The sequence below is a fragment of the Orbicella faveolata genome, unplaced genomic scaffold (assembly GCF_042242905.1).
Source record: "Orbicella faveolata isolate gen_17 unplaced genomic scaffold, um_ofav_v1 contig_46, whole genome shotgun sequence".
Classification (NCBI taxonomy): Eukaryota; Metazoa; Cnidaria; class Anthozoa; order Scleractinia; family Merulinidae; genus Orbicella; species Orbicella faveolata.
The window spans coordinates 8,498,500-8,557,500 of NW_028301576.1; the positions used below are offsets into that span (position 1 = coordinate 8,498,500).

General features: G+C 39.3%; 3 protein-coding genes, 2 long non-coding RNA genes and 1 pseudogene across 9 annotated transcripts; 4 read left to right on the forward strand and 2 right to left on the reverse strand.

The window, feature by feature from the left end:
- The first annotated feature begins 5,273 nt into the window (after positions 1–5,273).
- LOC110050852 (uncharacterized) lies at positions 5,274–14,157 on the forward strand. Of its 4 annotated transcripts, none has more exons than XM_089277730.1 (4): positions 5,274–5,927; positions 7,610–7,711; positions 10,688–10,756; positions 12,240–14,157. In XM_089277730.1, the coding sequence occupies exons 1-4, from the start codon at positions 5,297–5,299 to the stop codon at positions 12,635–12,637; spliced, it is 1,200 nt and encodes a 399-aa protein (XP_089133856.1). In that variant the 5' UTR covers positions 5,274–5,296; the 3' UTR covers positions 12,638–14,157. The 4 variants fall into 4 exon arrangements, with proteins under 4 accessions (XP_089133856.1, XP_089133858.1, XP_089133857.1 ...); XM_089277732.1 differs by having other exon boundaries at positions 10,721–10,756; XM_089277731.1 differs by having other exon boundaries at positions 7,610–7,705.
- A 5,352-nt stretch (positions 14,158–19,509) lies between these two features.
- On the reverse strand, positions 19,510–21,592 carry LOC149098237 (uncharacterized). The gene is made up of 3 exons (XM_089278192.1): positions 21,483–21,592; positions 20,166–20,458; positions 19,510–19,968 (listed from the first exon to the last, which is right to left on the reverse strand). The coding sequence occupies exons 1-3, from the start codon at positions 21,505–21,507 to the stop codon at positions 19,510–19,512; spliced, it is 777 nt and encodes a 258-aa protein (XP_089134318.1). The 5' UTR covers positions 21,508–21,592.
- A 4,120-nt stretch (positions 21,593–25,712) lies between these two features.
- LOC149098238 (TNF receptor-associated factor 5-like) lies at positions 25,713–30,401 on the reverse strand (annotated as a pseudogene). The gene is made up of 6 exons (XR_016203420.1): positions 30,397–30,401; positions 29,857–30,009; positions 27,718–28,044; positions 27,104–27,284; positions 26,775–27,004; positions 25,713–26,447 (listed from the first exon to the last, which is right to left on the reverse strand). The product of XR_016203420.1 is annotated as a TNF receptor-associated factor 5-like (transcript).
- A 2,230-nt stretch (positions 30,402–32,631) lies between these two features.
- LOC149098239 (uncharacterized) lies at positions 32,632–38,629 on the forward strand. Its single transcript, XR_016203685.1, has 2 exons — positions 32,632–32,762; positions 37,939–38,629. It is a non-coding gene; the product is annotated as an uncharacterized LOC149098239 (long non-coding RNA).
- A 6,970-nt stretch (positions 38,630–45,599) lies between these two features.
- Positions 45,600–48,731, forward strand: LOC149098240 (uncharacterized). Its single transcript, XR_016203879.1, has 2 exons — positions 45,600–45,705; positions 45,786–48,731. It is a non-coding gene; the product is annotated as an uncharacterized LOC149098240 (long non-coding RNA).
- A 2,408-nt stretch (positions 48,732–51,139) lies between these two features.
- On the forward strand, positions 51,140–51,945 carry LOC149098241 (uncharacterized). The gene is made up of 2 exons (XM_089276960.1): positions 51,140–51,401; positions 51,625–51,945. The coding sequence occupies exons 1-2, from the start codon at positions 51,145–51,147 to the stop codon at positions 51,797–51,799; spliced, it is 432 nt and encodes a 143-aa protein (XP_089133086.1). The 5' UTR covers positions 51,140–51,144; the 3' UTR covers positions 51,800–51,945.
- Positions 51,946–59,001: the final 7,056 nt, after the last annotated feature.

Genomic DNA, 59,001 nt, shown 5'->3' on the forward strand with positions numbered 1-59,001 from the left:
ACTTTTTGCATTGTATGTTCTTTTTGGCTGCCATGAAAAGTTGGATGTTAATTATGGGCGAAGCCTAGAAATGGACCTTGATCAATTATAGGCGTAGTGGACCATTTTACCACCGTTTTTGCACTAAAACTGATAACGTTGTTTTTCGATTTGCGACGTCGGAATGTCGTCGATATCTGGCCACTTGATAAGGGGTGGCCGCTTAATAGTTGACTGTGTTTACTATATTTTTCAAACAGTGTTAAAGATTCTAATAACTAAGGTTTTCGATAAACAATTGAGAATAAAAAGCAGCGATATTAGAGACCATTAAAGAATGACGTTTCGACGGCTCCATGCCATCACTCTCAAATTCAAATAAGATACGTTATGTGAGTTCATTATATAGTGAATGAACGTGTGAAGGTCTCAGTGCATATGATTAAGAGATAAAAATAATCGATGAATAAAAATAAAAGTACCAAGCGTGGTGCGCTTGAACTGTCAAATAAAAAGTTTTGCTTTAACGGAGTCAGATTGAGTGTTAAGTGTTGGTTTTTTGTTTTTGATGAAGAGCATTTCATAAATTAAACAATCCAGTTTCCGACGGCATTTCTTGAGGATTGTAAATTGGTCACGGAGATCTTTGTTCCTCAGATTGTGTACGTCCCGCAGGTGTTTACCAATGACAGAATGCTTGTACTCATTAATGCGCTGAAATAGGTGTCGGAATGCGGCGTCGACAAACCCTGGATCGGACCGGATCACAGATCGGATCAAGGAAAAAAATGCAAAAATCAAAATTTTGTTGAGCAAATTACACTAGAGTGACTAATGTGAGCAGAACGTTTTATTTAATTCAGGTGTGATATTCCTTTATTCTTTTATAATATCAAGCCAACTGGGAGCTGGTCGCAGATGAACTTTTTTTGAGGCTGTTGGGTTTTGATTGCGATGATCAATCATGTCTTCATATCTTTCTCCGCAGTTCAATATGTGATATTTCGTATATTCACTTGCACTCTTCACCATCTACGGGTATATTACGAACTCACAATGTGACCAACTCCCAGTTGGCTTGATAGCTCAGTTGGTAGAGCACTGCACCGGTATCGCAGAGGTCATGGGTTCGAGTCCCGTTCAGGCCTGAATTTTTTCAGGCTTTAATTTCACGACTGCTCAAGTTGTGTGTATAATTGCGATGATCAATCATGTCTTCATATCTTTCTCCGCAGTTCAGATAAATGATATTTCGTATATTCACTTGCATCAAAGGTAAACTGTCATAAAACGAGTCAGCATGTTAATAATAGGACGAACGTATGAATCGAAACACAAAAACTGAAAACACTAAAAAAAGTTAAACACCCGATGATTTCAAAAAATTTCCGTTTTTGAGACAAGTCTATACTTTTACACGGATGTGAGTTTGGAATATGATACTTCGCACTGGAATAAAACGAAACAAACCAGTTTTATTTCAAGGAAATATAGCTGTTTTACAAAAATTATAGGAATGACATCGATAGTGTGAACGATAACGCAACCCGAGAATAAACAACATTTTAGGAGTTACGTCACGATTTTTAGAGTTAGTTAGTAAGTAAGTAAGTAGGTAAGTAGGTAAGTAAGTAGGTAGGTAGGTAGGTAGGTAGGTAGGTAGGTAGGTAGGTAGGTAGGTAGGTAGGTAGGTAGGTAGGTAGGTAAGTAAGTAAGTAAGTAAGACTTAGATGCGGAAAGTCATTTTTAGGGTCGTAAAGAGTTGCCTTTAAATAGAATAAAACCTTAAAATGATCGTGTTCTAGGATAGAAAACACTGAAGAGGCAAGAACAAATCAAAACGGAATGAGGATTGTTAAGGATGGCAAAGATTAACGAGGGCTGCAAATGACGAACTTGAAAAACTAGGCTAGTTTATTCAAGACGCGCAAATCGTGACGTAGCCCCTTTAAAGCAGGCCATGTCCATAAGTTTTCGTACCTAAGTTTTCTCATTAATTGTAACGCCAACTGTAACGCTCACATCTGACACGAAAATGTAGCCGAGAATTAGCTACTGATACGAACAACAATTTCAAAAACGAGAATGGGAGGTTCACGCAAACGTCGAGCCAACTAACGTTCAAATATAACTACATCTGCCTGTTCATTACAATTTAAATTCGTTGTAAATTAAGCGGTTATTTGGCTTTTTAAATGACCTCTTGTCATTCTCTGTAATTAATATGTTATTGCGTCAAATTCGGGATTCTTATTTTCATTTAACATATTTAGTCTTCCACTTTTATTTTTTATTTATTATTATCTTACAAACGATTTGATTTTTGGGGGGATTTTTTTTTCTTTAAAACCTTTTTTTTTCTGTGATCCGATCCGTGATCCGATCCGTGATCCGATCCGTGATCCGGTCCGTGATCCGATCCGTGATCCGGTCTGGTCCGATCCAGGTTTTGTCGACGCCGGTCGGCATGTATAGCCCACATAATCTGCGTCGCACAGATCACATTTGTATTCATAAACAACGCATTGTTCGTTCACGAACAATGACAGTTATTTGACAGTTCAGGCGCACCACGCTTGGTATTTTTATTTTTATTCATCGATTATTTTTCTCTCTTAATCATATGCACTGAGACCTTCACGCGTACATTCACTATATAACGAACTCACATAACGTATCTTATTTGAATTTGAGAATGATGGCATGGAGCTGTCGAAACGTCATTCTTTAATATCGCTGCTTTTTATTCTTAAGTGTTAAAGATACTGTGTTTTTTTGTCTTTCATGTTTGTCCTGATTTATGCCAGTCTTATATTATATTTATTTTGACTCGACTTCCATCAAGCACTTTGGTGGGCTTTTTGACGCACCTGGACAACCCTAGGCATTTAAATGTTTCTAAGCTTTGTGTTGTCTGGCTGCTAAAATTGGCTTTAAATTGCCTGCCATCATCGTGAAACAAACGAAAATTTCTCTCTAAACGAGGCACTCAGAATCTCTTGTGAATGGTTTCTTGAAATGGAGTATAGCTCTCTTTTCAGAGATTATCTAATGCCGTGGTTTACTTTTAAAAAGGGAGCATACATGCTTTTGGAAAACTTTTATCTGGTGTTGTCGGGTCATTTGGATAAGCCAAAAAGAAACACAGGACAGTTTAAGAACAAGTGGGTGGAAACACTGGAAAAGGTTAAAGGTAAATTTGGAATCAATCCAATTCTCAGAAAGGATGAAATTCTCAGGAAACTAAATGATACAATCCAAGATAGAATTGCTGGAAAAGGTTGGACTGCAATTTAATGAATTTAATTTGTAGGGCTAGTACAATACGTTAACCAACATCGACATGGAAAAGTACCTAACACTGTTTGTCAGTCAGTGAGGTGTTCAGGGTGCAATTACAACACCAAAAAACAGCATGATTACAGTTGAACCTCCTGTAACGGCCCCCTCTCTAACAACATTCACTTTTTGTTGTCCCAGCGGACAGTCCATATATTCACAACAGCCACCTTAGGTTTTGCTCTGCTGAGACATTATGTCTATGAATTGCTAAAATTGCATCAGGTTTCTATTTAGAATAAACAGTTTGAAAGCTAAGCTTAAGTGGCTTTGTTCATATAACCTTGGTTTCTTTTCAAATTTTTTTAAAATTAATTCATTGCATCAAACTTAACAGTACAAAGTTACTCCAAATTTACTTTACCTAATTTCAGTATTCATGAGAAAATGCCTTGGTTAATGCCCAGCTTAGTACATAGGGACAGGGCATTTGATCACAAAAAGGAGACCGAACCAGAAAACAAATTAAATATTAAATATAATAGAGTGGTTTTCAATTGAGTGGCAAAAGTAATCAGGCAATAACTTTGGCTTTGGTTTTGCAATATTTTAGATTGGCTTATTAGTCTCACCGGTAAGTAACTGTTTGGTTTTGGTTTTACAACATTCAATCGAAAACTGCTGTAAACAAATTAAATAACAAATAAAATATACAGTCAAATCTGAACAAAATTAATAAGGTCACTCTGATGAAACAGACCCATCAGTGGAAGAAAGTATTCAACATCCTTACAATTAGAGCTAATTAGAGCAATATTTGGGGTAGGTTTCTCCTTATTGCTGAACAAATTCCCTCAACCACCCCCTCCCCCTTTGAACATGTCTGGACCTGCCTTTATAAATTATCTATGACAAGGAGGTGTCTTTATCATAGAGGTGTCCACAGCAATGAGTTTGCCTATATTTACCAAGGGTAGGTCCCCCCTTATGGCTGAAAAAATTCCCTCACCCATCCTCCCTGAACATCTCTGGACCTGCCTCTGTAAATTATCCATAAAAGGAAGGCATCTTTATTATGCAGGTGTCCAAAGAATGATTTCATGAACAGAAAGCTGTATCTGGTGTTACAACCCTGTGAAAAGTTAAGCTGATTTTCAATGATTTTGATATAACTCTCCAACAAGACAGCATCATAAATGACAAAAAATTACTGATCTGGTAAATTAAAAGCCGTACAAAAACTTGGCTAGCTACTTTATAAAAGATCCCCATCTTGATTTAATATTATTTGTTTGCATTTATTTTGTTATGATGTTCTTTGAAGTGATCAGTAATTCCTAAGGATTGAGCAAGGCTTTACACTTTGATGAAAAATTAATCATCAACTTTAATGAAGTTGGTGTTCTACCCTCTGCAGAGAAAATGCCATAAATTTTTAAACAAGCGGAGTTTAAACTAGAATTGTGTTGGAAATTCTGTTTACATTTTGTAGCGTTTAATCCTTGATGAAGTGTATTATGCTATAAAAACCTCCAAACACCACATGCGATCGAATATTATTCATTTAATTACTTGGGGTAAATAATAGCTCAAAATTCTACTATGTTTGTACTCACAATGTAAGCTTACTTAAACTAAAATAATACTTCTGGTAACATTTGCAAGAATCATCTGCAAATAAGTTTAATATTTAGTGTTGTTTGATAATTCGTGGAAAATAATCTGCTTCAATAATCCTTAACGCGTAATGCGTAGAGAAAATCTGCGCTTAAAACGCAAAAACGCCAAAATGGAAACGCGATGCAAACCTGTTATAATTCTTTGTTTATAGATTAACCGTTGCCAGGCTTTTAAAAACTGAAGAGGAAAACATACCGCTCCAAAACAACTCATTCTGTTCACTTTCGCGCTTCGCGATTATCGTCCGCCATTTTGAATTTTAAGTACCCTATTGTTTCCGATTGTTTGATCGAGCCAATCAGGAGAGACCTTGTAAGAGCTGCGTACTATCTGAATCGATTCGAGAATTAGAGGAATCATGGCGGCTTCCGACGAGGAAGTACATGTAAGGAAGGCGATTTTTTCGATTGATATTTCTAAAGTCACGAACTCCCTTCCAGTTAGAAAAGGAACAGCTTGCGCGGTGATAACAGAGGAGTCACCCGATCGGCCTCTTTTGGTAACTTCTCGGAAAGTTATCGAACATGGCGGGACGTTAACTCAAGCCACTGTGCGTCCGAAACGATTTTGTTCTAAAATCCACGATCACGGTGACAAGCATCTTATAAATTGTACCATTGACCCTCATTGCACGGAGCAATCCATATTCTGTTATATTCCGCTTCAACAGCCCTTGAAGTACGCCTTAAAGTTGGTGAGCGTAAGCAAGCTCCGTGAAGCTGGAGGGAGACTTAGAAAGTCGACATGTCTGTCCTATACGTTCTTTGGAACGTCCTTCACGACTTTAACGTGGCAATTCGATGAAACAGAGAAGGTTCATGTTTTAACGAAGATTGAGCCTCAGAGGGAGCTTGTTGAGAGTGCTCACAGAGGATCACCCGTGGTTTCCATGGAAGATGATCGTGTAGTTATAGGCGTTGTGGACTGCACTTGTGATGGGGATCTATGTGTGACGTTCTTTACAGAAACATTGTTGGAGGATATTAAGGGTGAGAATGGCCAGTAGCAGTGGAATGTTTTGACTGAACGCCTTGTTTTAATATCTTGCATTGACCAGCTAAATTGTGTGCAGTTTGTTTCAATCCTTAGTGCATTTTATTATTCTCACCCCTGCCCCCGCTCCCCGGTCCCCCCACCTCTAAAGCCACGCAAGTATCTTCAAAGTGAACTTGTGTTGGGTGGCCAAACGGACTTGTAAGTTTCCTTGCAAGTATACAAAAGCTGCGAAAACCCATTTCAAGGCCATTTAATGTAGACTTACACGTATCCTGTTTTCCATTGGCTTATAGGTTGCTATGACAACAAATGGACGCCACTTAACTTGCATTGACTTGGGTTGGGTGGCCAAAAGGTGAATAGCTTGCAAATTTGATCTTGACCAAAGTAAGCACAAGTCATCGTAGTTGACGTATTCGTGCACCCAAGGCCTGGCCCATACAAACAGAGTGGCAAGTAGTCCGAAGTTTTCTACTTGCGTCCTCTTGCAAGTCCGTTTGGGAGGGCTTAAGGAGGAATATGCTGAATGAAATACACTAAAAACGAGGAGGCACTTGTGAAATGTGTAATATCCATTTTTTGAGCCATATTTTTCCATTTGACTTACACTTCTAGATTACCGAAATGATTCAATTTAGCACCTGGGGCACTAATTTACTCTTTGTAGCTAAAGGGAGGGTGCTTATTGGAAAAGAGGTTCTTATAGGGATGGAGCATTTATTTGTTTGTGAACATATACAGCTAGTACAATAAAACATGTACTTTAAATAATGAAATACACCAGATACTTTAAATTAAACACTGTATTAATAGGGGCTCTGATTATCATGCTCAATTACTTTACATGCACATGCATGTTTAGATAAGAACGCAGACTTCATAATTTGTGTTGGAACTCAATGAGAAGCACTCATTGGAAATGAGACTCTTATTGGAATTGTGAATTTATTTCCTGATATTAGACAAGTGACCGGTTTCTGATCCAGTCTTTCTCTGCTTGGAATATATGTTTTCTTCAATGTGTGTGCTCAATATTATCCCCATGAGATGTTTTTCCTGCCTGAGAACTTTCTGGGAACACACCCAAAAAAAACTTCTATTGGTTCAATAAATACCTATTGGGTGACTGTGGTGTTCAGAAGCAAGTGTATCCTCTTTGGATTACCAAGAAATCTGGTCTGAAGATTGCTAAGACATCTTGGAAATACATGTGAGGGATTTCTGTTTTTTCAAAAGACTTCTGACAGTGGCCTTCAAAATAACATTTATCTGTAAATTTTTGACAGCCAAATTTGACAGAGAAATCGCAAAGTGACCAATACGAATATCGAGAGAGCCTGACATGGTTTTGTAGAGTAGCCCCTCTTGACGTATTAATGCAGTTAAGTTTTGTTTGCGTTGCCAAATTGGATCTAAAATTGGCCATTTTCAGTTTCTAGGCTGCATATATTGTTTTCACATGGCTAGATAATATCGCAGTGAAATCAGTTTATTTATAAGATAGTACATATCTTGACTATAAAACAGTGCACAACAGTGACAAGAACTTTGAGTATTTTTTGATAACCACAGATGCCTATGGTAACCTTCATGACTGCATTAAACTACTTTGCTAATAAAATTACAAAATTTGATCACCAATTGGTCAACATAATTTTATCGTTTTACCTGTTAGTGGCCACTGGAGCTACAGATGCAAGAGATATGACAGACTCACCTTTGATTTCAGCTGAATCTAGATCAGCAGTACAAAACCCAGGGGAGGAACAAGGTACAGGTACACTGTATGCACAGCACAAAATCAGCTCGTAGTTTACAGTCATTTAATGTACATTACATTTAATTGAGAAAATTTAAGCCAATTAAGGACTGTTAGTGCAGATTGAATGTAAGATACACATTTACCAGTAAGTATAGCTGTATTGGTTCATTCCTCTTTCAGCCTGTCAATCTTGTCACCTCCCAAGTCTATAGAAATTCAAGTGGAAAAATATGATACTGAGAATTCATTAATTAATTTATGGTGTGAACAAACACCTAAGTTGTTGAGAACTCCATATTCTGCCTAATGAATTAATGGATTAGGTTGTTGTAAAGTTTTAATGTCTTATAACCCTCAAATATCCCAACACTACCAAGAGTTTTCCAAGTGAACATACTGACAGTTCATTACCCTGGGGGTGGGGGTACTCCCTTATATGGGCTGTATCTACAATCATGGACGAAAGTCTTGGGACAAATTTTCACTTTTGGTGCTTTTGCGTACACGCCAGATGCGAATACTACTTCACCTGCCTAACCTTGCACCCCACCCCCCATACAGAGTTGAAAACTACTACCTGCAATTTCTTCTGATTTTCAACATTGTATTGGGTGGGGAGGGGGAACAGCAATACGATTTTAAAAGGAAAGCAACGCTTTTTTCAAACTTCAGTAGTAAAACACAGATAATTCGTTAAATTACATAAGTGTCCCAAGGACTTTTGTCCACGATTGTAGGTATGTGCAGCCCCAAAGGGTATGGTTTTCCAGCCGTTTTGCTCATAATATTAATAGTGTATTGATTTTGGCCATTTGGTCTTAAATACATGTACATGTAGGGTATGGTTTTTGCTCTCCAGTCTTGAATTAATTGGGTATGTTTTTTAGAAGAAGCTACTTTCTTATCATATTATTGTCAATAAGACTATCAACAAAAGCCCTTCACAAATGATGTTTACGGTAACTGCAAGTTCATAAATATAGGATATCAAATTTTTAGTCAGGTTATAGGGTAGGGAAAATCATAGATTTTGGTCATAAATAGCCTCCCCCCTTCCCAGGTCTGCTAAATCTGTGAGCCAGAGAGCCATGCGAGCCATGCAAGTCATGCAAGCCATTTTTGTGAGTATTTTTTTTCTTCGATTGGTCTGGGAGGTCATCAATCATTTCACCAAGAAACGTCTCGTGCCCAACTATCAATAAACTATCGCTTGAAACTCCCTTACCGCCATCTTGAAAGCGGAGATGACCTTGGGGACGAGTATAAATGGTACAACCTCGCTCCCAGGGTACTCTCTCTTTCCCTGGGAAATTAATTTTGAATTTAGCTACAAAAGTGCCTAAAACGCAAATGTTCCCAGAAAAAATCCTAATCTTGCTTCGGTTGCCAGAACTATTGCTGGTGCGTCAAATATGAAAAATGCTCTAAACATCTGTACATCGTGCCAAGTCTTGCATCATAGTAATGGCTCCCCTGAGTTGGACGAATTTTTATCTTTGTTTCATATTTTTGTTATTTGGAGAAAATTTTGTCCTTTCAAATTGCCCAGGATCCGCAAAAAATAAAACAGTGCGACCAAAATTTATTAAGGTTCAAGACTTAAGGTGGCCGAACACAGTTTTCAAGAGCCTATGCCTAATTTACCATTACTTTTAAGCTATTTATGCTTTGGCGCCCGTTTTTTGCAAGCGTCAAGGTTAACCACAGAAGGGTTTATTATCGCATTTTGGCTAAGGTGTGTGCTGTTGCCATGGCAACGGGGCTGGTTAAAAACAAGGCTTAAAAAATGGTTTTTGTGTATTTAAAAAAAATCTAGTCGTTAGATTTTTTTCATCATTTGCCCACTACGAATTGACATTAAATCCCTTCTGTCAACAGTGTTCTAATAAAATTTTGACATAGGCGATTTTCGTAATTTGCCTTTAACCGTCTTCACTGCATGTTCTGTATTATTAAAAATTCCCTATGTCAAAATTCAATTTTTTGGCGATAAATCATTCACGTGGTTTCTGAACTATTTTTTTGCCAAATTTCTTGAAATTCTAACGACTGGATCGCTAGAAATCGGCATGTTTCTGCAAAAGCAATCGGTCTCAATTTTTCGAGCAACTGCGCATGCGCTGCATTTAACTGGGTTCTTTCGGTAACAAAGAAAAAGTTGAGAATTGCTGGGTTCTTTGTGTCGTTACCTTTTCTAACATATCTTTGTAATAAAAGACTAAAGCCATCAATACACTGCGTTCAATAATAGAGAAAAATAGCGCAGATAGTGTGGGTGTTGAGTAAATAAAATGATCGCTCTATTGACGGTATGTTTGTTTTTGCAATCCTTGTGCGCGCGCTGAATTGCATCAGCAAAAGCGCGCACGAAAACTGTGTTCGGCCACCTTAAGTAAAAAAAAATTCTGAGAGAAACTTACGGCTCCACCGCCCCACCACTACTTGAATGGGTACTTGAATGGTATCCATTGACACCTGTCATTTATTGATATCCACGTGGAAAATCATTCAAGAAAAGAGAGAACAGTACTTCAGGGCAACTCCGTGTATTGGCATCAAGAATGGTGAGTAAATCACGTAATTTTAACAGGTTCGCTCTTTAATGAATCAGAGTTATCAAAACTCTGTCAGTTGGCTGACTGCTGCATGTGGCGGTCTCTTCCCTCAGACAAGTCTTTCTTCAAAACTCGCCACTAGAGTGGCAGAAGCCGGTTTCGAGATAGTGTTCGACCCACCAGCAAATGCTTCTACTACGCCGCTTCTTCTCAAATCCGATTTCTTGTTCTTTTTCTCATGCAAATATAAATGTAACAAATAAAATTCTTTACATTTGTACTGCGGCTCGCATGACTTGCATGACTCGCATGGCTCACTGGCTCACAAGTTTTTCAAATTCCCCCTCTCTCCCCCCCCCCCCCCCCCCGTTCATTATCTGAATACATGTAACTAGCTTTCTTAATTTCTGTCTTATTTTGTTTAAATTAACTATAGAAAATAGACCAGAAGTATTGTCATCTCCCACAGATCTATCAGGACGTCTGTCTCATATGGGAATACAAGGTAAGAACCTTGAAAGGACTGGCAATTTGAGAAAAATAGATACATGTACAACCATGAATTAACTCATTGTTTTATTGCCTCCTTAATGCCATCCCCTGTTTCATTTCTTCTGGCCTTCTCTCTCATGAAAGTGAGTCGGTCAATCAATTATCAAAATGAAAACAAAGCACGGGAAAATAAATTTTCCGAAATAAATGTTATTTTAAGAAATGATTGCAAGCTGAAGCCCTTGATTGATAAGTTGTTTTAATTAATGAATATATTGATTTTTCTGGTGACTGCCATTTTGATATTTGAGCCACCATTATGCTACAAGGTGTTCAAAGATTTGTTATGAGTGCTGATTTGGGTGTCACAGTTACGTTTTGAGTCATCTGTTACATTGATCTTCACACCCATAACAAACTTTGGGGAGCAGTGGTGGTGCAGTGATGAGGGTGCTCGCTTCCCACCAATGTGGCCCAGGTTCAATTCCAGCCCATGCCATATATATGTGCATTGCATTGAGTTTGTACATTGTTGGTTCTTGCCTTGTTCCGAGAGTTTGTCTGCAGGTTCCCTGGTTTTCCCCCCTCTGCGAAAACCAACATCTCCAAATTCCAATTTGACCAGGACAGAGGACCTGCATGAAAACTAGCTAAGGCTGATGTGGCTTCCTCTCTAAATATTGTAATTTTTAACTTTTTACTTTGTGGGTGAATTGTGTCAACAACACCAAGGCAATCTTAGCCATAACATCAAGCATGACACTAATCAGATTTACAGTGTAACATGGTGTTACAAGTCACGCAGCCCTTACAATGTAAATTATGACAGCCCTCAGGTCATGGGTAGTTTAATGTATATTATGTACATTGTATATCCAGAACTACTAAAAAACACCTGAAACTTTCAAAATCCAAAGAAAAGGGTCTCAGAGCACTGTGGCATTGTTTACTAAATACAAAAGACTTGGGCCAGTCAGGTGATTAGGAAATGGAACATTTTATGGGAATCACTAAATGGTTCCCTTCTTTAATGTCTGAACTAATGATGGTCAAATCAATCTGCTATCCAAATGAAGGCTATTTGTAACAGCTGCAATATTAAATGCACTGAACCAACGTATGATGCTACTACATGTATACTAAGAAATTAATCTGGTGTTACAGTATTACTCTATGTTGAAGTAATATGTCGACTTATTTGTATGGTGTATTGGAAGTAAAAATAAATTTTCAATTGATTTTGTAAAAGGTGAACATGTTTAAGCTGTTTGACATTAGTATTATAATCGCACAACATTTTGATGACTTCAGTCAATTCTATTGACTCATATACTTTGAACTTGATAATGATGACATGGAGACATCAAAACTTTATTTGACTTTAAGGTATTTGTTGTCTAATTTTATCTTTCAAATGAAATGACACTTTATCCTTTATTTAGTGGCATAATGAGTTTTTACAACCATTTGCTCTTATTTTTTGTTTTCTTTTGCAGAAACTATGGATCCTCCTGGAAAACAGATAAGTTCTTTAGAAAAGAAATCTGAAGAAGACAAGTGCCTCTGGGAACAAGAAGTGCAGAGCGTAGCTGGAGCTCAAAATAATTTGTTAACCACCATCCTCAAGGTTAATTTGGACCCCAAAAGAGAGTTTGGAGGGGACTATCGGTCCTTAGCAGGGCTATTTGGCAAAAATATGGAAGGTATTTGGTTTTTGGCAACGGCATCAAGTCCTATAGAAGCGTTGCTGCAAGAATACCGGCCAACTCTGAGTTTTCTTTACAAGTCGTTATTGCATAAGGAGGTAGGCCGAGAAGACGTGGCTAAAAAAATAGCAGCTTGGGTTAAGGAGAAGGGTTGTGGTTGTTCAAAGTGTGGCTTGTCTCTTCGGTGAGACAAAGTTATTTGAATGCTTGAAAACTCAGATCACTGGGACTTATTTTAATGAGGAAGATGACTTTACTGCAAATCAAAAAGTTAAACTTTTTGTTTGCTGACACTGAGGCTGGCAAAAATCTGAAAGACAAACTCTGGGCACTTAATATTTGCCAAACCTGGAATTTTATTCATTCCAGATAACACTGTACAAACTTGGTTCTATGTATCTCACAGGCTTTGTAATAATTCGATCTTTGCTGATGTCTAACTGTTCAATTCCAGTGTGAACAAACGCATTTCATAAGGATACTTATTATGGCTTAGAGATGACCTAGGGCGGATTGAGAGTAGTAAGGCCTGGTTCACACTAGCGACATTACCTAGCGACATAATGGCATAACAGCATTATTGCTTATGTTGGTGATGTGGACATGGACATGTACTCTTTTTATTTTAAACTTATTTTTGTTCATTTAATTTCTAACAGAGTGAGTACAAAAAAATATATATTTTTTTGTTTTTTGTTTGGCATTATAAGGAAAAGATCAATTATTTTTCATTTATGTCATTACGTTGTATGTTGATGCTGTTATGTTGCTTTTATGTCATCATGTCAGGATGTTCACACTGCAAACATAATGATATAACATCCTTCTTATGTCGTAATTTATGTTTATATGATTGTATCAGTAGTGTAAACTATGTAGGTTTTAGGGGTGGTTATTTTTGAGGTGGGAGCAGGCAAATCTTTGTGACGTTGTGATTGGCATTTCTTTGTGGCCCATGACTCACAATAAATCCCCCTACTGATTGTGATTACTACATGAAGTGTATATATTTTCCCGGAATCTTGACATCACATTAATTAATATTTAATGCAAAAATTTGGCTTTGTTAAAGACCACCCCACCCCCAATCATTCTCTCGTGTCTGTTTTAAATTCATGAATTGCATTAAAGACAGAGTTGCCATGGTCAGGGAAAAGTCAGAAAAATTAGATTTTATTCGAGGTCAGGGAAACGTCAGGAAGTTTTGTATCAGGTCAGGGAGTTTCTAAATCCCTGTTCAAAGTCAGTGAAAAGTCAGAGAATTTTATCTTAAGGTTGCCGCAAATTATTTTATTAGGTGTTTTGTATACACAAGGCAATTTTGTTTTAAACATTATCTGAGCCATCCCTATTTTTGTTGATTCACGGCGAGAATAGTCATCATGCAGGGACAGTGAAAATTACTTTACAGTCTGAGTGAAAAGTCAGGGAAAAGTCAGGGAAAAGTCAGGGATTCTTTTGCTCCGGTGGGTGGCAACCCTGAACAGTGTAGATCAAAATATAAATTGTGTGCATTAAAAATGCTGTCTATGTTTCTGCTTCGCACCTCTGGTGTCTAAACAAAGCTAAATAAATTAAACAAGTGTAGGATAAGATATTTTGACAACGATTTTTTGCATTTTTATTTTTATTTTTCTGTCAAAACATCTCTTTTTAAAAGGAATGAGTACAGAAATATTAATAAACTAATAACTTGTTCAGTTTTCAATTCCTTCACATTTTTCTTCCCCTCCCCACCCCGCTGAATTCCTCTGTCCAAGCCTTCTTGTGTCCCTCTCTCTCACTTTACGTCGCTCCCTTCCTCATCTTTCCTGGCCACATGTAAGTCTGTCTTCTGCTCGCGCCGAACTGCATGTTTTTTTTTCTTTGCCGTACTAAATCTTGCCAAAATTTGATCCACGACTTGACCAGCCCCATCAAAAGAAAACAGGTAACTTACTTCACGTGAAACGCTGGGAACAAAATTGGATAATCAGCCAACCACATTACAGACATCCAGACAGACGTCTGTGGTCAGACTGTAACTGCTTAGTTGTTTTTCGCTTATATAGATCTCGTTTTCCTGTTCAGCACTACGGAAAACTATCGCTGTAGCCATTTTATCAATTTTCTATGAGTTTTCAAAGTTCGTAAAATTGGATTTTTCCATGTCCAAGACTAAGGTATATTAAAGGGAGAATGGAATGAGTTGACTTGTCATGTCATCCTGGTTAATAACACTGTTTTGTTTCAGTAGTAGAATACTGTATGTCCCCGGGGGTACTCCCAGAAAAGTTGGGTGGGGGTAAGCGGCCCAAAACCCTTACCCTATTTATTTATAAAAATCTGCGATTTTTCCTACCCTATTTATGACCTGGCCAAAACTTCGATACCCTCTTTATGACCATTGCGGCTGGCGCATTTGCCCTAAGCTTAAGTTATGAAGGGCTTTTGTTGACGTTCAGATTGATAGTGATGAAAAAGTAGCTTCTTCTAAGGAACGTACCCAATTCAAGACTAGAGTGCTAAAACCATACCCTATTTAAAACCAAAATGGCCAAAATCGATACCCTATTTGTGAGCAAAACGACTGAAAAACCCTACCCTTTGGGGCCGCACGTTCCTATATAGCCCATGTAAGGGAGTACCCCCCCCCCCCCCCGCCTCCGGGCTGTATGTGCGAAGATGAGAGTGCAAATCGTTGCTGAACGCAAGGAAGGAGCGTTGCTGGAAGCTGTAACAATAACAGTTAGCTCAGGAGAGTATTCGTTTCCATTCAATGCCTCTATCTCGATGGTACTTGTCCAGAACCGAGAAACATCCCGGCTTAAGAAGTGGGTTGTTCTGCACGAAGTCGTATCGAAAGCAGGAGCCATCGAGGAGTTCTTCGATCTTGGGTTCGCTCTACTGTTGAAACAGATGTTTTGATCGCCTGTATATTCTTCTCTAGCTTCGAGTGGAAAGCTCGAAATTCTGAAGGTAGGTAGGACATGAATTTGGGAACAGACGGGCGTCACGCAGACGTTCATCTTCCAGCCATGCCCAGTAATATCGCGGACCAGGCCTAAACATAACTTAAGAGGGATTAATTTAGGTATAAGGCGTATATGGGGGATTTACTCTCTTACCTTGATCTTCTCGTGAAGCTGGTCAGTTCAGCTGCTCGCGGTGGTGCAGTCGCTCTACCTTAGAGCGTGACGGCTAAACGACTTTTAACGCAAAAAATAGAGGGACTGCTCACAACCTAGATCCAACACTTCCGATTTGTACAAGTCAACGAGGGAACTATAAAGACCCTGTGTTCGAGGCACTGGTGCAATGTTCCTTTACAGATACTTTAACCATTAACCTTTAGTTAGCGTAATTGTCCATAGCTCGCTAATCCGGCTATGGTGGTCAGCAGCGTGCTCAGGTGACAGATTTACTGCTGGCAGTCTGTTTTTCTCTCGAAATTCAGCAGGGCAATGAGGGAGGCGCTTAAGCCTAAAGAAACAACAGCAACAACAACAACAACAACAGTAAGCAGAATGGGACGAGGCATGGGCGCGGCACCCCTTCTTCCCTCCCTACTCGGCCACGGCGCGCGCCATACCGCCCTTTTGCATTCTCGATGACTTAACACTCGTCTTAAGTGAAAACCCAGCTACCAGCAGTCTATTCGTGTATCTGCTGACAAAACTTACGCCGATCGCAACTTACATACCTACGAGGGGCAGGATCTTAGGTTAGAAATGGTCCGTCATACGGTGTGATGTTATTCACTGGATGTGTTTTATTTCCTACGCAAGACTGCACATCAAAAGGGAATGACGATTTGCCTACGAAAGATTAGTTTTACTAGACGGCGAGCAGTCCCTCTCGTGCGTGACGCAAAAGAAAACCGCAAGAAAAAAATTGGCCGTGCGAACTCTTGGGGGCGAGAAGCACACGCACGTCTCGCACCCAGGATTTCACGCGGCCATTTTTTCCTCACGGTTTATTTACGGTCAAGCTCGACGGACTAAGCGAAAGAGGACTACTCGTAGTCTAAATTATAGATGAATCATCCACGAAGTCAAGTGCTCAAGATCTACATCAGACAGCTTAATTCAATCAACCAATCTTTATTTGAACTTTATTTGCCACAATGGTCTTTTAAGAGGGAGCGTAAAGGGGGTCCGAAAACCGCAAAACCGCGTAAGAAAACGTAAAAAGACGCAATACCGCATGGAAATTTACCAAAATACCGAAACCGTAGTTACAAATGTGCTACGGTGCCGTCATCATTACTTCTAGTTCGCCATTCCATTAGAAATAAGACCTTATTTAGTTTGATAAAGGTGTATGTTAATGTTAATCAACGTATGATCATCGCACTCATAAAATATACTGTAATAATTGACACAAGTCCGTGGGACTGACTTCGTTATGCTGGAACTAATATAAGTGCGTTCGCGCACGCACGAATATTGCTGAGTTACCCAATTGAAAAAATATCGATGTTTGTGACTTCAGCACTGGACACCACTCGAATGTTACACAACGCAAGCTTTCCGCGACTTTATTGTTTGGTGAAAATTCGTCGAGATGCTAGTTTTCAAGCTCAAATATCCCGAATACGAGCTCGGAACATCCATTTTATGTCGCAATTCGACTGAATCAACCTTACATTTCATTTAAAATTTTCCAAGAAGAATTTTGAATGACCCGAAGACAACGTTGGGATCTCTCACGGTTTCTGGTAAACCAGGCTAATAGGACTCGACAAAAAGCGTCTCGATATAGTGTGTGCTCGATATGCCACGAAGACGTAACTCGTTTAAAAAAGCAGGCTCGTTCTTGAAACGTTCGGAAAACGAGACTTGTTTTGACGGAAAACTCTCCAAAGAAGAAGGGATCACTCACGGTTTCTGGTAAACCAGGCTAATAGGACTCGACAAAAATCGTCTCGATATAATGTGTGCTCGATATGCAACGAAGACGTGACTCGTTTAAAAAACCAGGCTCGTTCTTGAAACTTTCGGAAAACGAGACTTGTTTTGACGGAAAACTATTCAAAGAAGAAGACTCGTCGGAAGACTCGTTCGGAGTGTTCGGAAAACGAGACTTGTTAAAACGAGACTCTTTTGAAATAACGAGACTCGTTTGGAAAACGAGACTCGTTCGGGAAACGAGACTTATTCAAAAATCGAGACTCGTTCGTGAAACCATTTTTGTTCGTGAAAGGAGGCTAGTTAATTATTAAGTTCTTTTAGGTAAATTGACAACCCGATCAATAGACTGAGTTTGATTTTAATTTCAATGTTAATTGTAAAATTTAAATATTATGCAAAAGTTTTTATTCGCAATCTTACAAACTATATAAATGCTAACCAGAAACTGTAACTTAAAATAATCTTAACCTTGAAGCCACACGCGCAGGCTCTCACACGCTTGCCCGGTTCCTTGTGCCTGTGAAATTAAATCTTGCTGTTCCTCTTGATAGGAAATTGTCATAGGTTTTTATAAACAGATGGGTAACGCCCCTGAGAACCACATCATTATAGGCTAAAAGCGATACAGGCGATTTAAAACGCTTTGTTCCACCAATTGCAAGATATTTTGTTTACTAAAACATTACAACAATAAAACATTTTTGAATTACTCCCTAGACACTACGTACAATCTGCGACAAAATTCAGTAAGCACCTTTTTAGGCCGAACTCAAAAATGAACTTTAAAACCAAACATACCTGGAAATACAATACTCCAACCCTTTCCTACATTCAATGTTGTACAAGCACAAATGAGGAAAAAACTAATTTATCAGGGGAGAGTCGGTCAAATTTAAGGGAGTCGAGTCTAAAATAATATAAAAATATTGTGATCTCAGCGGCAATGTGTGGGCTATTGTGTCGCAGATTGTAGGCCCATCTTTCTTTCAGACGATATGCTGTAAAAATTATCTTAAGGAAAATGCATGCATTATTGTATGTACAAACTGCAACACGATCTATCTATGTTATCCGGAGCAAAATACATCGCATTTACTGCGCTTAATTATTCTACTGCGCATTAAATTGTTCCACTGATTTTCATTTCAATAAACTTCAAAAGCTTTCGCAACACTTTATGTTTTTGTTATAGCTAAGGGGTAACTAATCCTGTAATGGACTGGAATACAAAGTTCATTGTTATACCTCCCAACTCAAATACGTGTCACGTGTAATTTTTCTCGCCCTATAAAAACAACAACTCGAACTTTCAATTCGAACGTGTTCAAGATCCGGCAAATTTGTCCGTCAGTCAAGCTAATAACTTGCTCGTTGTAGTGACGGCAAAGAAACACTTTCAAGTCATAACAGAGGAAGTTAAGCAAAAAAGCTCTTAATCCCCTAGTAAAGCAACCAAAAAAAAAGAGAAAAACTTGAAAACAACCTTTGGATTGTACAGAATTAAGAACGATGAAGTTCTTAGAACTAAACAAACCAAAACTAGTAAGCATGAGGTACATTTTAGATTTATTCTATTTTTGAATTGGAAGGTATAACAAATACTTCATGACCGACCTACGAGAAACAAAACTCTGTTTCAAGTGGGGCCAGCCATTAAGTGCATCTTGTTATATAGCTGGAGTTAATTTGAATATCACGCTTGTTCTTATTGGCTGATTTAGGGTCACGTAATTACAGTTACAGTTACAATTACCGTAAATTAAAAATTACAATTACAGAATTATTGCGCGCTCTCTCACTAACCAGAGGTTACTTTTTCTTCTACTTGATTTATTACTTTTCACTAAACGTAGCCTGCATCGCAGGCACTCTTCACGAAAGGAAAAAAACGTATAGGTTTCTCACTGATTTTTTCTTTCGGGGAGGGCGGCTGTGACGCAAGACGTACGTAGTAAATAGTAAACACACGCAGGCTACTGTGACACAGGCTCCAGCTATATAACAAAGCACTTAATTACTGGTCCTTTAGGAAAAAGTTTGTTTCGTTTCCCGCCCTACACCCCCGCCCCCCACCCCCACCCCCCTTCCCCTCTTCGTCTCGGGAAACATCGACATTCTGGGGAAAACAAAGCTAACTGCTTCCCTCGGGACCAGTAATTAAGTATCTATTACACAATATAGTCTCTATACTGTGAAGACAATACCGGGAGAAAATTTGTTATGATGCTATCCAGTCCTCGCCATTGCCTCCACATCCTGTCGTTCAGATAGGCCTGGAGATCATCGCGAGAGATACCACGCCGTCCTTTGAGGGGGCCTTTCAAATTTGCCCACGCAGATTCGGCTTCCTGAGTGTGAACCCCAGTTACTGGGTCCACGTAGTTATCTGCGTGGACAACAACGCGATGTCGAGCGACGTGGTTGGGCAGATGTTGGGCCAGGTTTCTGTAGGTCCCCCAGTCATCGGTGTACACTTCACTGCCTGGTTGGAGACATTTTGCAAGAATCGGCAACAGTGTCGCACGATCCCGACTCGCCACCACTTCATAATAACCCTTTGCAGGCCTCGTGGCTGTTGAAATGACTCCAAAGACCCACAGGTCGAGAGCTCTTCTTCCTCGGTTATACTAATAGAGTTAACCAACAACAGTTCTTTTCAGAACTACACTCACCCGGACGATCACACTATACGAACTACTGATACTCCTGGGTTCAAACCATTTACAGAGTTAACGATTGTTGATTAGTGAAACTATTTGTCAAAGAATTCAACCAAATTTGACAAAGAAGCAATATCACAACCAAGACATGTATACTAACTAACCTTTGCTTTGTGATTGAATATGCTTTCGTCGCACTTCACGACAGCTGTTCCCCCAAACTGAATAAAAGGGTGTGTTGCGATGTCCGCTGAACATACGTCCTCCAAACTTCGGAAAACAGTGCAGACTAGGTTGTTATTTATGGACATCATGTTAGCGGTGGATTTACGACTCTGGTCCGTGGACCAGAAGTAAATCATCATTAAAAGTTCCCCCAAAGGGATTTTTGGCCACTTTGCAAAAAAAAAAGCTGTTAGATCTGATGCTTCGTTTCTTCCTGCAAGTACTGCATCTCCTAAAGGAATAGAACCAGTGTCAAATTCAGAATTCCTTTGGACGCCCCTATTAGAGATTTAAAAGGGATATTACTACAGTAGTTCTCGGTCTCATATCTTCTACGCCCAAGCGGAATGGCTCACTCTACAGCTTCAAACGGAGTGCGTTTTGGATAAGAGATTTGCTATGGGGTTCCGGGAAGAATTATTTAGTCTGCGTTTTTAGCAATGACATATCCGAGATATGACATAGTCTCGTTTTCTGGACGTTTGCTATACAATAGCAACGCGGTTAGCCTGCAAGAACGAAACATGATCTTCGAGATAGAGGTGTGAAATCCGAACGAATGCGTTTCCCGCAATATTGTTCCAGTAGTCCCAGCACTATTACTCCATTTTTGTCAAGAGAACGCGCCAAAACTTTGTGCCCGTATTTCTCTGTGCGGTCGTGGTTTGTTTTCTTAATTTACACGCTCCTTATATCTGCGTTCCCTTAGATTTTTGTATTTCAAAAACTAGAAGCCGAAAATGACGTATGATAAATATCAATGGAATAATGAAGCTCGCATTTATGGTTCAACATATAATACGAGTATACCCAACTTGCGTGACTTGCCATCCAACATGGCAAGTGAGAAGGAGAGCTCGAGAGGAGCGAACATGAAGCGCGTGATAGTGCAAACTCGCAGCAGGCTATCAAGCGATGTTTTTTTACGTTTCGTCCAACAGATCACGTATAATCGCTAGGTCAAATCACTCAGGGAAAGAGGAAGTACGCTTCACGATTTTTTATTGGAATTTCGAATGCTCTGTCCGATCGACGCGGGTTTGCATATACTAAGATAAAGTACATATTCCGCATGTCTTTAGACTGCTTACGGACTTTTTCTTTCCTGAATAATCATTCTGTAGCTCGCGCTATAGCCATCGTTTATGCTCTCACTAGAAACGGACCCAGCATTCCAGCGTGCTTGCAGCCCTACTGCTCAGTAATGGTTAAAATTATACAACTCTTAAGTCAATATAGCCTCTGTTTATACTAACCATTGGTATCCGTCGACGTGGACATCCGATCTTTCAACCATTGTCATGGCTTGGTTGCATCCTCCACAGTGGAGCGGATTTGCCAGTAAAGATCGGTTTTTAAGCCAATTTATTAATCTTACCGATGAAGCTTGCCTTAAATCGGTAAAATATCGTAGGTCCATGCTTAACGTCTTCGATGAAAGATTTATAATGGTGAAGAGCAGTGAAACACTAAAATTACCCTTTGGACTAAAAGTGTGCTCCGAGAAACGTTTCGCTACAGGAGGTCTTTCAATGAGTAATTAATTGACAAAGCCCAGCACTCCCACCCCCAGAATTATTTTCAGAGACGAATGTTTTTTTGATTTGCCCTATATTTCGTACCTCTATGTTCCCGCCATGATGAATGATCTGTGAAAACCAGTTCATGATATCTTCACGATATACATATATATTTTCAGATCACTATTTTCAAAATGTAAGAGAATTTGTACACTCCGTCTTACACACTTTTAGCACTTTGCAGTACGGCTGCAAGTAGTAAAGATCATTTCCGGTGACGTCATGACGCGCATTCCACTTAGGTCTTGCTTTCTGCCAACCTCATTCCCAGGGTCTCTCATCTTACCACCCCCAGGGGAGTGGTAAGATCAGAGACCCTGGGAACGAGGTGGCCTTCATGCTACGACCCTTCACCGCGCGAGTATGAGCCTGCTGTTCGCTTCTCATTTTCGCGCTTTTTCAATGTTTGAACAGTCTAGTGAGAAGATAAAGTACTCAATCATAAAATCCGCCTTAAGATAATTGTTCCTTTTGCAACAAAAATTTGATGCTGAAAATGTTAAAATCATATACATATAGATATATATTTTTTATTTTCGAGCTTATCGCGTTTTACGAACAACCTGCCCGCGCTGAAATCGAGCTTTTTATACAGTGTTATTTTGTTTTGTGGTTGGATTAACCGGCAGCTCTAAAAGCAGCTGAGAAGCAAATACCAGTTCTGGGAGATAACAGAAGGAAAACATACTTTTTACTTTGTACGTATTCCGTTTATTTTAAAATCATGCTTTCGTATGTACAGAAATTGTTACTTATTATTTACTTAGTCACGTGTCATACTTTTCAGTAGTAGAAACTGGTTTTAACAGAACATAAAAACATATCTAATGCATGAAGAATGCTACTGCTGACTTGTAACCCACAACCAACGTCAAAAATAGAACTAATAATACTGTAGATCTGAGCACAATTAATCAGCTACTTTTTCAATGTTGTGCTCAGTCTTTTGAAGAAATATATGTAATCAAAAAATTTTAATTATTTCATTTTTCAAATGTAGACATGCTGCTAAATAGAAAGTGTTAATTGTGCTTATTAAACATTTCAACCTTCTTTTTAAATCCCTTATGAATTTTGCGGGAAAACTATTTCTTATATAAACGATGTAACTCGCATCCTGAGGCAACTCAAGGCGCGCCGATTGTCACGTAGTGCTTCATATGATTTTTATTCACTCCATAATTAATTAAATTTAAAATTTATATCAAGTAGGTACAAAGTGACTTGACAAACGCCCACCGTGATCGTTTTACTGATAGAAACTTGAAGACAGACGCGTCCATGTATTATTTTCTATTTACCAAATTGTACCTTGCGCAAAGTTGAATTAGGTTAAAGCATGAGGTGAGAGAACACATCCCCGTGCCTTATGACAATCTTTTTCGATCTCTTTTAAGCTTCGCATCACGCTGTCAAAGATCGCGCAGGTAATGGCCAAGTGTCATCGGGTCGCGACTACTATAGAAAATACGAAATTGAAAATCTGGGGGGTTAAGATAAACTACATGTATACCATACTGTTAGCATTGGAAATATTTTCAAAGCGCTCACAAGGCAGGAAAATTATACATGCTTCTCCAAAGTTAAACAATAAATAGAAGTCACGTCATTCCCTGTAGGGATGATTAACACAAAGCGCCAAGACTCAAATTTCTAACCCGCTTGAAATTCATTTCTCGGAAAGTACCGAACGGATTGATACGAAAACTATCTCTTTCGAAAGTTAGTTCAAAGCCCAAGAGAGCCAAAATATTTATTTCGCGTTTGTGAAAACTTTTGCTCCGAAAAAACTGGTGCAAACGTATGCATATTTAATTTAGGATCCGTGGTGTAATATTTACCAGGTTTGCATGTCCACGGCGAGAAAAGCTGCTTCTCCAAGCCTACCGCAACGTTTGGATCAAAAGAGTTGTCCTAGGAAAGCCTTTTCAAAGTGCCGGGCAGGAAAATTATCTTCAATGTGTTAATCCTAAGTCTACTTCAAACATAAGTCGTGTCTTTTCTCTGCATGACTGATTCACATGAGGCGCCATGCCGTGGCTGCTGACAAGAACTGCACTCTAAACACATTCGAAGGTAGTTTTTCGAAAAGTACTGAACGGATTAAATTGAAAAACATCTCTTTCGAAAGGTTTTTCAAAGCGCAGGACAGCTAAAATACTTGTTTTCAATTTGTTAGAACTTTCGCTCCGAAAACACCGATGCAAATTTTTGCATAATTAATTTCGAAAGTGCTGTGTAGTGTTTACCAGAGTTTGGATGTCCACAGCGAAAAAATCGTGCTGTTTCTCTGGAACTACCCCATCGTTTGGATCGTGAGAGGCCTGTACGGGTCCGCAAATGATCCCAGGACCGCAAATGATCCCCAAATTGAACCGCAAATGATCCCGGACCGGAAATGATCCCCATATTGGACCGCAAATGATCCCGATCAAAAAATAAGGAATGGCATGGATTTATATCAGAGGAAGGTGAGAACATGTACAAAAATGATGAACTAAAAAATATATTTTATGATTTTGCAAAGAAACATTCCACAGTTGCTGTTTTGTTCTTCGAAGGGTACAGATCGTTTTCACTGTCACGCAATAAAAGGAATAATAAATCGAAAACCAAACAATGGAAAAAGCTAAGAAATTGTGATGTATGCTATAGAAGATAACTAAATAAGACACTTCTCCAAGTTTTAGGCCTGTGCGTTTCACCAAACTTCAGATATTCGTCGTAAATGTTTCCCAGAAATTTACAGAGTCCAGTAAGAAAACACCATGTTGGTGTACATCCGTGGTACACCAATATGGCGGCCGGAATATGGTGTAAACATCTGGAACTTACTTTGGCTTTCTAGGCGACTGACTACCAGTACTAAACAAACAAGCATTTACATAAGCACTTTTCCTAATGCTCTAACTTCTAAAAAGGCTCAAAATCATGAGATAAGTATATATTTTTGAACAAACTCGATCATAGCCTTCTGTCACGCAAACTCCATAACCCTGAAATTCAAAATGCTTTGGTTTCCAAACGAAGCACGCTAATTGTAAACAGATGTAAATATACCGCCTCTTATGCCTGATGAGGATAAAAACACGTCACGTGAAGACGATCTATTGAATTAGAAGTCTTAGAAAAACACATACTTGTAAACATTCTCGAAATCCCGGTGTCGATAGTATCAAACATCTATCAAACAGCTAATTGTCAAAACGAAGAGCAAGCCTTGGCCTTGCGTGGTCATGAAGCTGAACTTCATAACTATAGCTTGGGATTTTGGCTTCTTAGAATACTCAAGTAGTCATTTCCGAGGAATTAAAGCCAAAATACGATCAAGGAAAAATTACAAAATCAATTTGTTCAAATTTCCAGTGCTACACACTAGGTGTTTTGCAGAGTGATGAAGCGTTGTGGGCTTGTGGGTCTACTCAGGTGACAGCGTCTTCAGTAATAGTTGCTCAGAAGCGTATCTCTAGGTGATATGCTTCTGGTTGCTTCATGGTTAGATTTTAGTTTAAAACTTTAGACGAGTGGTGTTAATGGCTGATAAAATGTGATTTAACTATAACACCGAAATATCAATGTTTAACAAAGGAGGATATGTAACGTATGTTGTACTGATCATAATTTTACTGAGAATTGCAAAAAAAATGTAAGCCAAGCCGTGTTTTGATGATTGAGTGGTGATATTCATAACATCGTAGTTAGCAACAAAGTTTAGTCGAAAGTATGAAAAAAAAAAAAGTTGTAAGCCATTATAATTATAAGATGGCTTAAATAAAAACACCGGTATTCACGTACGCCAATTCCCTATCCACACCATCCTACCATCCATACCATCCATACCATTCCTTATTTTTTGATCGGGATCATTTGCGGTCCAAAATGGGGATTATTTGCGGTCCAGGATCATTTGCGGTCCAATTTGGGGATCATTTGCGGTCCGGGATCATTTGCGGACCCGTACAGGCCTCTTTGAAAAACATTTTCAAAGTGTTGGGCAGGAAAATTATCTTCTATGTATTTATCCACAGTATACATCAAAAATGAGTAATCTTGTAATTTCTCTGCATGACTGATTCACATTAGGCGCTGTATATCGCTGCTGTCAAGAATTCCGATTCTAACCCGCTCTAAAATGATCGTTTCTCAAAAAGTACTGAACGGCCTAAAGCGAATAAGATATCTTTGGAAAGCTCTTTTAAAGTGCCAGGCAGTTAGAATTTTTCTCCCTCTGTCTTTATGAACTGCTCTCCAAAGATACAGGTGCAAGTTTTTGCATATTTGATTAACTGTGAAAATTAAACCTTCAGTGATATTACTTCAGTTAAATTGGCCAGTCGGGTGTCTTTCCTAAAATAGCTTGGCAGTTTGACCAAGCGCTAAAATTAGATTGAAAAAGATTATCATTGGAAGAGGCCCATGTATTGGGGGATGTGTTCTCTTAGATCATGGTCTCTTGGTTAAAGGTGACTGTAAAATCAAAAGTACATATAAAAAATAATAAACTTTACTGAAATGTTCCCGTCGCCATCCACCCATTTGTTCAAGTTGGACAGGTGGCGACCCCACATCTCGCCCTCCTTCAGCGTTGTTGGTTGCAGAATGAAAACTGTTTCGTTTTCATTTCCAGGCGATAGCACCATTCTGTGTTAAAAAAAAAAGGGTTTAAATTGCCATTAGCTTTTATGTTAAGGTAACTTCTACATACGGGCTAAGTGGCCCATCAGGCCCGTGCTTATCCCGGTTTCTATAGCATGAAGCGACTAGGAGTATTTCTACTCCCCCCCTGGATGGGATGCTAGTCCATATTGTTCGACAATTTTCTTTAACGTAGAAAGATTTTAAATATTCCTTTTACAGAATGTGCAAACTTTTTGTGATATCACACCGCTGTAATTTTTATTCAATGGTATTATTGTGCACAATAATAAATGAAAGATACAACGCTACTGTTTCGGAAGATCTGCTCACCTTATCTCGACTGTAGCTGGAAAGGTAGCACTCTCCAGCTGAAGAAACAAATTGAGGTCCTTCGTCAAAATCGCTCTCCACGTGTATCCATTTTCTCTGAACTGTCCGCTTGTTAGTGGATCTGATCTCTCTTCCATCAAAGCAGCGAAATGTGCATGGAAGTTTTCGATGTGCCACGAGAAGGACATAACCATCTCTTCCTTCTCATTCACCTCTTCCTTATGAGTTTCCTGCACAAGTATTTGTATGTTGTTATTACGTTTTTTTTCCAGTAATTTTACTGTTACTGTTACTCATGTTTTTTAATTAATGCCAATTTGACTCCTTACCTGTGCTTTTATCATTGCCAACAATCTTTGCCTTTCGCCATGCTGTAAATCAAAGTGCGACTTGGCAGCATCATATAGATGTGTCCTCATGTCCTACCTTAAAGTCATTGCTTTGCACCCTGGAACAAGGCATTTCGATGCCTTCATCGGGCACGAGTGCTGATGTAAACTGACATGAGCTCTGAAAAACACATGTAAAGGTCACTCATCCTAAATGGGTTAGGTAAGTCTTAGGCCTCTAGGCAAAAGTTACCTTCATCGATTAAAGGAATCCTAGAATCTCGAGTAACATAAGAAAACGTATTGTACTTCACCACTAAATTTTCTCCGATTCGTTCTTGTTTAAATTGGTCACGTAACACCATATTGTTCATCTGTGGAGAGTCTGGAGAGACAAGTCCCCGAATGGATCGCATACATACCGAAAGGATTAGCTTCGCTTCTCGCGCAATATTTGTTTTAAGAACATCAAATTTCCGAGTTGCAAACTGTCAGCCGATAGTTCTTCGACAGAAACACTCTATTCTTTATAGTGTTAGGAACTGACGAGATGCGTATGGTGCGTATTCCTTTTCAGACCTTGTTATGGTCAGAAGACAAAATTAAGTTCTTACCTTGGTACGTTGGTGCCACAACCAAGCGGGCAGTCGACTTGTGAATAATAGCACTCCGTTGCTTGGTGCTGGGCCAGACCATCCTTTTTGATTTCTTTTTTGCAGCCATGACACGTGACCTTTTTGTGCTCGCAATTATTGCAGTCCGCTTTGATTTCCGCGCGCACTGCAAAATGATTGCAGCCATTGTGTGGGCATTTAACTCGAGCTTTTGGGCAATTCTTTTCATGCCCTCTGGCATGCTCCAGAGTTCCTCTCCACTCGCAACCCGGGCTGGAACACTTCATCTGCACACTTTTGGACAGCTTGTCTACGTTTATATTAATTAACCGCGCGGCCATGGGCCGAGCGCGGTTCATAATCTACCCGTGGTTTATTATTTTTTTTTTTGTCGGTGACCAGACGCAGACCTCCGCTCGGCCAAATTTCGAGTTACGCAACGTGGGGTGTTTGTTCGCCAAAAGCTCTTGAAACATTAATACGCGGACAATTTTACGGATATTATTTTCTTTGTTGTGGGTAAAATATATTTTCTTTTGGTTTTATCGAAGCGTTGGATTCAAATGGAATAATAACCACGCTAAAAAAAAAGTATTACGTCAGCCATGGAATGCGCTAACATTGCAGCTTTCACTTTCCCTAGGTGACAAATAAGATGGTGTTTATTTTGCAAGGTTATTTCGGCAGAAGCGACGGTCATCAAATTATTTGAAGTTTTGCCAGTATTTCTTGTGGTTTTAGGCAAATGACGTAAATTCTTTGGCTGTTTCATCGCAGCGAGTTCATAGATCGGAAGGAAAATTAAATATTTGCAAGCCAAGCAAAGAACTTGTCAAAACATGCAAGGGTTACGTCATTGGTAGGGAAATTGCCACCGTACTACAAATAGCCTTGAATAACGGAAGTCTTAAATTATGTGACTCGTGTGACTACTTTTCTAGCCCTTTACTTGTGGAAAACATCAAAGAAATTTAATCATGACTTTTAAGAAAGAAAGCAATTGTTTATAGTGTTGTTATCGAATCGTTCATATCGTTCATATAGTGCATGCCCACACATATCCCGAAGAAAGTTCCAGATTAAGACCATTACGTCATCGGAGATTTCACAACGGCTACGACTGATGGTGCAATAATACAGTTCGTGTTGATCAAGTGATGTGATGTCTACAGTAACAAAAGAATCATCAAGGACTGCTTTGAAATGTGCACTGCGTTGCGACTGTAGTGGTAAGCAAACAGTTAATTTTTCAAAGCGCGGTTATAAGATCTAACAGATCTTCTTGTTTTTTTGTCGGTGACCAGACGCAGACCTCCGCTCGGCCAAATTCCGAGTCACGCAACGTGTGATGTTTTTTCCGCCAGAAGCTGTTAAAACATTAATACACGGATAATTTTACGGATATTGTTTCCTTTGTTGTGGGTAAAATATATTTTCTTTTGGTTTTATCGAAGCGTTGGATTCAAAGGGAAAAATAAATACGCTGAAAAAAGGTATTACTATTATTATTTCGCTACGTGACAAATAAGATCGTGTTTACTTTGCAAGTTTATTTCGGCAGAAGCGACGGTCATTAATTTATTTGTAATTTTGTGAGTATTTCTTGTGGTTTTACGCAAATGAAGTAAATCCTTTGACTGTTTCATCGCAGCCAGTTCATAGATCGGAAGGAAAATTAAATATTTGCAAGGCAAGCAAAGAACGTGTCAGAACGTGCAAAGATTACGTCATTGGTAGGGAAATAACCACCGTACTAAAGATAGCCGTAGATAACGCAATTCTTGAATTATGTGACTCGTGTGACTTCTTTGCTAAACCTTAACTCAAGGGAAAAAAAACAATTAAATTTAATCGTGACTTTAAAGAAAGAAAGCGGTTTGTAATAGTGTTCGTATCTTCATGCCAATACATATCCCGAAGAAAGTTCCAGATTAAGACTATTACGTCATCGGAGATGTCACAACGGCTACGACTGATGGTGCAATAATAGAGTTTGTGTTGATCAAGTGCTGTGATGTCTACAGTAATCAATGAATCATCAAAGATTGCTTTGGAATATGCACTGCGTTGTGACTGTAGTACTAAGAAAACAGTTAAATTTTAAAAGCGCGGTTATAAGATCTAACAGATCTTCTTGTTTGCAACTGATCGAAACGAAACGTTTCGCGGCAAATCGGACAAAGAGCTGCTGAAGGAGTCGCGTTATCTCCCAGAGATACGATTGACCTCAGACACTTCATACAACCTGAATGTCCGCACGCTAGACTTGTAGGTTTCATCATCAATTTCAAGCTACAAATTTAAAAGCAAACGGTTATTTTGATCTGGATATATTGCTTGGCAGCGTTAAATGTTTTGTCAGTTCATTGTCAAAACATGATTAATTTCGTTTTACTTCAAATGGAGAGCTTTCCTATCTATGATTCTCTTCCTCTGGAATTTAATGAATGCAATACAAGTATTTCACTGTCTATTTAAGCGTCGACATTAATACCATTCATTTTTATTGTACCGTGCAGTAACAGTCTTTATTATTCAACTTGCATACACTGTACGAATTCCGATTTTCTGATTGGCTGATTTGTACCACGTGATACTGGGTTGTGACAGACAACCACCTTGAATTCATAATGGTGGTGTAATAGCCGTGGTGTAACTTCAACACACCACTGTCATTACGCCATGGGATCAGCTGACTTAAATATAGTGATTTCAATGCTGTTTTCCTTAGTGTAGTGCATTCAATTTGAATAATATATAAAAATGTTAACAAAGGCAAAGCCTCGTGCGGTATCGAAATTTCTCGTTCATTGTTAGTGAACTCGTGCAGGTAAATCCCGATAATTCACTCGCTGAGTGCGTTAACCTGTAAATAGTCTACAACCAGGAACCACAATCGGGGACGGAGACCGTAAGTCTTATGATCCGCGCGCATCTATGATATGGGACAATATTTCTATTTTTAAAAAAACAAATTGCGCCACCATGCTGACATATGTCCGCGCGGATCCACGCACATGTCGGAGGTTCTCGCGTGGATGTTGTCACGTTCCATGATCAAATGGTGAGAGTTGCGAGATTCTCTTGCAGATTTTTCACAGCGATGGCAGAGAATAAGGCAATGAATAAGATCCAGGGCTCTTACATATAGGTTTATGCTCTGAGCTGATGGAAAAGGTGAGTTTTTCAGGGTCGAAAACAAGACTCCAATTTCGCTTTGTGAATGAATAATATCTGCTCGCGCTAGTTGAACGCGTAAGCTTTTGCGTTTGTTCTGTAAAGAAAAATTATGAAAGAAAACTCTTTAGTCTGGTATCGAGCTAATTTGAGAGTTTCTCAAACAATGCTTAATCTTAACCAGGACCTGTTTTTGATAGTTTCTTATTGTTTCTGTTTGTTTGGCGAGTTTGCAAAAGCTTTTGAGTAGCTCATTTGCATAGTGCAGCGCGTGCACTTTCAAGTCCGAGTCGGTGTTTTCAATTGTCAACGAATCTTGTCAAAGATTTCTTTCGTTGTATTTTGTGCTGAGATGCTGCAACAATTTTTACCAACGCCAAAAGGCTGCTAACATCAGGTGTGTTTCTTTAACACAGTGAAACTTTACACTGCGAAAATATGATAGACAAGGAGTTTTGATAACTAAACCAACAAAATCGAAATCGTTGTTCAAGTTGATTCAAGAAATCGTCATCGTAACTTTGCAGATTATTTCTGCTGTATTTTAATATGTTCTCAGACATTTATCAACCTTAAACATATTTAAAAACTAGAAATATTATCTGAGTTCGATGTAAGTTTTTACACGAAAGTGCGGGAGTCCAATTTGTCATGCTTTACTGACTGTACAAAACACATCGGCGGGCGCTCTTATTCATCGACAACAGACAATTTGTTGGATTTTTACACAAACAAAACTGAGCAGCATCTACAGACATAAACTTATTGTAACTTACTGGGCCTGGATAAAACATTAAGCGTTGCTTACAATGCAGGCGAAACTCAAACTAGCAATTATTTTTTTTACTTTCGGTCTCGATCGACTGGCGAAATCCTCGCAAGCGTGTGGCAAGAGGAGGGAAACTTTGAAGTCCTGCAACGCTACTATATCCAACTATATCCAACTAGTTTTTTGTTGTGTTATGGAAAAGCTGTTAATGTTCAACATGTGTGAAACTTCAGTAGAGTGGAGTAGTGTGAAGCTCTTGTAAAAGAAGCAGCAGAATATAACTTGGTCAGCGATATAGAGCGGGACAATACTAAATTCGACACTGTCTTACTTCACTCAAACTGGCGCAGCTTACGACGAAAATACTGAAGTGAAAATTCCAACAGACATAAACGTATTGAGTTGTGGGCCAAACGTATCAAAACATTCCGGGAATTTTGGACGCCATTTCACCGCGCTACATCCGCAAAACTCCTCGCAGCGTGTACCGCACATGATGGCGCAATTTGTTCTAAAAATAGAAAAATTGTCCCATATCATAGGGACAGCCCAGGGGCGGGGCAGAAGACTCCTGAAATTTTTGTACTGGATCATCCAACAAAAAGTGACGTCACATCCGGTTTAAACGGTGCCGCGCAGCTCGTTTCACAAAGCGAAAAAATGGCGTTTCGATTGGGGAAGATTTTCCTGTATTTGCAAACCATCAGGTTCGTGTCCTTCCATACTGAGGATAGAAATATCTTGAAGGCACATTTCTTCGACTTTTGAAGCAAACCTGTTGGCAAAAGAGAACAGTTTAGTATTGTTTTGAAGGAAAATAACGGAGAGCCTTCTGTCATCGAATGGCGGATTTTACACATATTCAAAACTGGTGTTGTTCCGACTTTTGGTTCTTATTGTTCGTGATTCGGTGATAACACTAAGTGCAATAGCCTATAATGTTAACAACAACCTGGATGAAGTATTGCTGGCCATTGTTTGCACTGTGTACAACGGGAACATATTTAACAGAAGCCGTTTTTTTCTGAAAAAGAACACAGTTGAAGTTCTATATCCACGTGCGTGTGGTGGAAAAGACATGCTGAAGCGTATACTCAAGGTTAGTATCCTATTTCCGTATCTCTTGTTGAATACGGTTTTTCTCTGTAAGATATAAGCAATGTAGAGAGTTAGAGGCGAGCTTTGGGGATATCAGATTTCCCCGAAGAGATCAACAAAGGGGTGAAGCACTCCCCAACCAAATTTTCTGGGAGTACCCCCCCGGGTACTGTGAAGTTGTTCATAAATATACATGTATGCTGGACAGAATTCCAATTTTATCCAGTGGTCAATTGTACATTCCTCTGTATTGTCTGAACTGCAACGCTGGCCTGGGGATCAACTTCTTTTGGGCAGTTCCAAAAGAGGGGGGTTGGCCTGTTTACGGTCAGCTCCTTGGCCCTTAACTTTACCTCCGCTTTTGACAGGTACCCACTTCTACTGTGACCCGGGGCGGGGGGTACTCCCTTATATGCACTATTGGGGTATGTGTGGCCCCAAAAGGTATGGTTTTTCAGTCGTTTTGGTCACAAATAGGGTATCAGTTTTGGCCATTTTGGCCTTAAATAGGATATGGGTTTTGTACTCTAGTCTTGAATTAGGTAATGTTGTTTAGAAGAAGCTACTTTTTCATCATTATTGATAAGACCATAAACAAAAGGCCGTCAAAAATTATGTTTAGGGCAACTGTGTCAGCTACCATGGTGGTAAATAGGTTATCAAATTTTTATTCTGGTAATAAATAGGGTAGGGAGAATCGCAGATTTTGGTAGTCATAATTAGTTAATTCAACTATTTTGAGATTTTAAAGATATGTTCTATATATCAAATTGACTCAACAAAAGATGCTGTAGAAACACAGGCCGCTGGAGATTGTTTTCACAGCTTTTTTAGTTCTTCCAAAGGATCTGTTTACAACATCTCATCTTCTGTTAATCTGGTGGGGATACAATGTAGCTCTGTAGCAACGGGACCTTTGTTCATCATTTGATCAATGTTTAAATGGCATCTACCTTCCATCTTGTAAAGAAAGAATGAAAAATGGCTGTCTCATACGCATGCATCAAATAATTCACAAAGGTCAGTTGTGATTGCTCCATTGTGGGTGGGCTGAGAATTCTAGCTTGGTTTGATCTTAAAGTGATTGTTTGCCATTTATTTCCCCACGCATTTGACTGAATTTGACCCTGCACGACTATTCAAAACCCTTATTGAATAATCAAATGGGCAATATCCCTATTTGTTTGAGTTTCCCTCAGTCATTCAATCACAGTGGGTTTTGCCGAGTTAATTTTCTCTTCTTTGTAAATTGATATTGCTGCTTTAAATTCTAAATCTAGGCATGTGACACTCGCCATGCGAAGAGTTGTCCCGGTTAGCCAAGCCAAAGTGTTTATATAAGGAAAAGTTGTCCTGCCTGTCAGGGTGCCAAGGCATGACATGAGCCAAGGCTAGACAACTCACCCACCCCTGTTGTCTCGCAGGTGAGACAGGTTCATGATCCTAAAGGTAAACAGTTGGTTGAATTTTCAAAGAAATAAATGAAAAGTTAGCTTGGCCAGGGTAACTCAGGAGAAGGGTTGTCTTGGGTACCCAAGACCATATAAATGGTCCCTGGTAGGGCCATTCTATTTTATTTCCACACTCCCTCTTCCTCTGTTGACATGAACTTTAGACGGGGCTATGAAAGAGTTATTTCTGCACTTTTATCTTTTCTGTTAGGTGGTAAATATTGACTTATTTAGTGAGGGTGGCTGGGGGAAGGGGGTGTGGATATAAAATGGAATATCTCTAGTCAGCTCTGGGCCCAAGTTGTGTGTTGTCTAACTGATTATACAAACTATACTTTCCAAAATCTTCATGGGTAGGTGTTTGAGAGGATCATCTTATATGTTCATCACTACGGTGGAACCCTGCCTTATGGCCACCCCATTCACATAGCCACCTTGTTATTACGGCCTCTTGATTCTGGCTTGAACAAATGCTCAGTCAGTCGGTCATTTTCTTATTTAAAGAACCCCTTTAACCACACTGTTAATGTGGTCAGATTTTTGTGGCCCAGCAACTGGATTAACAGAGTTCCACTGTAATTTAAAATTGTCAGTGTTGGTTGTTTGAAGAATATTTGTACCTCACAGAGGTGAAAATGAATTTGAGCTATTACCCACAAAACAAAATTCTGGATTGTACATTTTAGGAGTATTAATATACACAATTTATAATAAACATCAGGCATCACTTTGATATTGAAGTCCAATAACTCTGTTATTTGGAGATTGGTTATCCACTATCCCTGAAATTACCAAGGCTGATATCTCTATTATCATGTCATCAAAGCCATAATATTTTGACACCTACTGTAACCAACACAGTTTCCTTAAGCAGTAACAAGAGTCTTTCTTTAGTAAACCAAAATAGTACTTGCTGCCAGATGCTTTATAAAAGTATAACCCTTCCAGAAGCCTTCACAAAGTAATATCAGTAGCTAACAGTCTTTTTGTGGCTGATTTAAACCTTGTATTAAATCACATTGAACTGGCCCAAGTTTAATATACATTTTGTTGCATTTAGCTCACATGTTTTCAGTTTAAAGGAGAAGGTCACTCCAAAAAGCTTACTTTTTTTGTCTTCACTTATAGCAAGTGAATATTCAGCATTTCCACTCACCAAAGGTTCAGCCTCTGAAGTGCCTGCTATCCTTAAGAAGTTCATCTCGAAATTAAGAAGCGACTTCGGAGGCCACCATTTTGCAACTGTCTTGGCAGCCTGAGGCTGTGTTTATGTGACTTCATTCTGTCCAACTCGAAATTGGTGGGAAGGAGAAGAACCTGCAACTGACTTGGCATCTGTCAAAAGGTCAGCAAAATCTTTTTTTTTTTTCCAAGCGATTATCCTCTTCACTATCTTCAATGCTATTATTTTGGAGTTTAGAGCATGTTTAGCTCAAAATAATATGTCTCGATCAAGAGCAGCCACAACCCAGAGTGGTAGTCAAAAGGCTTGTCACAAGCCATCAGGACAAAATCTGTCAGACAGAATGACGTCATGAAAACTTGGCCTGGGTGCTTCTTTGGAGGTGAACTTCATAAGGAAAACCTGCACTTTAGACACTGAAACTTCTGTGAGTGGCTAACCTTAGTGCAAGGTTTTCATTAGCGCTGACATAAAATTTATGTTTTTTGGAGTGACCTTCTCCTGTAAAATACACACGTTAAGACTTAACTCAGTAGCAAGGTACCTCTTGTATGACCAGTAACAGTATACATGTATCCAAAAAACAAAATATATATTGTCCAAACTCAGTCATGTTAGTAGTGTTAGTGTCTAATGAGTTCCTGCAAAGAGATAATTATACAATCATTCTAGTAACTCTCCTCAATATTCTGGGAGTCTCCCACCTACCGTTTAGATCATCCATCCCAGGCAAGTTTTGAACTATTGTCCAGATACAAGGGACCATGGGCTCCTAGGGACAGTGTTTTAAAGTGCTATTACGATGAAATTTGCAGATGTCCTCCATAATATGAGCATAACAGTTTTGTTACCATGGCAACATACTGGGTTTCAACCTTCCCTGATGATTATAGGCTTTTCTGGCCACCTTTAGCTTTCCATTTTGATATTTGCCAATGGTGCCTCATCAGCACGATCTAGGAAACATATTAACATGCAAGGTCAAAGTCATAGCCTCGTTTAACATTTTTCAAGCTGAAAATCACTGAATTAGTGAAAATACAGGCTGTATATAATTTTTATAGCCATAGGTGTGTTTCCTGTAGTTCTAACTGTAAGCCTACCAACCTGATGTAATATTGGGCCCAATAGTGTCACGTGGCACAAAATGTTATAATAAGCTTAGTATTTGGCCAATTCACTTCAAATTTGGAGGCCAAAAGGATCTTTGAGAGATCTTCACATTGAAAGCATAAAATCATACCCCCCTCCTGAATCAGACTTGATTAACCACCCCTCAAGTTTTTGAAACTTTTATGCTTTACAATTTTACGGTCAAGTGAATATGTGATAAAAATCTGCACACCCAGAGCTGCAAATTAAGCTATTGTTTAGGGGTATACCCAGTATATACAAGGAATAAGGTATTTTTGAACGTTTTCATTTTTTTACTTTGTGGACTCCTCAATTCAATTTGTGACATCTTGTATGTCTGTTGTGGTGATTTAGAACATACCCCAAACAATACCTTTCAACTGGTATATTGCTTGTGGTCTTTCGATCTACTGTAATAATTTTAGAAAAATAAGGTTTTTCTCCAGGGCTTAAAGGGTTAAGTGTATGACAACATCAGTCACCTCATTTGCATATTTCTATTTTTTATACCTTCATATCTTTGGAACTGATGCAGATATTTGCAAAAGGTAAACAGCATTTTTAATCTTTTGTGGAATTCTATGTGATAGACCTGAAAATTCTTACTCAAGGGGTAAAAATTTAAGGATAGAAGCATGTTAAAGCATTGAGTTGAATTTATGCTGTTGGCAAGATTTTACTGTAAGGTGTCGAAAGGAATTTGGAGGGGAATTTGGTGTGGTTATTGAATTGACAGACATTGGTTCTGTTGTTATTGTCATTATCTTCTATATTTTTGAGGCAGAATGGTTGTTGGCAAAAGCAAAACTGGCAATATCCTCACTGACCTGTGTTTAGATGTTTTTAGGTTTTTGTCTCTGACAATGAAGGTCAATTTGAGTAGTTACACTGTCTTTACAATAGAACATATGGATATTAATAGTATAGTTATATTTCAATGTCCTCATACTAAAATTATAGTAATTTTATGGCTCAATTTCTACCTCTGCTTTAATTTGTTTAAACCAGTTTATTTTTTTAAACTAATTTAATTGCATCAAAGGGGAAGGGGGAATCTGAGAGCAACAATAAATTAGACCAACAAATATAAGGACATTTGCAATGGTTGCTTTCATGGCCTAATGGAGATGAAGTGGACCAAAAAGTCGGAGATCTGATGTTTGAATTTAGGTCTGTCTGTACAAAGATTGTATTGTAGTATAGGGGTATTATGGTAAGTGATCACTTATGTTGGGGGGTTGATATGGGATCCTGGCTGTACTGTTGTAGGGTAGGAATAGGGACTGAGGGGTGGGTGGTGTGCTTGTGATCCTTTTTAAAAACCACTCTAAAAGTGAAAACAAACTGATTTCAATTGAAAAATTTACAGCACACGTAAAAATGATACATTATATGTTGTTTTTTTGTAGGTGGTAAATGAGCAAATACCCTCATGATCAAGAGACCTGTCCAAGTGTGATTTTTTTTTTTACTGATAATGGAAATCATAATAAAGATGCAAAGCCACCTTGGTGTGATTTCTTCCTTGATAGTGAAGTGCAACCTAACCAAAAGTTGCATTCTGTAAGAGGTTTACAAAAATTAAATGGAAAATTAAACTACACCAGTTTGTATTAATTTTATAAGTACTCCTCTCTCCAAAATATATTTGGTATGTTGTCATACATGTACTGGCAAGAATATAATGTAGAAATTTTATGGGAAATGTTTCCATTTAAAAAATATGCAGCTCAGACAAATAGCAGTAATTCTCATTTCTGTGGTGTTTTCTTTGGTGTGAAAGTGTAAAAACAGATTCTATTACCCTACATGTAAGTTGAAGAACATAGGAGCTCCTCTGAAAAAGTTTTTTTTTTTTTCTGTTCATTTTTTTTGTTGAACATTTATATTTTCCTATAAGCAGTTTCTTCACAACACATTGTAAGATAATAACTAGCCATAAAAAGGACGTTTTTGTCTCAGAGATCATTTTCAAGATAAAAAAAAAGTGATTTTCATTTATATTTTTTATTTTCTTTGGGCAGAGACGTTTTGAGAATTTCCCTAAAAATATCACAAGGTGCAAAGGAAGGGGCAAAAATAAAAGTTATGTTTTCATTATCAGTGTGAGTCTCTCTCTGAAGCTGCAAAGTATGGTTATTTTATACTGTTGTGGATAATGTTAGGCCCATTTTAATTCAAAATACAAATGGGAACTTACATTGATAATCACACAATCCCTTAAATTGGCACTGTTTTGTTTTTTGCTTTTTTCCAGAAAACAATTTGAACATCCTTGTTACACAAGGAGGGGGGGGGGGGGGGGGGGTATTCTACATAGTTTTAAATGGGGAAGCTCCACCTCAAGGTCCAACCCCTTAATACTGTATCCCTTTTCTAAACCCCTAGAAAGTAGTTTTAAATTTAAATATCTTTTTGAACAATATATCAGAATCCACTCATTCTGGCTCATGAGAGTAAATGAGAGATTATCAACAACATTTTAGAACTAGAAGAAGAGAAATCCCTAAAAGAAAGATTTCTGTACCCTTTCATTATACACCTGAATTCAACTTGTCAGAAATCCCTTACCCTTTAATAGTTATATCTGAAGCCTGAAAACTTTTGAGCAGAGCTTCCCGATATATGTCATTACATGGAGTCCTCCCACATACACAATCCAGGAACTCTTGACAAGTTGCAATGAAGCTGGCTTTAAGACTGTCTGATCAAGCAGCTTCTTCAGTTTTTGAGTACAAACTTGTTACTCTCAGTCAACTTCTAGTATGGAACCTTTTCTTTTCTGGTCTGGTCCAAGTTCACAGACACTACTAGCTAGCCATCACTTTCACAACACTAACACTAGCAATGTCAGTCACAGTCTGGTTGTTCAGTTTCACCACACCATGTTTCATGGTCACTCATCATTGTCAGACATGAGTTCATAATAGCTTGTAACATTCACCAGCCTGGCAGTGTCATTGTTGCTATTACCTGTTCCCAGACTTCCTTTTATGGCTGGGTGTTGGGGCATGATATTTCATTACTGTTTGCAAACAGTTTGTTAAGATTGCACATTGAAAGCGTGATGAATTAAAATAATTGAACTCTATGAAAGAGAATTGTCAGAATTGCTAGGGTTCTCTCATTCCCTGGAACTGAAATGTCTTGATGTAAGCTTATATAGAGAAAGCAGACTGAAAATAGAGCAAAATGTCTGAGTAACCTTTCAAGATAAGTTGCAAATACATTTGATAGTTAGGGATTAAAAGATAGGGAACTTGTTCTGTAAACAAGGCAGTTGAAAGGAATCGAAGCAATTAAAGGTGCATGCTTGACCTCCCAAGATCGGGGCGGGGGGGGGGGGGTGTATTGAAACTTTATAGTGTCACTGACATTTAACACCGTTGAAACAGAAAAATAAATTACATTATAACTGAAAAAAAAAAAAAAAAAAACACGACATACCCCGATTACTGAATCGCTCATAAAAATATCCTCTTGTTTATATTTTAAGGGGTTCATGGCCTGCTTATGTACATGTTAAAGGAAGCGTTTACCATTATTACGGGATTACCAAGGGAAAAGTTAAGATATCTCGTTTAAGATTCTTAACAAATCGTAACAGAATTTATAATGCCAGTTTGAGTCACAAGCCAGAACACGAATCTGAGTTAGTGTCGATTAGCAAGAAAGTTCCGCCACGTTATGTGTGTGGGTCTTCACAGTGTGATACGATTAACAGCTCTCCATTACTCTCAAGTGTTTGTCAATGGTAAATTTCAAAAATTGGGCTTCTGTTCAATAGGTTCTCCCACGGGTAGAAAACTGACATTGCGCTTTTCTCTCAGTGTAATGCCTACCTAAGAGAATAGGATATTTGAATTGAGTGCAACTTACCTAGAATTCATTATTTCCACGTAAACGATGACTCCTGTGGAATTCAGCTACGAAGAAACGACGACATTTCGTAAAAACACACGCCTTCAAAACAGCGTCTTTTTGAAGAAATAATTGTTCTGTTCCTCAAACAAACGATATGGCGAGGAAGAAGACAAAATTTTGTTTATCATGGCCAAATAAAACGTTAGAAATACCCCGCCGATTGCGAAATATTGCTGTTTTACTTACAGGGAGAACGATTATGTCGCAGTCAAACGTTTTTTTGTCGCTCAGCCCGCTTGTTTACCGGATGTGACGTCACTTTTTGTTGGATGATCCAGACACAAAAAAAGTGCCAGGCGTCGCAGAGTGTTCTCCCCCGCCCCTGGGAGAGCCCCAATACTAGAAATAGCGCGCGCTTACGGTCTCCGTCCCCGATTATGGCTCCTGCTACAACTCTATAACACTATACGAAACAAGTAAAATAAGACTAGATCGAGTTTCCACGAGTCAAAAATCAAACAATTGGTATGTAGTTGCGTCAAATGTCTCTTCCCCCATTTTGAAATTTCAATGAAAGTACCGCTGTCCAGTTACTCCCAATTCCTCGTTCCTCGTTCTCCGTTTCCCGCTCCTTGTTTCCGTTTTCCTTCGATTAACATCCACATTTCAAATGCTGTCTTGTACAAAATTAGGGAATGGCACTTGAATTGATCGTTCAAATCCTCGTTCATAGTGATATTGTAAAGCAAACTTGTCGAAAGGGGTAAGTAATGTACTAACGCAAGAATGATTAATCGCCGAGGTCTGCACTGAGTTTGCCCAAAACTTCCCAAAACTTCCCAACACCACTCATAGTTACTATGCACCACTATTATTCCTGTAGCGAAACTCTATTTCTTTGCGAAATAGCCCCTTGTTGCCAGTGTTCCGCAACAGTCATATAAATGCTACTTGAAAACAACCGGCCAAAACCGCTCGCTACTTAGGCAGTCTGTACTTCTTGACTAGAATTTCTAGATGTTTCTTGCCCTACGTTAACAGCAAACCGTACTTACCAAACAACACATTGTAAGCCCTCGTTGATCGCTTCTTCAAACGTGCAATTGTATAACTTGTCTTGCGCCGGATCTTGCATTTCACCTTCAATTTTTTTCTGATGTTGAATACTTCGACAAAAGATCGAAAGAGCAATACTTCTTCTATAACTAAAAGTAAATACGAAGAGCGTGGACTTATCACTTAGCAGAGGTGACAAATGTTCAAGCGTAAGTAACTTCTTTGTTCTTCTTGACGGTGAACGCGCAAAGGTTTCTGGTAGTATTTCATACGGGCGGGTCGGCCAATTAAATACGACGCGATCAAATCAATTATTGCTCTAGTGACTGCTATTTATTTTCCATAAACACCGTAAGAACTAAATTAAAAGGTACCAATAAATTAGAAATAAGATTGCAACTGAAAACAACAGGATGACAGTAAGGAAAAACTAAAGATTAACAAGTAATGTTTTAACGACTTTCAATTTATCTAAAATCTTAATTCTTACGTTTCCAAATCATAAGCGATGAAATCAAAATTAAACGAATAAAGATACAAAGATTACATAGCGTAAAGCGTATCACGAAATTGTCTATTACGGCTGGCCCATTTCGGCGATTACTAATACAATAGCCCTTTTGTTTTAAGAAGCGCCAACGAACTTCTTCTGAAGTTTATCGGCAAAGGCTTGTTAGCTACCTTATTTACATACACTTATTACCTAGAAGACTCTTTAGAAAGAGTTTAATTTTAAAAGTCATATTGATCATAAATGATATACGGATCAATGCATATTTTCCCTCGTTTTCCCAGAACTTCAACGCATGTATTTGTATTCAACATAGCGCGGGGTTGCTTAAAGAAGGTGTCATTTTTTTCCCTCTTTCAAATTTCCGGTCAACAAATCTATCGCCTACAAACTGTCATCGTTGCAATTCGAATTCTAACATTTGTCGTCTAAGATAAGCTGTTCAAAACATTTAGTTTTTTTCTTCCATGTCAGAGCGCATGTCTTTCATGTTCAGTGGCTTTGCTATTTAGTTTTAATTGAACGTGCGGGACTAAGTAGTCTTAAAGAAGGTGTGAATTTTCTTCCCCTAATCGGATAACAGACCTTGCTCGAGAATAACGTTTGAAACCGAATTCCCACAGTTCTTTTGAACATATTTCGTCAAAACATTTTTTTTTTTACTCGAATAGTTCGTCTAAAATGAATTTTATGAGTCTTTTCAATCGAATGCGTAGCCCTTGTGGAGAAGGTGCGATTCTCTTCGAAACGAGTGACAGGTTTTGCTAGTGTCTAAATTCTCCCTTCTGCAAAACGCTGCAGTTTTAAATCGAATTTAAAAAATTTTCTTGAAGATTTAGCCCTTACTAACCGAGCAGGAGGTCTGTATGGGAGAATCTTGACCGAGGTCTGTACACACGACCGAGGTCAAGATTCTCACAAACAGATCGACTAAGCTCGGTTAATAAGATGTTTATTATATGGCAAACAAGATAAAATTAATTCGTTTAATGTAACTGGTTTGTACTAGCTGGCATTTTGTTTGCGAACGGCGATGAGCTGAACTTAATTCTGCCAAACTCGTCCTCTTTACTTTTTTTTCCTCATCGGGCTTCGCACTTCCATAATATGGATATTTTCTGGAACTAATATTTTGGAAGAAAATAGTCAATAATTTTGTATTTAGTTTGCAAATTTTTCACGGCGAAATATAATCGATCGAGATGCCGGTCTAGATGGGAAAATCTAGACCGCGTTCAATATCGATCTCAGCCAATCAAATTCGTGAATTCGGTATTTTCTAGTCCCTTGTGAGACACAGCCATGTAACAAATAGGGGATATTAATTACAGCGGTTTTCAATTGAGTGTCGTAAAACCAAAACCAAACCAATTACGTACCAATTAGACTACTTTGCCAATCTCAAACCGTAGTAAAACCAAAACCAAAACCAAAGCAATTGTCTAATTACTTTCGACACTCAATTAAAAACCGCTCTTATACATACCGGCGCAAAGATATGGGTTTTTAGTTCGAGTGGTAAAAGCAATATTTTATATAAGAGCGAAGCGAGTGAATAAAATATTGTTTTTAATACGAGAAAATCAAATTCATATCTTCAAGTCACCGTAAATTTTATGTTATTGTATGGATAAACTTACTATACCACAAAATGGCTGAAAAAGAGTGAAATGACGTGAACGAAATCCTCACTAGTGAAGATATGGAAAACACGCCACTCTTTTCCCGGAAGTAGTTGTATGTGAATTTTACGAGTTGTGTATTTTCCAGTAAAACACTCGTATATCTTTAATAAACACTGTTAAGGGCGGGGTCCTGATTTTTTTTCTTTTAGAGAGAACACTCCTATAATGACAGAACGCTTTGTTAGATTTCTGAAGTTTGATTGAGCGCGCGATCATCATTACTGTGGAAACTATTTAGAAAACAGTCCTAAGAAAATACGATTGGTTAAAAATCGTGTTTCCATGACTCGATAGAGACAAAGAACTAGTGCGAGCTGTTCACGCAATGATGGTGCGAGCAAAGAGAATTTACAATTTGATAATCAAGCTAACAAGTTGTTTTCCTTTTTTAAATTATTGTATGGATAAACTTACTATACCACAAAATGGCTGGAAAAGAGTGAAATGACGTGAACGAAATCCTCACTAGTGAAGATATGGAAAACACGCCACTCTTTTCCCGGAAGTAGTTGTATGTGAAGTTTAAGAGTTGTGTATTTTCCATACCGCATCCTTCATTTTGTTCGTAGAGGCGACCGTTAAAACTGAACACTGCGTTTTTAGTGACATTGCAAAGAAAGCGTTTGAAAATACTCAGTTAAGAACTTATTGTGCGTATAGATTTCTTCAATGATGCGGTCAATGGTGTCATCCAGAGTAACTTTTGCAACTTTTTTGGAGGCATCGTATTGGACCAGGACTTCGTCATCCTCGAGGGTGAACTTTGGCTTAGGTTTTAAAGCTATATACGTGCTCGGTAATAGGGATTATTTAGGGGGCCGGTACTTGGCTGTTTCGTAGTAAAAGGTGCCCCAAGTGCTTACTACAGGATTGTATTTTGTGATATAACCAAGTTGTCAAACTTGTCGGTTTTAAAATAAGTAATAGTTCATCTTTGTCCATCTTTAAAAATAGACTCAAAATGTTTCTTTTTAAAAGAGCCTTTTATTATTCATTTTAGACTACTCTTTTTAATGTTAGATAAATTTTTTAGATTTTCTCTGATATTGTAAAGCGCCTTTGAACAATAGGGTATTGGCGCCATATAAAAATTTTATTTATGTTATTTACTTAATTTCGCGGGTACGTAAGCTCGCGAATTTGGCGAGACTGTATTCGCGGCAGGGTCTTCTTTTAGCCATTTCAGTAGCCAAATATGAAAAAAGGGCATTAAATTTCGCGATTCAAGCGTTCTCAACTTCACCTTCAAAACACGTTATTAAAATACTTTCAAGTTAAACTGGAACAAGCAAAAGGCATAATTCAAAATAACGTTTAAGTGTATTACAACTTGGATAGGCATTGTCTCAACTGTGGGTCATTTACTAATATATTTTGTAACGTTTCGCTAATTACACTGGAGTATGTTCACTATGTATGGTTCGTGTTAACTGTAGAAGTATTTTAGGCGTGAATCCCTAAGGGGCTAGTAGGCTATTTAAGAATTTGTAAGTTATGCAAGAACCACTCGAAGGCATCTCTTTCAACTTTGCTTTTGCTGTTATGTCGTCGGATACTGAACGAGCGAGCGTTCCCGCTTCGATCGCGCAATCCTTCACTGAGATAGATCCTGTTCATAAGACTGGTTCACGAACATTGTTTCCTCGTCTTTTGGACGTTACGTTTGATCAGAGGTTCGCTACATTCAAACGCGATCTTGACGAGAAACAAGCCGCCACTCAGTCTCAACTGTAGAAGCTAAAAACGGTATCCAAGGCTTCGAGTTCTTTTAACTCTAAAGTACAATACGAGCCTAGCAACTCTCTGCTTGATGCAACAGACGGGACCGTTAAGACCATCTCAAAAGGAAACCTTTCAGCAGCCAAGTTATTTCGTTCCGTGGACAAGAACCCCGCTGTTTGGGCAGTAGTGCAAGTACGAGTCGGACGAACTCGCCGAAGATTCATTGGAAGAGGAAAAAGCTCTGATCAGCCGAAAGACGAGCGCTAGCTAAGATCCGGGAGAAAAAGCGGAAAAATGCGTCTAGCTGGCCAACTCTACAGCTACCCGCTCTACATCCAGTGAAGCTCCATCTACTTATGGTCTGTCCACTGGCAATTATTTTTCTTCTAATCAGCCTTTTTGTTTTTTCCGCACGCAGTCCTTTCGTGGACGTCAGCCTCAACTAGCAGACAAGTGTTTCAGCTGCGGCCAAAGAAGCCTCTGAGCAAATCCATCTTCCTGCCCAAGCCGTTTTAGAGGAGCCGCTGCAGCCCCTCCAAACAGTAAAAATGCATACTTATGGCAAATACCAAGCTGCATTGAAGAGAATGGGATAAGATGAGTATATAATTTATTCAATATAATCAAATGATTGGGAGACTTTGAACCAGTTGAACTTATTGATAATTTTGTTGAACCATGTGATTCAAGGTTTTTTGGAAGTCTTGGAAAGACAATTTACTCTAAGGGGCTGAAAAATTTCTGTAGCTGTTCATTTATCGTTCGCGTAAATTTTGGATATGTCAACTGCGTCCATTACTTTTGACTTTGTCATGACAACCACAAACTTCGTATAGGTTTGGACAAAAATCAACTTTTTCGACATACTTGTGTATTTTTTTTTCAGCTTTGTTCATCATTTTGCTGAATTTTACCAAATTGTACATTTCATAACCATTCTGGCTTCATAAGCATTCTAGATTATTTTTTGACTTTTTAAAGAAAATAGTAAAATCCAAGATGACGGATCCAAGATGGCGGGTCAAATGACGTCATGCTATTTCACAGCCAAAAATTATGTCATTATTTTATAGAGCAAGCTCAGGGCTTTCTATTTAATGAATGTAAATTTATTTTCTGTGCCTTAATAGAACGAAAACCCAAGGAGGGGGTTTCATCCCCCTTGTACCACGATGGGGGCATTAGTTCGAGGGTTAACGATTGTATTAGCCCTGATGACTGAATGAATGAATAAAAGACTGATTATCAGGACGGAACACATTATATTTAAGTTAAAGGCAACCTTAAGGTTAATGTAGAGTTTTGAAATCATATAAGTGCTTCTTGCTTTATTCGCGTTACTATTTTTGTTGGGTATCAGATTCTCTTAATTTACATTCTACCCTCAGCTCAGTTTTCTAATAATCGCTCAGCCATCCAGTCCAGTATAGTGATTTGTCGAGCAGGCTATTTCTGATCTTCTGGCCACAGGTTCAGTGGTCGAGTGCGCGCGTGCTCCTGCTGTGGTTAACCCGTTGTCAGTTTCCATACAGTTAGAGTTCTGGAAGAATAATGTTTCTTATCTCAATTCCAGTGTTTTGCAGACGTTGCTCGCAGACTATCTCGTATTGTATACTCGGATGTTAGCGCTATTGGATTGGCTGCTTTCATTGCAATTGGTAACATGCCTGTTTTCGCGCAAAAACTGAGATTCTATGTAGACGAATACCAGATCGAGTACCACGTGGAGAGAACTCCACTGTGTTTGTTTTGCTTTGAAAAGTTTGCACTTCTTCTTTCAGGGTGCTCTGTTAAGTGGTTTACTGACAACCAAACTGTACCTTTGATCGTCGATTCTGGTAGTATGAAACTGTGTTCGCTTCAACTCGCCGGTGATATATTTGATACCGCCAAAGAAAGTAATATCAAAATTGAGGCTGAGTTGATACCTCGTTCAGCTGATTACTTATGCAAGATCGTCGATTGATGACTGGTCAGTTAAAGATAGCTATTTTCATGAAGTAACCTCTTATTGGGGTCCCTGTTCAATTGATTACTTTCCCAGTTAAAAAAAAAAAAAAATTCAAGTTTTCCCAGTTTTTTTTCGAATATTTCCTAGCATTTAGTTGGGTAGGAGAAACCTGTTGGCTGGTGCCACCTGTTTCGTTGGTTAAAAATGTCATCCGCCACATATGTTTTTGTCAATAGAACTGGTTACTCTTTATTGGCCTTTCAGCTCCCTTTTGGCCTTTTTGGTGGATCGTAGGTGGGGTTTCAGATCTTTTGTTATTGATTTTCTCTTCGTTGAGAACGGTAAAGATGTTTATCTCCATGGGGCAAATAACAGTTCCCTTTTGGCTCGGAGAATTTTAGTTGCATGTCGGGGCTGTACAGTACAGTATCCAGTAGAACCTGTCTATGGAGAAGTCATGCCGCGCGGTCAAGATTACGCTGTTTTAGGCCGTTGGGCCATGTCATCTTTGTGTGGGACTGCCCGTTTATCATGTGTTGATCTTAGGTGATTGCACTGTTTTAGGCCATTGGGCCATGTCATTTTTGTACGGGACTGCCCGTTTATTATGTGTTGATCTTAGGTGATTGCACTGTTTTAGGCCGTTGGGCCATGTCATTTTTGTACGGGACTGCCCGTTTATCATGTGTTGATCTTAGGTGATTGCACTGTTTTAGGCCGTTCGACCATGTCATCTTTCTGCGGCACTGCCCGTTTATCACGTGTTGATCTTAGGTGATCACAGTGTTTAAGGCCGTTGAACCATGCCGTTTTTGTGCAGGACTGCCAGTATATAGTGTGTGCTGAATGCAAGATTTAGGCCTCTGGGCCTTCCTTATGTTCTGATCTGCGTGTTGTTGCTTTTTTGTTTTTTCTAATTGTTCTCACATTTCTTTTGTTATCTTTCAAGTCTACAAAGTGGATGTGTGTTTACTTCAAAGGTTGCCCACTCAAGAGATCCAGACGGCTTCGCAAGTCAACGAAAGGTCTTCCCTTGCGTTCCTCTAAAGCAAAGGCCCCTTCAACAACAGAGCGTTATTCAAGTGACTTTCAAACGTTTAGAGAATGGTCTTCGCTCTTTGAGGAAGTCGCTTGTTTGCCGTCTGATGAGACGTCATTTGCTCCTTATTTGGAGTATTTTGCTGCAGCAGAGTTCCCTCTACTCCACACTTGAGTCTGTCTGTTATGGCATAAATTGGGCACACCATCGGTATGGCTTTCCGATTTGTGATTTTACTTGTGATAGAAGTGTTCTCGAGGCGGCTAAAATTGAGCTTGCAAAACCTGGTTCCATAAAAAGGGGGGCGCTGTTACTCCCGAGATGATTTTGAGGATATATAATAGGTTTGCGCGCCCCAAGGCTAATCCCTCTAATCATCGCTTAGCTGCAATTTGCGTGACTGCCTAATCGGGTTTTCTCCGCGTCAACGAGTTAGCTAGCCTTCGTTGTTGTGACGTTAGTTTTTGCGATGCATTTGTCAGAATTTATACATGTGAGAGCAAAACAGATGTTTATTATATGTAATTTTTAGTTTTAATTTTATGAATTTATCTTCTTCAAAGATAGAGCATATTTTGCTCTCAAAAAATTCGGGCGGGCATCAATAAACGAGATCCCCGCCCCTGATGCTGTGTTTCTGTTTATTAAGATTAGTCACAAAATATTTTATAATCGTTTCAGGGTGATTAGAGTATAACGAGAGATTTCATGGTGCACGCGTTCATTGCACGATGCGGGAATGTTAAAGTTACGGTAATTGTTTCCAAGCATCTATGATCCTCAATCGTTTAGGGTGGCCGACCCTGTCACTTTTTGCATCAAACTATAGTCCACCTTCGGCAGAGTGGTAATTAATTAGTTAGATAAAATAACTTATTTTGTTTCTTGTCCTTTATATTTCACAGCCAGTACGTACAAGACCCAGGAGTGATCCTTCAGTGTTCCTTGATCAGTTCCTAGCCGGAGGCGGGGAACGGGAATAATTTTTAGCTGTCTTTGACTAGGTTTACACTACAGTAGATTTTTCCAGATTCGTAAAAGTTTCTGGATTCATCAATTTTAGTTCGGATTATAGTAGTGGTTGACAATGAAAGAATATTCGGATTCCTAACCGTTTACACGCCACACGACGACAACTCGGGATGAAATGGTTAACAAGCTGTTTGTTACCTCGAAAACGAGAAACAAAATGCTCCGAAAGAAGGCTAGGGGTAGGTTGAGACAACGAGAGAACGGATGGATGTTGTACCTGATGGCCTTTGGCCAAGAATAGAGGCTTAGATTCGGAAGAATCATTCTTCCCTTATGTTTCTTCTTGGCATTCCGTGGAATTGGCAGTCCCACTGGTATGTCTGAAGCTTACTAGAGTGAAGTAGTGGAAAGACGTGGCAAAGAGAGAGGCGGTTTCCGTCGGACAGGGTCGAACGCCTCGTGCGTCTTCCATGGCCGACAGGATTCCCAGTTCAGATTGTCGGTGGAATGCCAGCATCCTTTAAAAGGAAGCAGACGCAAAAGGGTTCCCGTCTGGTTCCCTGAGGGATAGTTAACTGGTTGATCCTGCCAGTAGTCATATGCTTGTCTCAAAGATTAAGCCATGCATGTCTAAGTATAAGCACTTGTACTGTGAAACTTCGAATGGCTCATTAAATCAGTTATCGTTTATTTGAATGTACCATTACTACTTGGATAACCGTAGTAATTCTAGAGCTAATACATGCGAAAAGTCTCGACTTCTGGAAGGGATTTATTAGATTAAAAACCAATGCGGGTTCTGCCTAGCCTAAATTTCAGCCGCTTCCTCCACTCGCTAAATCACTCGGGCAGAGAGGCGTCGCCTCTCTCCCCGAGTGACTTAGCTGGCGGAGGAGGCGGCTGAAATTCAGGCTAGGTACTACCCAGTTATTTGAAGATTCATAGTAACTGATCGAATCGCACGGCCTTGCGTTGGCGATGTTTGATTCAAATTTCTGCCCTATCAACTGTCGATAGTAAGGTAGTGGCTTACCATGGTTGCAACGGTTGACGGAGAATTAGGGTTCGATTCCGGAAAGGGAGCCTGAGAAACGGCTACCACTTCCAAGGAAGGCAGCAGGCGCGCAAATTACCCAATCCTGACTCAGGGAGGTAATGACAAGAAATAACAATGCAGGGCTTTTCCAAGCCTTGTAATTGTTAAATCCTTTAACGAGGATCCATTGGAGGGTAAAATCGAATTCGATTTGGTTCGATTTTGTTCGATTGGTTCTATAATCGAACTAACGGCAAAAATGATATTCGATTTTGTTCGATTACCGAACTCAAACGAACGATTGGTGTTCGATTGAATTTTGGATTAGATTCCCCTGAAAATAAAGATATATAGAAATCAACAACAACTCAACAAAATTATTTAATTATCAATTTTGATACACTTGTACTAGATTAAGGGATCGAGTTTTGCAACAAGGAAGGAAATAACCGCATATTTTGGGACCTTTTGGGGGCTGAGATATCGATTTTTCACAAAGTTTGTTTCTTGATATGAACGCTTTTACAGTATTATTTTCAAAGTAGTTACAGCTGATCCACGATCTATCTTTTTTCCACATCCGCGAATGGCTCAATTTCTCGAGAAAGTTTGCAATCAGTGCGTGTTTTAAGACTGTTTTAATCCGACGGTTTTACAGGTTTGACAGAAGGCGGTAAACTTCAAAGAAAACTGAAACATATACGGACGCATTGTTCTTCACAGCGTGTAACGAGCCGGTATAAAATTTCAGCGTCCCAACCTCATTTTACTTTCTTACAATGGCGGAATCTAGCTCGGCAAGTGAGAGATCTAGGTCTCCTTCCTCGGCGAGGGCAGTTACTGGACCGAAATCATCGCGTACTTTTGTATGGTTGAGGGAACTTCCCAAGGCAATCCCACGAGGAAAACCTTGGGATCAACTGAACCGTGATGGCAGAGTGAAAGAAATCGAGTTCGGCAAGAAATTTACCGAAAGGCAAATGTGCGATTTAGTGCGTCAGAATTTTACTGAGTTAGGGGAAGCTGACTTTAGAAGGTAGGCTCTAACTATAGCTAAATAAACATAATGGAATGCATCTTTCGATACTACAATCGAGTGAAGTATGGAAAATCAGATTCGTCGGCGGCCGACGGAATTACAGTAATATCCCGGCCTTTAGGTAGCTAGCGCGCCAGTGCGGTTCCGCGAAAGGGACAGCGAAGTGAGCGAAGGAAAAACCAATGTTAGATTTCAGCTTTCTTCTTTCATTGTTTGGCAGAATTCGCCTGTACAAGTCTGGCAGCAGAGGCAGTGTCTTGACGAGGGTTGTCAAAAATATACCTGATGCATCGACTTTATTGCACAAATTCAGTGGAGGATCATCCAAAAGGGTGTACATTCTTCTTAAGAGTGATGATGAAAATGGAGGTACTAAAAAGACATATGGCATTTGACATTTACGTAGGCAGCGTGACCGAGTGGTGAGCGCGTCGGGTTCGTAATCCAGCGGTCTTGGGCTCGATTCCTGCTCTGACCACTGTCTGGATTAAAATCTTCCACGGCATACAGATATCCGAAATTTCCGGGAATACCCTCTCCCCCCCTCTCCGACTGTAGCTACAACTAAGAGCCATTCAAAAATAAGAAATAATTGTTCCTCGATAGGACAGCTTTAATAAGCGCATTTCAATCTACTGTCACTAGGGACCGTTCATTTTTTATAAGGTAGGGGGGGCTGGTGGGATTTGGGGGGGGGGGCCATGCGAAAAAAAATGGCTTTCGAGGGGGGGCCATCCCAAAAAAATAAGGGGAAAAGGGGGGGTCACGTGAAATATTTTAGTAAAACTTTAAAATGGCATAATGTTTGAATATCAAAAAAATTGCTATAGAATAAACATAGAAGGTAGGATACAAATTTATTACAAACTTTCCTTCTGCTTTAAAAAAACGTTTAGCGACAAAAAGCATGTGTAGCTACTGAAAAGAAGTATTTAACAGTGTTATTTTCGAATGCAACTTTCACTGGCACTCATCTTCATCTCCGCTGTCGTCGAGTTCTTCGTCGCCGCTTGTGCTGCTATGGGAGTCTCTTTCACCAATGCTGCAAGAAGCAGCAATGTTTTCCGTCAGAGTGAACTCTTCAGGGTACATGAAGGTGTAAACATAATCTCTGACTTCCTGCTCAAGGTTGGTGGTGATTCTGCTTCTTGCAGCATTGGTGAAATAATTCCCTTCCAAGAGCTGTGCGATGTATGGCCCATCTCTTCTAAATATCGACGTGGCAGCGTCCTCAACTTTAAGACACTCTTCCGGGACGGCCGTTCTAGGAGGGTACACAAGGCATTGTGGAAGATCATTTCCTAGCGGGTTTCCAACACAGATTCCATAAACTCGTTGGACGTTGTTTTCAGTCCGCTTCCTCTTTCTTTCATTTGACTTTCTGCGGTTTTCTTTTTTCCTTCTCCTTTTGTTGATGTGCTGTTTGAGTATGCCTTTGAATATGCTGTTATAATTGCTCTTCTTATTTTCTAGTGCTTCCATGTCCTGCGTGACCTTCGTCAACTTAGCTTCTGTACATTTGATCTGTTTTACATTAAAACTGTGGGCAAATTCTTCGCCCTGCTTTAAAGCAAACCCATTGGACTGAAAGAGTGTGGAATCGTGTTCCTTTACATCTTTCAGTATGACATTCAACGTTTCCACCATTGCTCTGTGCTCTTTGATGGAGAAGTTCAGTTTTCTTCCATCACTGGGCTTCAACTGGCACCCTTGCATGGAAAACTCACTCGCCCTTTCTGAACAGCCATCCGCACTTAGAAAGATTGCTTCTTTTACTTGTAAGATGTCAAACTGCCTGGATCGTTCAGCTGTAAACCGTTTCTTAAACGAGTCGTCGCTTTCGCCATTGTTGCGCATTTTGGAATGAGCCTCTTTCATGATGCTCATGTAGTAATGCACTCTTTCCCCGATTGGATTAACAATATAAAGAAGAAAGAACATGGAAGTGGCAGGCTGATTTTATCTGACCCTGAGAGCGTTGCTCTATTTGCAGATAAGTTTATTGTCAAATCGAAGTTTGTGGTGGATTATCTTCAGCATCTTGAAGTGCTGGAATTTAAAAGGAAAAAGAGAGCAGAAGAAAAGGCAAAGTTAAGTAGGGAGGAGGATTATCCTTGGACTGAGTTCTGCAAAGATCTAACCAAGCTTAAAAAGCTACGTGTTCCAGAACTAAACTAGTACTCAAACCACCACGGGCTGAAGCAGCATTTGAAAAGCAGCAAGAGTGAGAAAGTAAAGGCAATTGTAAGACATTCATGCTTGCAGCAGAAGAGTCCTCTCAGAGCTGGCCAACCAACACTGAGAAATGCCAGGACATTGACACAAAATGACAACAGGGCAAGTGCTGACAGCAGTGAAACGGATGAAAGTGACAATGATGAGTATGACAGTGACGCCATTGACTCTGGGGGAAAAGATGACTCAAGTGACGTCATTCTTGCATTCATCAATTCAGATGAGGAAGATGCCAATGAGAGGCCAAATGCCACACGCTCAGGGCAAGCCATAACTAGGAGATCCGAAATTGACTTCTCTTTCTTTTGATTTGTTTTTTAAACAACAGCTCTCTGTCGTATAGAGATTGTAAATATTGTCTTCATAGTGAGCACAATAACGTGGAGTAGGGGGATAATAGAGAAATATTAAAAAAGTTCAAATCTAAATATTGTTTGTTCAATTTTTTTTTGGGGGGGGGTCATCCCAAAAAATGACCGCTATAAGGGGGGGCCATGTGAAAAAATTGGTAAGCTGAGGGGGGGGTCATGCGATTTTTAAATGGTGCTTCCCAAATCCCACCAGCCCCCCCTCCCTCATAAAAAATGAACGGTCCCCTACTTTCAACTTGTAGTCGGTTTATGTAAATGAATGAGTTGCCAGTAATCGGATACCCGTGTTTGCGAAAAGAACTCTGGGATCGTCAGGGGGCAAACATTGCAAGTCGCTAGAAGGAAATGTATGGCGAAAAGTTGTTTCGACGCCCAAAAACATGGTTTTGGAGAGAGATCAACGCTTTTTCGCCGTTCTTTTATCGCAAATTGATTCTGGCAATTTTGATACATGGAAAATGTAAGTTTTTGTTTGAATAACCGTGAAATAAGTGAAAAAATTTACCGATAAACTCCCTTTTGCTTGCGTGAGGTTTATTGTGAAATACATTGAAGAGAATATTGAAAATTTCAATACACGCCTGATCTCGAGAGGCTACCCGGAGCAAATGGTAGAAAAGACCCTCCGAGAAGTTAAATATTAAGACAGAAAAGAAGCTCTAAAACAGAAATCGAAAATTGCAGGATGAACTACTACCCTTTGTGTTGGGCTATTTCACTCAACCGTCAATACCAAGCTTTGGAAAGCATAATCACGCACAAATGGCACTTTCAAATACAAATACCTAGAGATATATTCAAGGAGCTACCCTTGATCTGTTATAGAATGGAAAATCACTGAAATACCTGCTTGTAAAAGCAAAACAAAGGCTTTGAGCAACACAGTAGCCACACAGCATGAGTCGCGCGGACTCATTTGTCATTAAATCAACCCCTGACAGTACAATGATCGCCACCGGGCTTATTTCCAGTATTATTTGTACGACTGAGCTTTCTAATAAGCCAAAAGTAGCCTGTACACAACTTAAAAGGCTTTACTGGGTTATTCCTCCGTCTCGATTTATACCTAATTAATTTTGTAATATTTTCAGACCATTACGCGATGTAAATTTCACAATAAACCTCACGCAAACAACGGAGTTTATCGGTAGATTTGGTCACATATTTCACGGTTATTTAAAGAAAAACTTACATATTCCACATATTAACATTGCCCAAATCCATTTGCGATAAAAACGACGGCGAAAAAGCGTTGATCCCTCTCAAAAATCGTTTTCTTGTACCTCGAAACAACTTTTCGCCATACACTTCGTTTCAGCGACTAGCAATGTTTGCCCCCTGACGATCCCAGAGTTCTTCGCGCAAACACGGGTATCCGATTACTGGCAACTTATTCATTGCGAAATGTTGGAAATTTGCGCAAGAGCAGTGAAAGCGTGACTGGGCTTCTCGTACGGTTGTGTGACAACTTTTACTGAGTCTCGAATATCAACCACGCAGCATGGTTGCCGATATAATAAATACAGATTCATGAGGCCCCTGATTCTTACAGCAGAAAGCTTGGGCTCTTTAAGGCAATGCGGAGTGGTATTGAGGAGAATCGACGGCTTTTAGGTATGTTTTCTGCAACATTATCGGGTTAAATTAGTCGTATTAATATTTTGTTTATTTGTTTCGGGTCAGACCGTTTCACTTCTTGTTTCCAATTTATATAGGCGAAATTTATTTGGAACTTGCCACTACACTTTTAAACTTACACTTTTGATGATCTCGGTTTGATTTTGTTTTTGTAGCGGTAATACATTGTAGCGGATTAACCTCTCGACTTCTTGAACTTGAACGGAGATCGGCTGTTTACCAAATTAGAATAAGGGCGCGATTTTGATTTGCTTCAAGATATTTCAACTCGATTAATTTACAGTCCTTTAACGTCCTTGATGCTAAACAGCATTCCAAGTTGACCCATTATTGTGTCTTAACGAACTTAAAGCGTTGTGGTGAATCGAAAACATTAAGGTTCCCAGAAATCTCTTGCGTTTGTTATGACAACCATTCACGTGTTGTTTACATTAAGGAAATACACGCGATGACAAACTAGACATGACGGCGGACAGGAAATTAAACAAAGTTAACGCGCAATGGTTCGAAAACCTCTAAAAACAGTTTTTATGCAGTGGACGGCTATCTTTAAAACGGGGAACGGGGAATGGGAGAATTGGGGAATGGGAATGGGAGAATTGGGGAATGGGAATGGGAATGGGAATGGGAATGGGAATGGGAATGGGAATGGGGAATGGGAATGGGAAATGGAAAATGAGAATGGGAAATGGGCACGAGGAACGGGGAACGGGGAACGGGGAACGGGGAACGGGGAACGGGGAACGGGGAACGGGGAATCTTTAAAAGTGGGAATCTTTAAAATGGGGAATCTTTAAAAGCGGGAATCTTTAAAACGGGGAATCTTTAAAAGCGCGAATCTTTAAAACGGGGAATCTTTAAAAGCGGGAATGTTTAAAACGGGGAATCTTTAAGAGCGGGAGTCTTTAAAATAAGGAATCTTTAAAATGGGGAATCTTTAAAATGGGGAATCTTTAAAATGGGGAATCTTTAAAAGCGGGAATCTTTAAAGTGCACCTAACCCCAAAAATTTTTTTCCGCTAAAACGAATCTACTTGTTATTTGAAATAGTCCTGCGACAAAATTTTTGGATTCCGTTAAATCCTCGATTTTCTGTGCCCCGACGAAATCTCGAAAATAGCTCCAAAACACCGCCATTTTGTTTCACGACCGAGTTTGAGGAGAATGGGTCCAGCGGCTCTTGTGACGTCTACCCAGGAAGGTTCGATATCTCACGTCCTCTCATTTCCTGCAGGATTGTGCAATACACATTCGAAAAGTGCGCAGAAACGCCTTCCAGAGGTGCTATCGGCTGTTGCAGTAATATTCCAGATTTAAAGAAAGATATACTGTACAATTTGCTGACGATGATCGGCTAATGGTACAATAAAGACGTAAACGATGGTTGATTTTGTCGAACCGAAAAGAGCGAACTGAATCTGTGAGAACCATTAAAGAATTCTCACTGGAATTTGTTCCGCAGACTTTCGAACGCTATTTTCATAAATTTTCTGCTTAAAGCTAACCAGAAAGTTTTAGAAATACTACCGACAACCTATATCTTACAATCCCGCAGTATTTATAACATAACCGGCAAAGTTGTGTGATCCGATCATGATCAAGAAGCGTAAAACTGATATGTAAATAGGTCGCAACTGTACGCCACTAACCAGCACTTATTTCTCTTTCGATTTAGATAAAAGTAGAAAATTAATCCTTTAGAATTACATCATAACAAAATTTTTAGACTCAGAGAGTTTTTCGAAGGTTTGGAAATCAGCAGTGCGACAGAGATTCTGTGCAATAGCGCCGAAAATATGACCGCGTAACATTATCTGCGGACCGCTTAGGGAACACATCCTTTTCGCTTATCCGACGAATTTCACTGCAAACTTTGAGAACAATTTACATTGGTTATTTGGAGTTACGACTTAAAACGTGTGACAATGTGAAATCGGTAATTGTATGAAATGTTTCCTTCCACCTTGTTCTCGCAGCTTCAAAAATACAGGTCCACACAGTACGATTTTCAATCGATCGAAGCCAATGTTTTGGAGGTCATCAAGTCTCGAAAACTGCAACACATACGTCGCTCTTATAAACATGAAGCATTCAACAGAAAGTAAAACAGTAACAGGATTTAACAGAACAATCATACCTTGACAAAATACATTCTCGCTAAGGACAAAAGTAAACGGGATATAAACACGCGTGGGAATCTTATGTTTAGTTGACGAAATTACCATCCAAAGCAGTTCTTGAGTTTTCTTTCCTGCTTTTCGTTTGCCTGCTCCTCCACTTCGTATCTAGCTTTCCATTCCTAATATACAAGCAGCTCGTCCGCAAAGAAGTCTTCCCCTTCGTCGCTTGAAATATTGTAAATGGCTCTCAAAGCTCTAAGCAGTGAGTTCACAGTTGTCGAACGTGCTCGATCGAAGTTTATTTTGGTGTCTTCCAAATCGAAACTTAACTCTGACTCCAGTGACGAAACAAAATGATTCTGAGACAAAGCTTGGACGTTTTAGTCCCAAAATACATCGGAGCGATTAGTTTTGTTTTCCATTTTCTCCAGCAAATACAGAGAGCTGACTGAGGCGCCATTGTGTTTGGTTCCTGGGCAGACGTCATCAGGAACCGCCGCCCCAGACTCCCTAAAACGCGGTCGTGAAACACTTCAAGCGCGACTTTGAAAGGGCATAGAAAATCGAGGATTCAACCAAATTCAAAAATTTCTTCTCCCAAATGCTTCAAATAAAGCCTAGATTCGTTTTAACGAAAAAAAGTTTGGTGTTAGGTGCACTTTAAAATGGGGAATCTTTTAAATGCGGAATCCTTAAAATGGGGAATCTTTAAAAGCGGGAATCTTTAAAACGGGGAATCTTTAAAGAGGGAAATCTTTAAAGAGGGGAATATTTAATAGCGTTAATCTTTACTGAAAAGTGAACGAGAATCTCTCAGTTTCCCACCGCAAGCTATTTATTCTGTCACATGTATCAACTCAATAGGTACAGAGACAGTTGTGGAATTTATTCATTGTAATTTTATTGCACGCTATTAAAGCACATCGGTTTAGCGGGATAGTGGAGCGGTTCAAATCTCGATTCTCACTCTTTGAGATCCGCTAGACCGACCAAAGAATCGAACTGCCTGGATTTATCTTAACTCCGGACTGTGACCTTTTGTTTCGCAGCCATGGATATTTGTCGTAGCCTTATCATGTGCTAATGGAAGGACTTACGACTTATGCATCAGTCAATTCCAGCAGTGCCCATCCCCCCCCCCCCGGGCTAACCCCCGGGCATTGGCATTTTTTTAAAAAAAATGGGCAAATTTCCCGGGGTGGGGACACATAATTTAAAAAATGAATTTAAAAA

Excerpts from the sequence above, each read along its gene's own strand:
- LOC110050852 (XM_089277730.1), top strand. The coding sequence starts at position 5,297 with ATGGCGGCTTCCGACGAGGAAGTACATGTAAGGAAGGCGATTTTTTCG. Across the intron at positions 5,928-7,609 it reads ATTGTTGGAGGATATTAAGG|TGGCCACTGGAGCTACAGAT; the intron begins GTGAGAATGGCC and ends TTTACCTGTTAG. Across the intron at positions 10,757-12,239 it reads GTCTCATATGGGAATACAAG|AAACTATGGATCCTCCTGGA; the intron begins GTAAGAACCTTG and ends TTTCTTTTGCAG.
- LOC149098237 (XM_089278192.1), bottom strand. The coding sequence starts at position 21,507 with ATGTCCACGTCGACGGATACCAATG. Across the intron at positions 20,459-21,482 it reads CACGTCGACGGATACCAATG|GAGATGCAGTACTTGCAGGA; the intron begins GTTAGTATAAAC and ends CTATTCCTTTAG. Across the intron at positions 19,969-20,165 it reads TATTCAATCACAAAGCAAAG|TATAACCGAGGAAGAAGAGC; the intron begins GTTAGTTAGTAT and ends TAACTCTATTAG.
- LOC149098241 (XM_089276960.1), top strand. The coding sequence starts at position 51,145 with ATGGCGGAATCTAGCTCGGCAAGTGAGAGATCTAGGTCTCCTTCCTCG. Across the intron at positions 51,402-51,624 it reads GGGGAAGCTGACTTTAGAAG|AATTCGCCTGTACAAGTCTG; the intron begins GTAGGCTCTAAC and ends ATTGTTTGGCAG.